General features: G+C 46.7%; 1 protein-coding gene across 1 annotated transcript; it reads right to left on the bottom strand.

Annotated features, from left to right (window-relative positions):
- Nucleotides 1-21,261: 21,261 nt before the first annotated feature.
- LOC139264144 (cuticle collagen 2C-like) lies at nucleotides 21,262-26,521 on the bottom strand. The gene is made up of 6 exons (XM_070880230.1): nucleotides 26,493-26,521; nucleotides 24,744-24,846; nucleotides 24,302-24,410; nucleotides 22,922-22,984; nucleotides 22,356-22,544; nucleotides 21,262-21,626 (listed from the first exon to the last, which is right to left on the bottom strand). Exons 1-6 carry the CDS (start codon nucleotides 26,519-26,521, stop codon nucleotides 21,262-21,264), a joined length of 858 nt encoding a protein of 285 aa, XP_070736331.1.
- Between the last annotated feature and the right edge of the window lie 45,568 nt (nucleotides 26,522-72,089).

Genomic DNA, 72,089 nt, shown 5'->3' on the forward strand with positions numbered 1-72,089 from the left:
CGCTCCTTCTCGTCATCCTCCTCCTCCTGAGGGGTGGAGCTAAGCCTGGTGGCAATGGTTGTGCCCCCATGATGGCTAAGTTGTGCAGCATGCAGCGAACAACGATGAAAAGGATCACCCATTCAGCCGAGTGCTGCAGGACTCCTCCCAAGTGGTCAAGGCAATGGAACCATTGCTTGAGTACTCCGATGGTCTGCTCAGTTATGTTCCTGGTGGTAGCTTGGATCTCATTATATAAGTGCTGGGCAGGAGTGTTGGGTTTGCAGAGGGGAGTCATGAGTTAGGTGGAGAGTGGATAGCCCTTGTCTCTGAGCAGCCAACCGTGAGCTTGATGTAATGGCTAGAAGAGAGCTGGCACCCTGGTCTGGTGCAGGATGAATGTATTGTGGTTGCTGCCAGAATAGTGGGCATTGACGGTGAGGATTCGCTGTGTGTGGTCGCACATCAACTGCACATTCAGTGAGTGGTAGCCTTTGCGGTTATGGAATACCTCAGGATTGTTATGTGGTGCCTGCAAAATGTCGTGGGTGCAGTCAATGGCGCTCTACACCATGGGAAGCCCGCTATCCTGGCAAAGCCACATGCATGCTTGTGTTACTACTGTCTGGTGATGGGAAGGAAATGTAGACCCTCCTCCTTCTGTAGAGAGCATCTGTGACCTCGCGGATGCAGCAATGGACGGCAAACTGGGTGATGTTGGAGATGTCTCCTGTTGCACACTGGACGGATCCGCTGGCATAGAAACTAGCGTGAAATTGATGCAGGAGAAAGAAGTGCTCCCGGTATACCTTGGAAGGTAAGGCCTCCTATTGAGAGCCCTGTTGGCCCTTCTACCTCTGGCCACATTTGGCAGTGTTTCTTTGTGCCTCAGTTGCCTCCGATGGTAACACTGGAGCACGAGGTCCAGTGCCAGCACAGTCCCCAGGAAACAATCCAAATATTGGAGTTTCAAATCTGCCCTCAATGAAAGTCAGGAATCTTTAAGTGCCAGAACACTCCTTGAAGTGCAAATTGATCAAATTGATCAAAATGCCTGTCTGCCTTTTTGAAACTAAGAAGGAAACATTATTGGCCAATTAAAACTTCACGCCTTTAAATAGCGCTCCTCCAGCCGGTATCTGACTGAAACCCAACTGCTGAAGCCGTCGTTGTCAGCGGCAAGTGGTAAACCGGGGGGGGGAGGGGTTTGCAATTTTTCTTTGGGGTGCTGCGCACGGTGATGACATCAGCATCGCTGGGTGCAGCAGAGCGGGCCTCTACTTGTTACCGCCGCCACAAACCCCCGCCAAATTTAGTGGGAGGTGCTGTTCTTGCCACGCCTGGTCGCAAATTGATTTGTGCCCCATTAGGGGCGCTAACGGGAGGTGCAAAATAGTCCAATTTCTCCCCCTTATAGCCTTATCTCTGACCATTGCTTCGTTTAAGCCTGACTCCAAACTAGGAGAATGGGTTTGTGGAATCATCCCTATATGATAAATTTACCAATCCCATGCTCCTAGTAGAATACCGTACTCAAAAGGAGTGCAGGTGGGAACATAGGTACAGAGTTGACCATTCAGTCCCTCGAGTCTGTTCCACTATTCAATTGGATCATGGCTGATCTGTACCTCAACTCCCTTTATCAGTCTTGTCTCCATATCTCTTGATACCCTTACTTAATAAAAAATTATTAACCTGATTTTTGAAAATTTCAATTGACTAAGCATCCACAGTCGGTGACAGTCCCAGATTCCCACTACCTGTGATACCTATAAAGCTGTTTCACATATTCAAAGGCATATGGATAGGACGAATGTCACTCTCTAACACCTGAGGCAGATAGCAATTAATTGATATTAAAATATCATCAACTTGTTCTATAAAGAGACTATTGACTTTTAACCTTTTAAAACAAAATCTTTGTCACATGCATTTTAATTCCTTTCTAATGAACTCAATGTGTAGAAGATAAGTAATGAAATATATGATGCATGGTATTCAAAGGAAAAAAATATTTAGTCATATCATCATTTTAAAGTGATTCATACAGTCCGAATTAAAGAAATGCAATTCAACATGTATTTAATATGAACAGAAAAAATTGCTAATACCACATATCTCATTAAACCACGAGAACTAGATGTGCATAGATGTATGCAACAGAATGTACACTCTAGCATTTATAACTGACCGTGCAAAGTAAGTACTTGTACATATGTTAACCATTTTAAAGTGAAAGTCTGCTGCTGGGCATGCATCAGTTAATTGCTCTAGGCTAAGAAAATAGGATGCAAACAGATCTCAGATCCTTCACATTATTCCACATGACAACTTGACTAATAAAACATGTGAGCACATAAGGATTTAATAGTACTTTAGTTGGGTCACCTGAAGTACCAAATTTAATTTTTCTGAATACCCCAAGTACATAAATTTAATCAAAAATACTGTACTGTGGTTGTATATGCAATCGCATAGGATTAGAGTAAGCTTTCAATGTTTAATTTATCACCAAGTGCAGTGAATATCTATAATGTTGTGACAAAGGACACTTCAGTGTCATCAATATTGGGTTTTTTTGGCAAGTAGACAAGAACTTGGGAAGAATGTTCAGAAAAGAGGAGTATATAGTGTTATTATGCATTGCCTCCTCTCCTCCACAACATCCTCGGATGGATCAGGTCACCGAGTTCCTCATCAATGAAGATGCACAAACGCAATTCAATTTCCCTCCTTTGGGAGAGATCATAGAAAAACATAGAAAACATAGAAAATAGGTGCAGGAGTAGGCCATTCGGCCCTTCGAGCCTGCACCGCCATTCAATGAGTTCATGGCTGAACCTCACCATCTTCACCATGCAGTCCGAATGAGATTTTAAAAAAATCACTGTGCAGAGAATTTACAAGCGCCAATTTTTTTTTTTGAAAAGTATAAAACCACTCTTCTGAACTAGCATTTCTCGATTTGATTCATCTTAAACTTAGCCGGGAATTTTATTTCTGAGTGATAACCAATGATCCACACTATAAAATGTACATATGGATATTTGGCAGAACAGGAGCAGGTTTGAGCATGATGCCTGGTGGCACGCAATTAGACCTGGGTGAAGTACCAGAGAGCTTCTCGTCAAATCGTATCTTCACACTCTTCCTTGCCACAAGGCGACACATGCCTTGGGATTATCACTCTATTTGGTGAGATCAGTAGCATTACAGGACTCAGACAGGAGATGACAGTGAAGCAGATGGTTCATCATTTGCGGTTCATCACCACAGTCAAGCATCACTCAGTTATGTCGTTGTATCTACATTCTCCCAACATTACTTTTGAAAGACCAGTACTCGTACTTTTGCTACAGGAAGGGTGGGTTGGTCGTTGGTATATATATATAATCTATTGAATAGCATCGGTGCTGCCTATGCCAACAGCTTTTTAAAAATTGCATAATTCCATGTCAAAATGGTGATTTACTAATAAATTTTAGATGAGAGTTACCGTTTCAGGTCGATGATCCTTTATCAGAACTGGGAAAAATTAGAGATGTAACAGAGAGGGAAAGGGAGGAGGGGAGGAAAGAACAAAAGGGAAGGTCTGTCATAGGGTGGAAGGTAGAAGAGATTAAGAGACAAAAGGAATGATGGTGCAAGGCAAAAGGAGATGGTAATGGGACAAGTTAAGAAACAAAAGATGAGTCTAGATAGGGTGTAAATGGAAATTGCAGAATCATCAACAGCTGCCGTGGGAAAGAGAGAAAAAAACAAAAACAGAAAAAAAGAAAAAAAAATAGGGGCAAGGTTCATGGTCTGAAATTGTTGCACTCGATGTTGAGTTCAGAAGGCTGTAAAATGCCCAAACAAAAGATAAGGTGATGCTCCTCAAGCTTGCGCTTCATTGGACAGTGTAAGAGGCTGAGGATGGAGAGATCAGAGTGAGAGTGGAGCAGAGAATTAAAGTGACAGGCAACCAGAAGCTCGGGTCACACTTACAGGCTGAACGGAGTTATTCTGCAAAGCGGTCACCCAATCTGTGTTTAGTCTCCCCAAACTAGAGGAGACCGCATCGTGAACAGCGAATACAGTTTTCTAATTTGAAAGAAGTACAAGTAAATCCCTGCTTCACCTGGGAGGAGTGTTTGGGGCCCTGGACACTGGGAAGAGAGGAGGAAAAAGGGCAGATATTGCATCTCCTGTACTTACACGGGACGGTGCCGCGGGAAGGGGAGGGGGTGTTTGGGGTGATTGAGGAGTGAACCAGGGTGTCGTGGAGGGAACGGTCCCTTTGGAATGACAAGGTAGGGGAGGGAAAGATGTGTTTGGTGGTGGGATCACGCCGGAGGTGGCAGAAATGGTGGAGGATGACCCATTGAACATGGAGTTTGGTGGGGTGAAAGGTGAGGACAAGGGGAACCCTATAGTGGTTCTAGAAGGGAGGGGAAAGGGTGAGAGCAGGAAACAGATCAGACACGGCCGAGGGCCATGTCAACCATGGTAGAGGGGGATCCTCAGTTGAAGAAAAAGGAATACATGTCAGAAGCACTAGTATAGAAGGTGGTGTGATCAGAACAGACGCGATGGAGATGGAGAGACTGGGTGAATGGAATGGAGTCCTTACAGGAAGCAGGGTGGGAGGAAGTGTAGTCCAGGTAGCTGTGTGAGTCAGTGGACTTATAGTGAATGTTTGTCAATAACTTATCCCCAGAAATGGAAAGAGAGAAGTCAAGGAGCAGAAGGTAAGAGTTGGAGATGGACCATGTGAAGGTGAGGGAAGGGTGGAAATTGGAAGAAAAGTGAATGAGATTTTCTAGTTCGGGGCAAGAGCAGGAAATAGCATCGATACAGTCATCAATATATCAGAAAAAGAGGTGAGGGAGGGGATCTGAGTAGGACTGGAACAAAGAATGTTCCGCATATCCCACAAAAAGGCAGGCATAGCTCGGACCCATGCGGGTTCCCATAGCAACACCTTTAATTTGGAGGCAATGACTAGAGTCAAAGGAGAAGTTGTTCAATGTGAGAACAAATTCAGCCAGGCGGAGAAGGGTGGTGGTGGATGGGGACTGCTTGGGCCTCTTTTCAAGGAAGAAGCAGAGCGCCCTCAGGCCATCCTGGTGGGGGATGGTAGTGTAGAGGGATTGGACATTCAGTGAAAAGGAGACGGTTGGGGCCAGGAAACTGGAAACTGTTAAAGTGGCGGAGGGCATTGGAAAAGTCGCGGATGTAGGTGGGAATGAATTGGACAAGAGGAGAGAAAATAAAATCGTGATAGGAAGAAATAAGATCTGTGGGGCAAGAACAGGCTGAAATGATGGACTATTGTGGCAGTCCTGTTTGTGGATCTTGGGAAGGAGGTAGAAGCAGGCTGTGCGGGGTTGGTGAACTATGAGGTTGGTGGCTGTGGAGGGAAGATCTCCAGAGGAGATGAGGTCAGTGACAGTCTGGGAAATTATGGTTTGATGTTCGGTGGTAGGGTCATGGTCTAGGGGAAGATAGGAGGAGGTGTCAGAGAGTTGACGTTCAGCCTCCACAGGCTAGAGGTCAGTCCGTCAAACAACAACAGCACCACCCTTGTCAGCAGGTTTAATGACATAATATCTTGGTCCTGTTAAAACTATGGTTGGAACTTCCTCATCTATTTATTCGAAGCTGCTGGGCAACTTGATCTGGTGTGACCTTGTAGCGTGTGTTCAATTTTGCGGAGTATTCGCTGAGTATTCGTACGGTCCTCTGAGCTTTCCTGCTGCTGTGAAACAAGATCCCTGTTAACATATTGGAATACATTCATAGAATGGTGACAGCACAGAAGGAGGTCATTTGGCCCATCGAGCCCATGCCGGAGCTATGCAAGAGCACTTCAATTAGTCCCACTCCCCCACCCTTTCCCCATAGCCCTGCACATTTTTTTTCTTCAGGTACTTATCCAATTCCATTTTGAAAGCAGTGATTGAATCTGCCTCCACCACCCTTTCAGGCAGTGCATTCCAGATCCTAACCACTTGCTGCGTAAAAAGGTTTTCCACATGTCGCCTTTAGTTCTTATGCCAATCACCTTAATCTGCGTCCTCTGTTTCTCGACCCTTCTGCCAATCGGAACAGTTTCTCTCTATCTACTCTGTCTAGACCCCTCATGATTTTGAGCAGCTCTGTCAAATCTTCTCTCAATCTTCTCGCTCTAAGGAGAACAACCCCAGCTTCTCCAGTCTATCCATGTAACTGAAGTTTCTCATCCCTCGAACCAGTTATTGTATCTGTAAGCACTCTAGTAATGACTCCACAAGGTAAGGTATTGTACTTGACCTTAGTCCATTTTTTGCAGCTCCTGAATGAGGGTACAGCATGATGAGCTCCCTTTTAAACCTGGTTACCTGTAGTGTACAGGTGACCCCTAGGTCTCCACCAGTTGCACCCTCTTGTGGTACAGGCATAGTGTATACAATGTGAAGATACATCCAGTAGTCTTATGTAACTGTACTTTGAGTGTACAGGGTATATACTTATGTTTTACATGCACAACATCACTCCCCCCTAAGTTTTGTGCCACTGGCATTTGCACTGTGTGCTCTGGCCCTAGCCTTGAATGCCCAAAGCTCTTGCACCTTGTCTATGCTTTGGCTTGGCTCTATCCCTGTAGACCCCCAAGTCCTTATTGCCACAACATTGGGAAATGGTCAGCAGTGGACGGTTGGAGGTTGCAGTGGGGTTTACATAGAAACATAGAAACATAGAAAATAGGTGCCTGCCTTCGAGCCTGCACCGCCATTCAATGAGTTCATGGCTGAACATGCAACTTCAGTACCCCATTCCTGCTTTCTTGCCATACCCCTTGATCCCCCTAGTAGTAAGGACTATATCTAACTCCTTTTTGAATATATTTAGTGAATTGGCCTCAACAACTTTCTGTGGTAGAGAATTCCACAGGTTCACCACTCTCTGGGTGAAGAAGTTTCTCCTCATCTCAGTCCTAAATGGCTTACCCCTTATCCTTAGACTGTGACCCCTGGTTCTGGACTTCCCCAACATTGGGAACATTCTTCCTGCATCTAACCTGTCTAAACCCGTCAGAATTTTAAACGTTTCTATGAGATCTCCTCTCATTCTTCTGAACTCCAGTGAATACAAGCCCAGTTGATCCAGTCTTTCTTGATATGTCAGTCCCACCATCCCGGGAATCAGTCTGGTGAACCTTCGCTGCACTCCCTCAATAGCAAGAATGTCCTTCCTCAAGTTAGGAGACCAAAACTGTAAACAATACTCCAGGTGTGGCCTCGACAAGGCCCTGTACAACTGTAGCAATACCTCCCTGCTCCGATACTCAAATTCCCTAGCTGTGAAGGCCAACATTCCATTTGCCTTTTTCACCGCCTGCTGTACCTGCATGCCAACTTTCAATGATTGATGAACCATGACACCCAGGTCTCGTTGCACCTCCCCTTTTCCTAATTTGCCGCCACTCAAAGAAACATAGAAACATAGAAAATAGGTGCAGGAGTAGGCCATTCGGCCCTTCGAGCCTGCACCGCCATTCAATGAGTTCATGGCTGAACATGCAACTTCAGTACCCCATTCCTGCTTTCTCGCCATATCCCTTGATTCCCCCTAGTAGTAAGGATTACATCTAACTCCTTTTTGAATATATTTAGTGAATTGGCCTCAACAACTTTCTGTGGTAGAGAATTCCACAGGTTCACCACTCTCTGGGTGAAGAAGTTTCTCCTCATCTCAGTCCTAAATGGCTTACCCCTTACCCTTAGACTTTGACCCCTGGTTCTGGACTTCCCCAACATTGGGAACATTCTTCCTGCATCTAACCTGCCTAAACCCGTCAGAATTTTAAACGTTTCTATGAGATCTCCTCTCATTCTTCTGAACTCCAGTGAATACAAGCCCAGTTGATCCAGTCTTTCTTGATATGTCAGTCCCGCCATCCCGGGAATCAGTCTGGTGAACCTTCGCTGCACTCCCTCAATAGCAAGAATGTCCTTCCTCAAATTAGGAGACCAAAACTGTACACAATACTCCAGGTGTGGCCTCACCAAGGCCCTGTACAACTGTAGCAATACCTCCCTGCCCCTGTACTCAAATCCCCTCGCTATGAAGGCCAACATACCATTTGCTTTCTTAACCGCCTGCTGTACCTGCATGCCAACCTTCAATGACTGAGGTACCATGACACCCAGATCTCGTTGCACTTCCCCTTTTCCTAATCTGTCACCATTCAGATAATAATCTGTCTCTCTGTTTTTACCACCAAAGTGGATAACCTCACATTTATCCACATTATACTTCATCTGCCATGCATTTGCCCACTCACCTAACCTATCCAAGTCACTCTGCAGCCTCATAGCATCCTCCTCGCAGTTCACACTGCCACCCAACTTAGTGTCATCCGCAAATTTGGAGATACTACATTTAATCCCCTCGTCTAAATCATTAATGTACAGTGTAAACAGCTGGGGCCCCAGCACAGAACCTTGCGGTACCCCACAAGTCACTGCCTGCCATTCTGAAAAGTCCCCATTTACTCCTACTCTTTGCTTCCTGTCTGACAACCAGTTCTCAATCCATGTCAGCACACTACCCCCAATCCCATGTGCTTTAACTTTGCACATTAATCTCTCGTGTGGGACCTTGTCGAAAGCCTTCTGAAAGTCCAAATATACCACATCAACTGGTTCTCCCTTGTCCACTCTACTGGAAACATCCTCAAAAAATTCCAGAAGATTTGTTAAGCATGATTTCCCTTTCACAAATCCATGCTGACTTGGACCTATCATGTCACTCCTTTCCAAATGCGCTGCTATGACATCCTTAATAATTGATTCCATCATTTTACCCACTACTGAGGTCAGGCTGACCGGTCTATAATTCCCTGTTTTCTCTCTCCCTCCTTTTTTAAAAAGTGGGGTTACATTGGCTACCCTCCACTCCATAGGAACTGATCCAGAGTCTATGGAATGTTGGAAAATGACTATCAATGCATCCACTATTTCCAAGGACACCTCCTTAAGTACTCTGGAATGCAGTCCATCAGGCCCTGGGGATTTATCAGCCTTCAATCCCATCAATTTCCCCAACACAATTTCCCGACTAATAAGGATTTCCCTCAGTTCCTCCTTCTTACGAGACCCTCTGACCCCTTTTATATCCGGAAGGTTGTTTGTGTCCTCCTTAGTGAATACCGAACCAAAGTACTTGTTCAATTGGTCTGCCATTTCTTTGTTCCCCATTATGACTTCCCCTGGTTCTGACTTCAGGGACCTACGTTTGTCTTTACTAACTTTTTTCTCTTTACATATGAGTTGGGTGGGTTCTGGGTGTGATCAGTGTGTGTCCATCGCTACATAAATCCATTTCCCCCCCCCCATACATCGATCATGTATGTGGCTCAACACATGCATGTGCATACATGTACAGAAGGAAAGAACCAAAAAAATAAGAACATAGGATTAATTACATCACTGTTTGGGTTCTGCAGTAGTGGAGCAAGTACATTTTTCAGGAAAGGTACATACGTGGTATCACAGTCTTGTCCTGGGTGAGGACGCTAGTTTCAGAGTAACCGGACTGTGTCAGGTTGTCTGATGGCAACGCTGTGCCCCCTGCCAGCTGGGTGGGCTCGGATCACTCACCTGGCTGAGTGTCAGGGCCTTTGCCGTTGCCTAGTGGTGGGTAGAGCCACAGGAATGTGTGGCCTCCCTGTCCTCCTTTGAGGGCTGCAGTGTCTCCCTGCTGCCCTTCAGCAGTAGTGGGAGCCTGGTCATCCCAGGTCCCATTGGGAGGGCTGGAGGATGCTAGCATCTTGCTCCTGGTACTGGCCCTGGTGGCCAGAGAGGTAGAGACGATCTGGGGCAGGGTACCAGTAGTGGTGCCTTTGCCGTCCGCTGATCGCTGGCCCTGAAGCTGGTATGCTCCGTCTGTGTGTGGCCACACTCCCTGGGGCATCACATTGGTCCCGGAGGTGCAGGCTACATGATCGGGTAGCCCGCTAGACCTGGGTGCTTGCGATGGGAGGTTGCCCTTGGTACATGGTTTTGTCGGCGTACATGTAGAACCCGGCATCGCACATCATTTCTTCATTTACTGTCATAATACTTTGGCTCCGACCGCAATCGCCCGACTCGACACTGTTAGTTGCCTTTACATACTCGCATTTGTCAATTACATCTTTTCCATGTGTATTACCGGCATCACTGTCCAAAGTTACATTTACATACTGGTATTTGTCAATTACATCTTTTATATGTATATTACCGGCATCGCTGTACAAAGAGTGGACTTGTCCTTTTAATTGTGCTGGGTTGCCAGTCTCCTTTAAGAGGGCCTTGCAATCTTTACCCCAATCCGATTCGCTGCTCAGCATCGTGTGTTGCTCCCTCAACGCTGCCCCTCGTGGTCTGGCTGCTGCCATCTTTACTTTAGGCACTTCACCTCGTGGTGCGGGCGCCATCTTCTTTCTCTCCACGAGGTAGGCTGTGGTGATCCTTTTCTTCCCAGGTTCTGCCACGGAAACAGGGAAGTTACCTTCTGCGCCGATTTTCTTCCTCCGGAGTCCTGCCACTGGAGCCCGGAAGGTGAGGTCGGGTTCTTTGGGCTGGATCATCTCGCTGTTGGGTTGAGTGGTCTGTGTCGTCGCCACGCAGTCGAGTTGGACGGTTGGATTTTCAGCTGTTGTGCTGGATCCAAATTTGGGGCCGCATAGGACGTCTATCGCCGGGGCCTGGAGGTTTTCCCAGCTCCAACAGATTTGGATTTGTTTCATAGAAACATAGAAACATAGAAAATAGGTGCAGGAGTAGGCCATTCGGCCCTTCTAGCCTGCACCGCCATTCAATGAGTTCATGGCTGAACATGCAACTTCAGTACCCCATTCCTGCTTTCTCACCATACCCCTTGATTCCCCTAGTAGTAAGGACTTCATCTAACTCCTTTTTGAATATATTTAGTGAATTGGCCTCAACAACTTTCTGTGGTAGAGAATTCCACAGGTTCACCACTCTCTGGGTGAAGAAATTCCTCCTCATCTCAGTCCTAAATGGCTTCCCCCTTATCCTTAGACTCTGTCCCCTGGTTCTGGACTTCCCCAACATTGGGAACATTCTTCCTGCATCTAACCTGTCTAACCCCGTCAGAATTTTAAACGTTTCTATGAGGTCCCCTCTCATTCTTCTGAACTCCAGTGAATACAAGCCCAGTTGATCCAGTCTTTCTTGATAGGTCAGTCCCGCCATCCCGGGAATCAGTCTGGTGAACCTTCGCTGCACTCCCTCAATAGCAAGAATGTCCTTCCTCAGGTTAGGAGACCAAAACTGTACACAATACTCCAGGTGTGGCCTCACCAAGGCCCTGTACAATTGTAGCAACACCTCCCTGCCCTTGTACTCAAATCCCCTCGCTATGAAGGCCAACATGCCATTTTCTTCTTCATCCATCTTTCATCCATCTTCTTCCTAGCAGCATTGGACCATCACCAGCAACGATCCACAAAGGTAACTTGTGCATCGCGCCGCCGTAGGACACCTGGATATCCACACTGCCAACGACTGGGATGGTCTCGTTTGTGTCAGTGAGCAGCTTCACTTGGGTCGGGATCATTTTAGGTCGTTCGATTGGATTGTCCCAGAGTTTCTCAAAGGCTGCCTGATTCATTAGTGATTGGCTCGCCCCTGTGTCCACCTCCATCGTGACTGGAACACTGTTGATTTCAACTTCTATTTTCAATGGAGAACTCTCGGTGGAGCAGGTAAACACTCCGTACACCTCTTCGCGGGGCTGAGCTACCTCCTGGACTCTCTCTTCCTCTTCATCAGCGCTGGAGCCCGGATGATCAGCCAACTCTTCAGCGACTTGGTGAGTAAAATTTCTCTTGCACATTCACTGGAGGTGGCCCTTCGTGTTACAGCCTTTGCAGGTATTGTCTTTGTAGTGGCACTAGTGGGCCCTGTGATTCCCTCCACAGTGCCAGCATGGGGCTGGTCGGTTGGCCACATGTGACTAACTCAGGGTTGTGGGACTCGGGGTTCTGTTCTCTCTACCCTGAGAGAGATTGCTAGCAGCAGCCTTGCCTCTAAAAGGCGCTAGTTGGTTCACAGTATTTGCCGGGTTAGAGTCCTGGGGGTGAGTCATCATCTGCTTAGAAACATAGAAACATAGAAAATAGGTGCAGAAGTAGACCATTCAGCCCTTCGAGCCTGCACCACCATTCAATAAGATCATGGCTGATCATTCCCTAAGTACCCCTTTCCTGCTTTCTCTCCATACCCCTTGATCCCTTTAGCCGTAAGGGCCATATCTAACTCCCTCTTGAATACATCCAATGAACTGGCATCAACAGGTTAACAACTCTCTGAGTGAAGAAGTTTCTCCTTATCTCAGTCCTGAATAGCCTACCCCTTATCCTAAGACTGTGTCCCCTGGTTCTGGACTTCCCCAACATCGGGAACATTCTTCCCGCATCGAACCTGTCCAGTCCCATCAAAATCTTATACGTTTCTATGAGATCCCCTCTCATCCTTCTAAGCTCCAGTGAATCAAGGCCCAGTTGATCCAGTCTCTCCTCATATGTCAGTCCGGCCATCCCTGGAATCAGTCTGGTAAACCTTCGCTGCACTCCCTCAATAGCAAGAATGTCCTTCCTCAGATTAGGAAACCAAAACTAACACAATATTCCAGGTGAGACCTCACCAAGGGCCTGTAGAACTGCAGTAAGACCTCCCTGCTCCGATACTCAAATCCCCTAGCTGTGAAGGCCAACATTCCATTTGCCTTTTTCACCGCCTGCTGTACCTGCATGCCAACTTTCAATGACTGATGAACCATGACACCCAGGTCTCGTTGCACCTCCTCTTTTCCTAATTTGCATCCACTCATAGAAACATAGAAACATAGAAAATAGGTGCAGGAGTAGGCCATTCGGCCCTTCGAGCCTGCACCGCCATTCAATGAGTTCATGGCTGAACATGCAACTTCAGTACCCCATTCCTGCTTTCTCGCCATATCCCTTGATTCCCCCTAGTAGTAAGGATTACATCTAACTCCTTTTTGAATATATTTAGTGAATTGGCCTCAACAACTTTCTGTGGTAGAGAATTCCACAGGTTCACCACTCTCTGGGTGAAGAAGTTTCTCCTCATCTCAGTCCTAAATGGCTTACCCCTTACCCTTAGACTGTGACCCCTGGTTCTGGACTTCCCCAACATTGGGAACATTCTTCCTGCATCTAACCTGTCCAAACCCGTCAGAATTTTAAACGTTTCTATGAGATCCCCTCTCAGTCTTCTGACCTCCAGTGAATACAAGCCCAGTTAATCCAGTTTTTCTTGATATGTCAGTCCCGCCATCCCGGGAATAAGTCTGGTGAACCTTCGCTGCACTCCCTCAATAGCAAGAATGTCCTTCCTCAAATTAGGAGACCAAAACTGTACACAATACTCCAGGTGTGGCCTCACCAAGGCCCTGTACCACTGTAGTAACACCACCCTGCCCCTATACTCAAATCCCCTCACTATGAAGGCCAACATGCCATTTGCCTTCTTAACCTCCTGCAGTACCTGCATGCCAACCTTCAATGACTGATGTACCATGGCACCCAGGTCTCGTTGCACCTCCCCTTTTCCCAATCTCTCACCGTTTAGCATCGCAGACCGAGGCCATGAACGCCTGGCTGACATTAATTGCCTTCTGCAGGGTGACCGTGGTGTCCACAGAAAGCAGCCTGTGGAGAAGGCCCTCGTGGCCAATTCTGATAATGAAGATGTCCCACAGCGCTTTGGTGAGGTGGTCGCCAAAATCACACGGTGCAGCCAATCGGCTGAGGTCTGCAGCATATTTTGCGATTTCATGGCCTTCGGGCCGCCGGTGTGTGTAGAACCGGTGTCTGGCTGTGAGGATGCTCTCTTTAGCTTTGTTCTGTTCCTGTATCATCGTTATGAGCTCCACATATGTTTTGGTTGTTGTCTTCTCTGGGGCTAGCAAGTCCCTGATGAGGTCATAGACGGTGGGTCCACAACTGCTGAGCAGGATAGCTCTGCGCTTATCAGCCAGCGAGGTCGGTGTGTCTCCTGCCAGGTCGTTTGCAATGAAAAAGTGTTCGAGCCTTTCCACAAAGGCATCCCAATCTTCCCCATCAGCGAATTGTTGAAAGTTGCCAAGGTTAGCCATTTTTCGCATGAAAATTCGTAATCTCGTCGCCAGTTATTGTGTCTGTAAACACTCCAATAATGACTTCACAAGGTAAGGTTTGTACTTGAACTGTTGTAACCTTAGTCCATTTATTGCAGCTCCTGAGTGAGGGTACAGCATGGTGAGCTCCCTTTTATACTTGGTTACCTGTTGTGTACAGGTGACCTCTAGGTCTCCACCAGTTGCACCCTCTGGTGGTACAGGCATAGTGTATACAGTGTGAAGATACATCCAGTAGCTTATGTAACTGTACATTGAGTGTACAGGGTATATACTTATATTATACATACAAAACACCATTCTTGTAAATCTTTTCTACACCCTCTCTGAGGCATTTACATCCTTTCTAAAGCGCGGTTCCCAGAATTGGACACAATACTCCAGTTAAGGTCGAACCAGTGTTTTATAAACTTCCTTGCTTTTGTATTCTATGCCTTCCCATATCCTTCCACTTCCCATATCTCGGGAGCCTCCTATCAACAAGAGCAGGCATTGACGACTAGATCCAGCACCGCCTCCAATGCGCCAGTGCAACCTTCGGCCGCCTGAGGAAAAGAGTGTTGAAGACCAGGCCCGCAAAACTGCCACCTAGCTCATGGTCTACAGGGCTGTAGTAATATCCACCCTCCTGTATGGCTCAGAGACATGAACCGTGTACAGTAGACACCTCAAGTCGCTGGAGAAATATCACCAACGATGTCTCCGCAAGATCTTACAAATCCCTTGGGAGGGCAGGCACACCAACATCAGCGTCCTCGTCCAGGCTAATATCCCCAGCAATGAAGCACTGACCACACTCGATCAGCTCCACTGGGCAGGCCACATAGTTTGCATGCCAGCCACGAGACTCCCAAAGCAAGTACTCTACGCGGAGCTCCTTCACGGCAAACGAGCCAAAGGTGGGCAGCGGAAATGTTACAAGGACACCCTCAAAGCCTCCCTGATACAGTGCAACATCCCCACTGACACTGGGAGTCCCTGGCCAAAGACCGCTCTAAGTGGAGAAAATGCATCCGGGAGGGCGCTGAGCACCTCGAGTTTCAACGCCGAGAGTGTGCAGAAATCAAGCGCAGGCAGTGGAAAGAGCGTGCGGCAAACCAGACCCACCCACCCCTTCCCTCAACGTCTATCTGTCCCACCTGTGACAGTCTGTGGCTCTCGTATTGGACTGTTCAGCCACCAAAGAACTCACTTCAGGAGTGGAAGCAAGTCTTCCTCAATTCCAAGGGACTGCCTATGATGATTCTATGCCTCTACAGGTATAATGTCCCAAAACCGGAAACCTTGGGGCCGAGGCCATTCCGGTCTTCGTGTTTTTCCAGATTTCAGAGAAGAAATCTGATATCCCAAATCTGGAAACCTCGTGGATGATTTTCAGGTATTTCCGGATTTCGGAGACAATCTGACATCCCGAATCTGGAAACCCTTGGGCCGACTTTCAGGAATTTCTGGATTTTAGAGCATTACATCTGACAGCAACCCTGCTTGGAGAAAGGTATGTACCTGTACAGCTTAAAAGTCCGGTTTTCGGGAAATATTTCCGATTCCGGACATTTACTCTTGCAATCTGCACAATGTCCGATTTTCGGACAATTACGGTTTTTAGAACTCCGGATTTCGGATGTTCTACCTGTATTTATGAAGCCCAGGATACCGTATGCTTTTTTAACCGCATTCTCAACCTGTCCTACCACCTTCAATGATTTGTGAACATATATCCCCAAGTCTCTCTGTTCCTGAACCCCCTGTTTGATTGTATTCTTTAGTTTATAAAACCTTTGCTCATTTTTCCTACCAAAATGAATCATTTTGCACTTTTCTGTGTTAAATTTCATCTGCCACATGTCTGCCCATTCCACCAGCCGGTCTATGTCTTCTTGAAGTCTATCACTATCCTCCTCACTGTTCCAAGTTTTGTGCCTCTGCACATAGAAAATAGGTGCAGGAGTAGGCCATTCGGCCCTTCTAGCCTGCACCGCCATTCAATGAGTTCATGGCTGAACATGCAACTCAGTACCCCATTCCTGCTTTCTCACCATACCCCTTGATTCCCCTAGTAGTAAGGACTTCATCTAACTCCTTTTTGAATATATTCAGTGAACTGGCCTCAACAACTTTCTGTGCTAGAGAATTCCACAGGTTCACCACTCTCTGGGTGAAGAAATTCCTCCTCATCTCGGTCCTAAATGGCTTACCCCTTATCCTTCGACTGTGTCCCCTGGTTCTGGACTTCCCCAAAATTGGGAACATTCTTCCTGCATCTAACCTGTCTAACCCCATCAGAATTTTAAACGTTTCTATGAGGTCCCCTCTCATTCTTCTGAACTCCAGTGAATACAAACCCAGTTGATCCAATCTTTCTTGATAGGTCAGTCCCGCCATCCCGGGAATCAGTCTGGTGAACCTTCGCTGCACTCCCTCAATAGCAAGAATGTCCTTCCTCAGGTTAGGAGACCAAAACTGTACACAATACTCCAGGTGTGGCCTCACCAAGGCCCTGTACAACTGTAGCAACACCTCCCTGCCCCTGTACTCAAATCCCCTCGCTATGAAGGCCAACATGCCATTTGCTTTCTTAACCACCTGCTGTACCTGCATGCCAACCTTCAATGACTGATGTACCATGACACCCAGGTCTCTTTGCACCTCCCCTTTTCCTAATCTGTCACCATTCAAATAATAGTCTGTTTCTCTGTTTTTACCACCAAAGTGGATAACCTCACATTTATCCACATTATACTTCATCTGCCATGCATTTGCCCACTCACCTAACCTATCCAAGTCACTCTGCAGCCTCATAGCATCCTCCTCGCAGCTCACACTGCCACCCAACTTAGTGTCATCCGCAAATTTGGAGATACTACATTTAATCCCCTCATCTAAATCATTAATGTACAGTGTAAACAGCTGGGGCCCCAGCACAGAACCTTGCGGTACCCCACAAGTCACTGCCTGCCATTCTGAAAAGTCCCCATTTACTCCTACTCTTTGCTTCCTGTCTGACAACCGGTTCTCAATCCATGTCAGCACACTACCCCCAATCCCATGTGCTTTAACTTTGCACATTAATCTCTTGTGTGGGACCTTGTCGAAAGCCTTCTGAAAGTCCAAATATACCACATCAACTGGTTCTCCTTTGTCCACTCTACTGGAAACATCCTCAAAAAATTCCAGAAGATTTGTCAAGCATGATTTCCCTTTCACAAATCCATGCTGACTTGGACCTATCATGTCACCTCTTTCCAAATGCACTGCTATGACATCCTTAATAATTGATTCCATCATTTTACCCACGACTGATGTCAGGCTGACCGGTCTATAATTCACTGTTTTCTCTCTCCCTCCTTTTTTAAAAAGTGGGGTTACATTGGCTACCCTCCACTCCATAGGAACTGATCCAGAGTCAATGGAATGTTGGAAAATGACTGTCAATGCATCCACTATTTCCAAGGCCACTTCCTTAAGTACTCTGGGATGCAGTCCATCAGGCCCTGGGGATTTATCGGCCTTCAATCCCATCAGTTTCCCCAATACAATTTCCCGACTAATAAGGATTTCCCTCAGTTCCTCCTCCTTACTAGACCCTCTGACCCCTTTTATATCCGGAAGGTTGTTTGTGTCCTCCTCAGTGAATACCGAACCAAAGTACTTGTTCAATTGGTCCGTATTTCTTTGTTCCCCGTTATGACTTCCCCTGATTCTGACTGCAGGGGACCTACATTTGTCTTTACTAATCTTTTTCTCTTTACATATCTATAGAAACTTTTGCAATCCGTCTTAATGTTCCCTGCAAACTTCTTCTCGTACTCCATTTTCCCTGCCCTAATCAAACCCTTTGTCCTCCTCTGCTGAGTTCTAAATTTCTCCCAGTCCCCGGGTTCGCTGCTATTTCTGGCCAATTTGTATGCCACTTCCTTGGCTTTAATACTAATCCTGATTTCCCTTGATAGCCACGGTTGAGCCACCTTCCCTTTTTTATTTTTACGCCAGACAGGAATGTACAATTGTTGTAGTTCATCCATGCGGTCTCTAAATGTCTGCCATTGCCCATCCACAGTCAACCCTTTCAGTATCATTCGCCAATCTATCCTAGCCAATTCACGCCTCATACCTTCAAAGTTACCCTTCTTTAAGTTCTGGACCATGGTCTCTGAATTAACTGTTTCATTCTCCATCCTAATGCAGAATTCCACCATATTATGGTCACTCTTCTTTTGAAATTGTGCCTGTACACCAAAATCTAAGTTGTTATATATATGAATAAAAACCGTGGTCCTGGGACCGACCCCTGGGAAACAACGCTGTATATCTTCCTCCAATCCGAAAAACAATCGTTCATCACTACTCTCTGCTTTTTATCACTTAGCCAATTTCGTATTCCATGGGCTTCAACTTTGCTGGTAAGCTGATTATGAGGCACTTTGACTTTCGGCATATATCTGCCCATTTACCACCCACTTAACCACCGAGATTGAGTTTACCAGCCATATTTTATTATAAATGGAAACTAACGCCCATTTATCGCCCATTTATTGCCAGCATAACTTTCGGCATCTAATTATCGCCGGGAATTCACTGAACCGCCCGCCCATATTTTTTTAATAAAATATGATGTCATCACTTGTACATCGCTGAGAAGACTGTCTATAATGGAAACTAACGCCCAAATACCACCCAGATTACCACCAAGCGCTACTTTTGGCAATTCGCCCATATACCACCCAAATGTTCGCTCGCCCAAAAAGATGCTCAAGAAAGCTGCACTCACCTGACCTTAACCCAACGGTATGGATACCATTTTGTAAATCGGAGGACTTTTAATAAAAGGCTGCTTCAAGTTGATGGGAGCATTGAAGTAATTCATGAGTGATTTTAAGTTAGTTTTAAAATCTTGACAACCGTCATTATGGTGAATTTTAAGTTTCTATTGCATTTGTAGAGGACAATTTAATAATTTTGAAGACATAATAGGACATTTATTGTAATGGGGCCTGTAATTTCTCAGCCGGTATTGATGCTGCAGACTAGTGATGGGAGAATGTTTATTGAAGAGCATTATGTGCCCAATCAAAGAGGTGGGAGACTGCTGAGGAGGAGGATAAGCGATCATACCTGGACTTGTCCGATAACACAAGGAGGCTTAGGAGGCTGCACTTCTGAAAGAAGGTCATCAGTGAGATCTGCCAGCTAATTAAGGGAGGTCTGCAGCCTACCAGCACCATCAGGACCGCATTGCCCATTGAGGTTAAGGTTACTGCGGCACTTTCCTTCTATGCATCGGGCTCATTTCTTTATAAACTTCTCTATGACCAGGGAGGCTCAGAGTGTGAGGGCTTTGGGTTTCTCGAGAATAGCAAACTTCCCCAATGTGCAGGGAGCAATAGATTGTATGCACGTTGCCCTGCGAGCACCTTTTCTGGATGCAGAGGTGTTCGGAATCGAAAGGGATTCCACTCCCTGAATGTGCAACTCGTTGTCGACCACAAACAAATAATCATGGCAGTAAATGCAAATTTTCCAGGCAGCATCCATAATGACCACGTCTTGCGTGAGAGCACTGTCTCTGACCTGTTTAAGAGTCAGCCACAAAGGCACGGTTGGATGCTGGAGGATAAAGGATATGGCCTTGCCAGCTGGCTCATGACCCCCTGCATAAGCCCCAGACAGAAGCCGAGAAGCGCTACAACGAAAGCCATATAGCCACACGCAATATCGTCAAGAAGATAATTGGAATGCTTAAGCAGTGTTTCAGATACCTGGATCACTCAGGTGGCGACCTACAATACCACCCTGAGCAGGTCGCTGAGTTAATTGTGGTGTGCTGCATGTTGCATAACTTAGCTATCAGGAGGGGACAAGAATTGCCAGATGGGACTGCTGGTCCACCTCAGGAGAGAGGGGAGGCGGAAGAGGAGCAGGAGAAGAATGAGGACCTCAGGGAGAACCTAGGCACCCACCCTACCCTACACTGCAGGAAAAATGCCATGGTAGTTACACAGCTGCAAGACTGTTGTGTCAGCAGTTCATAAATGACCGCTTTGCATGAATTAACTTTGGTGACAGTTATAGTTGCGTTACGTTACTTTTCATCCTTGCCTGGCCTCACCATTGTTTGAAACCCTTATATTAATGTTTAACCTTTCTGATATTAGAAGACAGTGCACAACAATTTTAAGTTAAATAAAAATATTTAATAATTATAAAAAAATTTTAACAAACATATACATGAATATAAACACCCATTCCCCTCATCCCCACCACAAACAGTCCAAAAATTTGTAATAATAACATTTATTAATAATAACAACTATTTTTAAATAACAATTAAAATATAACACCAACACCCACCAAACTACCCCCCAACAATCAACAAATTTATAACAACAATAACAATAATAGCAACAACCCCATAAGTGAACATTACAAGAACAAGAATAATGTTACCTCCCACCCCCCCCCCCCTCCCATCCCCACCCCACTTGCGGCCACGCTTCTCTTTGTCTCTACCCCCCTGGTCTGAATACCCCCTTTCCCACTTAAGCTCCCCCTTCTACTCGCATTCATACCAAGCCAACCTGCAGCAGGGCACCTCGACTGCTGCTGCTGTGGGGGGTGACAGTGGCAGAGTCACATTTTCAAGCGAGGCTGGAGAAGATGTTTCCAAAGAAGTGTCTTCCGAGTCAGAAGCAACTGCTTCCTCCTGACTCGCAACTGTCAACATGGTTGGTATGGCACCTTGGGATGCAGTGCCGTATCGAGAGACCACCGCCTGCCGCATGACATCGATGGAATCGGCCATTCTCAATATTGCCGCAACCATCTGCACCATGTCCTCCGAGACACATGCAGTCAGAGCAGCAATGTGACCAGTCAATCCGCCCACTGCCTGGAGGAGCTCTCGACCAATGTCGACGCTCGTCCTTGACAGTGCAACCATGTTCAGGTTGTCATCCGCCTGTTGTTGAGCAATCCTTCCTCGCTGAACCAACCTCCGCGGGGTCAACGCAGGCATTGAACCACTCAGGGTGTCCCGCTATTTCCTCTGTTGGTGAAGACATGGCCACAGGAATATTAGAACAAGTAGCCTGAGGTTCACCATCCTCCTCCTCACTGGTCTCCTCTGTTGCCAGGATGACCTGAAGGAGAAGTGGTGACGCTCTCGGGGCCTGGACCTCCATGTTTCCGGTTTGCTCCTGAGGAGCCTGGGGAGCCTGGGATAACTGGGGAGCCTGGAATACCTGGGGAGCCTGGGGAGTCTGGGATACCTGAGGAGTCTGGGGAGCCTGGGGTACCTGGGGAGCCTGGGATACCTGGGGAGCCTGGGGAGCCTGGGGAGCCTGGGGAGCCTGGGATACCTGAGGAGCCTGGGAGACCTGGGATACCTGGGGTACCTGGGGAACTTGGGGAGCCTGAGGAGCCTGGGGAGCCTGGGATACCTGGGGAGCCTGGGGAGCCTGGGATATCTGGGGAGCCTGGGATACCTGGGGTACCTGGGTTACCTAGGGTACCTGGGGAGCCTGGGATACCTGGGGAGCCTGGGATAGCTGGGGTACCTGGGGAGCCTGGGATACCTGGGGAGCCTGGGAGACCTGGGATACCTGGGGTACCTGGTGTACCTGGGGAACTTGGGGAGTCTGGGATACCTGAGGAGCCTGGGATACCTGGGGAGCCTGAGGAGCCTGGGGAGCCTGGGATACCTGGGGAGCCTGGGATACCTGGGGAGCCTGGGGAGCCTGGGATACCTGGGGAGCCTGAGGAGCCTGGGGAGCTTGGGATACCTGGGGAGCCTGAGATACCTGGGGAGCCTGGGGTACCTGGGGAGCCTGGGGAGCCTGGGATACCTGGGGAGCCTGGGGAGCCTGGGGAGCCTGGGATACCTGGGATACCTGGGGTACCTGGGGAGCCTGGGATACCTGGGGAGCCTGGGATACCTGGGGTACCTGGGGTACCTAGGGTACCTGGGGAGCCTGGGATACCTGGGGTACCTGGGGAGCCTGGGATACCTGGGGAGCCTGGGAGACCTGGGATACCTGGGGTACCTGGGGAACTTGGGGAGCCTGAGGAGCCTGGGGAGCCTGGGATACCTGGGGAGCCTGGGGAGCCTGGGATACCTGGGGAGCCTGGGATACCTGGGGTACCTGGGGTACCTAGGGTACCTGGGGAGCCTGGGATACCTGGGGAGCCTGGGATAGCTGGGGTACCTGGGGAGCCTAGGTTACCTGGGGAGCCTGGGAGACCTGGGATACCTGGGGTACCTGGTGTACCTGGGGAACTTGGGGAGTCTGGGATACCTGAGGAGCCTGGGATACCTGGGGAGCCTGAGGAGCCTGGGGAGCCTGGGATACCTGGGGAGCCTGGGATACCTGGGGAGCCTGGGGAGCCTGGGATACCTGGGGAGCCTGAGGAGCCTGGGGAGCCTGGGATACCTGGGGAGCCTGGGGTACCTGGGGAGCCTGGGGAGCCTGGGATACCTGGGGAGCCTGGGGAGCCTGGGGAGCCTGGGATATCTGGGATACCTGGGGTACCTGGGGAGCCTGGGATACCTGGGGAGCCTGGAGTACCTGGGGAGCCTGGGATACCTGGGGTACCTGGGGAGCCTGGGATACTTGGGGAGCCCGGGGTACCTGGGAACCTGGGATACCTGGGGTACCTGGGGAACCTGGGATACCTGGGGAGCCTGGGGTACCTAGGGTACCTGGGGAGCCTGGGATACCTGGGATACCTGTGGTACCTGGGGAGCCTGGGGTACCTGGGGAGCCTGGGATACCTGGGGAGCCTGGGATACCTGGGGAGCCTGGGGTACCTGGGGAGCCTGGAATGCCTGGGGTACCTGGGGAGCCTGGGATACCTGTGGAGCCTGGGGTACCTAGGATACCTGGGGAGCCTGGGATGCCTGGGGTACCTGGGGAGCCTGGGATACCTGGGGTACATGGGGAGTCTGGGGATCCTGTGATACTTGGGGTGGCTGGGGAGCCTGGGATACCTGGGGAGCCTGGGATACCTGGGTACCTGGGGAGCTTGGGATACCTGGGGAGCCTGGGATACCTGGGGTACCTGGGGTACCTAGGGTACCTGGGGAGCCTGAGAGACCTGGGATACCTGGGGTACCTGGGGTACCTGGGGAACTTGGGGAGTCTGGGATACCTGGGGAGCCTGGGATACCTGGGGAGCCTGAGGAGCCTGGGGAGCCTGGAATACCTGGGGAGCCTGGTATACCTGGGGAGCCTGGGGAGCCTTGGATACCTGGGGAACCTGGGATACCTGGGGAGCCTGGGTACCTGGGGAGCCTGGGATACCCGGGGAGCCTGGGGAGCCTGGGGAGCCTGGGATACCTGGGATACCTGGGGTACCTGGGGTACATTGGGGAGCCTGGGATACCTGGGGTACCTGGGGAGCCTGGGATACCTGGGGAGCCTGGGGTACCTAGGGTACCTGGGGAGCCTGGGGAGCCTGGGGAGCATGGGGAGCCTGGGATACCTGGGATATCTGGGGTACCTGGGGAGCCTGGGATACCTGGGGAGCCTGGGGAGCCTGGGGAGCCTGGGATACCTGGTGTACCTGGGGAGTCTGGAATACCTGGGGTACCTGTGGAGCCTGGGGTACCTTGGGTACCTGGGGAGCCTGGGATGCCTGGGGTACCTGGGGAGCCTGAGATACCTGGGGAGCCTGGGATACCTGGGGTACCTGGGGATCTTGGGATACCTGGGGAGCCTGGGGTACCTGGGGAGCCTGGGATACCTGGGGTACCTGAGGAGCCTGGGATACCTGGGGTATCTGGGGAGCCTGAGATACCTGGGGTACCTGGGGAGCCTGGGGAGCCTGGGGACCTAGAAAACATAATTGAAGTTAGTAGAAGAGAAGGGGAGGCCAGGGTGACATGAGAATGCTTACACTATGCAGGCATATGTATGAGGAGCAACACAACTGCAATAAATATCACCAACAGAAGTCACATATAATTAACATCATGACAGTATAGAGGCTGTATATCATTAGATTGAGATTTCATGATCCCATCATTAATTACATAACATTACATCATTCATATATTATACTGAAATGGCATTAAATGATTTTAAATCATCAATGGTTTATACACGTGGCACAACAACAGGATCAGCACCACCATGGATGGCTGAACGATTACGCACACCCACTAGTGCTAATGCCTGCTTCTCCAGGTCCGTTAAATTGCAAAGTTCAGCAGGGCTCCCTTTTGTGCGCCTGCGCTCTGATCTGTTCTTAGATATCTTCCTCTGCAAAGGTGACAAGAGCATGGCATAAGCTAATTGCCTGGATACTATTACAGATATTACTTGATAAAAACACAAAACACAGAACACACAGATATTCTAATCCACAATTAGTCATCGCCCTTGCTAGTCATCATTAATGTTATATGCTAATATGCTTTGTTTACAATTGATGCATGGTTATATCTACGGTCGGAGAATAAATTTAATAAGATCGTGGTTCGGAACTAATGCATGACACCAAGATTACCAGCTTAATTATAATCCAGCAAATCTACATTTTATTTAATGAGTCGTTGCATCATTACAATTATAAATTAAAAATTTACGACTTACTCTTCTAGAACCAACCAGGTCGTTCCAGCGCTTGCGGCACTGGTTTGGCTCATGGATATCGTGTGCCGCCGAGGATACAACATTGGCGATCTCCGTCCATATCCTTTGGTATACACGGGGGGAGGGGGGGGGTTCCCATGACCACCCCGGGTTAATTGGACCCAACGAGTTTCCACCTCGTGGGCCAGTGCTGCGTTCGCCTCATCTGAGAATCTCTTTGCTCTCTTCCTCCCACCAACCTCCACCAAATCACTCCCCTCACCCACCTCATCAACGTCACTCACTCCCGACTCCACATATTCCGGCTCCATACTGTCAGCTTTTTCTGTTTATTTCTCCCCTGCTTGCCTCAACTGTGTTCTCTCTCTCTCTCCCTTTCTTTCTTCAGTCTTCTGAGCATGCGCAGATGACCCCTGACCTCATGAATCATGGGAAAAGTTAATCACCTAAAAAAAACCACGCATGCGCAAAACGACCGTTGCTATGGATGCTGGCCTTGCACGACAGAACCAATCGCTATCGCCCATTTCACATCGCTACGGCTATCACCCAAATTAAAAAGGCGAAACTACCGTTTTTTTAAATGGGTGATATTCTGGCGATCCCGAAAAATAATACAACCACTAACATCGGAAAAATTGTCCATTTTTGGGCAATATCAATGTAAATGGAAAGTCCAGCCCCAAATCTTTTTGTTGCTCTGTACATCAGCCTGAATCGTCAGGATAGGAGGGGAGAATACTGGAAAAATAAGCAATTCATAATCAATCAAATCTTTATCACATTTCTGTGTCATGTCATTTATATCTATAATCCCACATTTTTCATTTCATAAGCAGCTATATATTATACTGCACACATTTTCTGTTGTACATCACATCCCGTGTCACCCTTGAGCATCGCACTCTAACACATGCAAAATTCACTTGATTCACCAAAATTTCAGTTCTTAAATTAGCAACAAATCAGAAATCAAACGCTCAGCAGTGAAAAAGCCTCTCAATTTAAAAAAGCAGAAACTGAACTAATCAAATCGTTCATAAACTGGCAAAATCTTTTCAGTTGTCATATTTTTCTCCAATGTTGAAAATCAGGATTGTAACATAATAAAGTTATAAAACATACACATTTCAGAATAACATGATTAAAGTTACCTATCAAATCAAGTACAGTGCCTTCATTATTGCTTTTACTCAGAGGCTTCAGCCTTTTTGAAAGGCCTAGAATTTGAGTTAATCCCAGACCTGTCATTGTCAGCTAAAGAGAGTTCAGAACTGCACCGTACCTGCAATGCCCAGGATGCTGCAGCCTGAATGGAAAAATCCCGCACACATAAATATGATTTTCAATGCAACAACTCAAAAGAGCATCTTTCCTCAGGATAGAACAGTAATTATGATTTTGTTTTTCTGAATGGTTTCAAATCAAGGTGGAACATAAAAGTGAGATGTTTTTTGAGGTAAGGTTTGAAAGTAAAACTATTTTCAAATGCTTATCTTTACCTCAAAGCCGGTGGGCAGAAGTGGGAATTGGGGCAGGAGCCGGCCATTGTCGGTAACCCAAAGGAACGGTCTCTGGCATAAGGTGAATGCTTGGTGGGGTTTGTTCCCAAGGAGATTGGTGGTGTGGGGAGAGAGATGGAGGGCTGGGGCAAGGAGGCCAAAGGATTCCGTCCGGGGCCGAGAGGAGCACTGCTGCTCCTTCTAGGCCCCGAAGGAATCCATCTGATGAATAAAAAATGAAACTTACTGTGGCCTCTTCTGGCCGCTCTGTTGCATCCTGCCAGGTTTTCCTGGGTCATCTCCCTGAGTCATTGGAAAATCATGTCACAGTGCCGATGTCATCATCAGACTGAGAGTTTTTGATTTAAAGTAGGCCCCCATTTGCCTGGCAGGCTCGGCCAACTTCAAAGTCGAAGACGATAAAATGTCGCTGGGCAGGATGGTGTGGTTTCAGCCGCTGAGTGGATTCAGAAGATTTTAACCATGCGGGGGGCAGGGGGAGTTAAAATTGACCCCCACTGTACCATTATGGGATATTACACTGGAAGCAATATTGAATATGGCCACCCATATGTAGGCGGGTGTATTATTTCCATGCATTAATGATGTCTGTTTCATTCCTGGTGTCCAGTATTGCTACGACGGAAGAGGGGGGAGCTTTAACATTAAATGGGCTGCTTTGCCTGGTGCAGAATGATTGATTGCACGATACAAGGCAAGTGTTTCAAAAATTAAAAAGTATATTATCACAGGCCAGCACATGAAGATGTGTCTCGGGAGATGTGTGGGTGCAATGCCTGTGCCAACACTGATGTGGTTGGTTTCCTGCTGGATCAGAAAATCTAAGCCATTCCATCATGTTAAATCAGTGGTTCCAAAAGGAATAATTGTGCATTACATGGCATCACACCCGTATTGTAATAAAACAACTCATCCTCTAACCCATACTGAGCAATGCCACAGGGCATCTGCTTAGCTGATTCGTACTGACCCTGCAGTTATTCTGTCATTGCACTCTGAATCCAGCCTGACATGGCACTGGAACAAAGTGGAGTGGGACTCCCTGGAGGAGATAGCATTTGGAGTCAATTCAGGTCTTCCCGCCTGACTACCATGACAAATTTAGCATCGATGCAAAGAGGTTTCAGCTTCACACTGATGCCAAACTTGCAAGGTCGGACTGCATCATAACAACTCTTACATTTACTGCGTTCTACAGTTTGGACCAGAAATTGCTTGAAAAATATTGGCAGCAATTTGCAGCGAAGAAGAGATATGCCATGCATTCCAATCTCCACAAATTGCTGGACGATTTATTATCAGCCTGGCCAAAGCCCAAAAAATTACAAACTCACCGTGAGCCTCCCAATTGAAATTGATTGCATGTCATGAAACTGTTAGATTTATTCAGTTAATGAACAGTAATGCACAGTAGGGAAGGGTAGCACAATGATTATGTTACTGGACTAGTAATCCAGAGGCCTGGACTAATCCGGACACATGAGTGCAAATCCCACCACGGCAGCTGGGGAATTTAAATTCAGTTAATTAAATATTTTTTAAAGAGAAAGACTAGCCCCTTTCATAACCACTAGATGTCCCGAAGCGCTTTACAGCCAATGAATTACTTTTTGAAGTGTAGTCACTGTTGTAATGTAAGAAACGCGGCAGCCAATTTGCGTACAGCAAGCTCCAATAAACAGCAATATGATAATGATCAGATAATCTGTTTTAGTAATGTTGATTGATAGATAAATATTGGCCAGGACACTGGGGATGAATAAAGCTGGAATAAAAAAAATGAGCAAGTATCAGTAATGGTGATCGTGAAACTACCGCATTGTTGTAAAATCCCATCTGTTCTCTAATGTCTTTTAGAGAAGGAAATCTGCCGTCCTTACCTTGTCTGGCCTATATGTGACTCCAGACCCACAGCAATGTGGTTGACTCTTAATTGTCCTCTGAAATGGCCTAGCAAGCCACTCAGTTGTACCAAACTGCTACGCAAAACAATAATAAGAAATAAACTGGACAGACCACTTGGCATTGATCTCGGCACCAGTTTCGGACACGACAAAGGTACGCCCATCCCAGTTGATCCTGCAAATTCCTATTCACTAACATCTGAGGAATTGTGCCACTATTGGGAGAGCTGTCTCGCAGACTTGTCAAGCAACAGGCTGACATAGTCATACTCACAGAATCATACCTTCCAGCCGACGTCCCATTGGCAGGACAGACCCACCAGGGGTGGCAGCACAGTGGTATACAGTCGGGAGGGAGTGGCCCTGGGAGTTCTCAACATTGAATCTGGACCCTATGAAGTCTCATGGCTTCAGGTCAACCATGGGCAAGGAAAGCTCCTGCTGATTACCATCTACCGCACCCCTCTCATCTGGCGAATCAGTACTTCTCCATGTTGAACACCACTTGGAAGAAACACTGAGGGTAGCAGAGCACAGAATGTACTCTGGGTGGGAGACTTCACTGTCCATCACCAAGAGTGGCTCAGTAGCACCACTGCTGACCGAGCTGGCCGAGTCCTGAAGAACATAATTGCCAAACTGAGCCTGCAACAGGTGGTGAGAGAAACAACACGAGGGAAAAACCTACTTGACCTCGTCCTCACCAATCTATCTGTCACATTACCTGTCGTGGATGCATCTGCCCATTACAGTATTGGTAGGAATGACCACCACACAGTCCTTGTGGAGACGAAGTCCTATCTTTACACTGAGGACACACTCCATCGTGTTGTGTGGCACTACGACTGTGCTAAATGGAATAGATTCAGAACAGATCCAGCAGCTCAAAACTGGGCATCCATGAGGCGCTGTGGGCCATCAGCAGCAGCAGAATTGTATTCCACCACAATCTGTAACCTATGGCACGGCATATCTCTCACTACCATTATCATCAAGCCAGGGGACCAACCCTGGTTCAATGAGGAGTGTAGAAGAGCATGCCAGGAGCAGCACTAGACGTGCCTAAAAATGAGGTGCCAACCTGGGTTACCACAGGACTACATAAGAACATACAAACATAAGAAATAGGAACACGAGTAGGCCATACGGCCCCTCGAGTCTGCTCCGCCATTCAACAAGATCATGGCTGATCTGATCATGGACTCAGCTCCACTTCCTTGCCCGCTCCCCATAACCCCTTTTCCCCTTATCGATTAAAAAATCGTCTATTTCTGTCTTAAATTTATTTAATGTCCCAGCTTCCACAGCTCCCTGAGGCAGCGAATTCCACAGATTCACAACCCTCTGAGAGAAGAAATGTCTCCTCATCTCGGTTTTAAATGGGCGGCCCCTTATTCTAATATCATGTCCTCTAATTCGAGTCTCCCCCATCAGTGAAAACATCCTCTCTGCATCCACCCTGTCAAGCCGCCTCATAATCTTATATGTCTCGATAAGATCATCTCTCCTTCTGAATTCCAATGAGTAGAGGCCCAACCTACTCAACCTTTCCTTATAAGTCAACCCCCTCATCCCTAGAATCAACCGAGTGAACCTTCTCTGAACTGCCTCCAAAGCAAGTATATCTTTTTGTAAATATGGAAACCAAAACTACACGCAGTGTTCCAGGTGTGGCCTGTATAGCTGTAGCAAGATTTCCGTGCTTTTATACTCCATCCCCTTTGCAATAAAGGCCAAGATACCATTGGCCTTCCTGATCACTTGATGTACCTGCATACTATCCTTTTGTGTTTCATGCACAAGTACCTCCAGGTACCGCTGAACTGTTGCACTTTGCAATCTTTCTCCATTTAAATAATAACTTGCTGTTTGATTTTTTTTCTGACAAAGTGCATGACCTCACACTTTCCAACATTATACTCCATCTGCCAAATTTTTGCCCACTCATTTAGCCTGTCGATGTCCTTTTGCAGATTTTTTGTGTCCTCCTCACTCGTTGCTTTTCCGGCCATCTTTGTATCGTCAGCAAACTTGGCTATGTTACACTCAGTCCTTTCTTCCAAGTCGTTAATATAGATTGTAAATAGTTGGGGTCCCAGCACTGATCCCTGCGGCAACCGACTAGTTACTGGTTGCCAACCAGAGAATGAACCATTTATCCCGACTCTCTGTTCCCTGTTCATTAGCCAATCCTCTATCCATGCTAATATATTATCCCCAACCCCATGAACGTTTATCCTGTGCAGTAACCTTTTATGTGAAACCTTGTCAAATGTCTTCTGGAATTCCAAATACACCACATCCACTGGTTCCCCTTTATCCACCCTGTTCGTTACATCCTCAAAGAACTCCAGCAACTTTGTCAAACATGACTTCCCCTTCATAAATCCATGCCGACTCTGCCTGACTGAATTTTGCTTTTCCAAATGTCCTGCTACTGCTTCTTTAATAATGGACTCCAACATTTTCCCAACCACAGATATTAGGCTAACTGGTCTATAGTTTCCTGATTTTTATCTGCCTCCTTTTTTAAATAGGGGCGTTACACTTGCAGTTTTCCAATCTGCTGGGACCGCCCCAGAATTCAGGGAATTTTAGTAAATTACAACCAGTGCATCCACAATCCCTGCCGTTACTGCTCTTAAGACCCTAGGATGCAAGCCATCAAATCCACAGGATTTATCTGCCTTTAGTCCCATTATCTTACTGAGTACCACCTCCTTTGTGATTGTGATTGTGTTAAGTTTCTCCCCCCCCTCCTATAGCCCCTTGACTATCCACTGTTGGAATATTGCTCGTGTCCTCTGCCATAAAGACTGATATAAAATATTTGTTCAGAGTTTCTGCCATCTCCATGTTCCCCATTACTAATTCCCTGGTCTCGTCCTCTAAGGGACCAACCTTTACTTTAGCTACCCTTTTCCTTTTTATATACCTATAGAAACTCTTGCTATCTGTTTTTATATTTTGCGCTAGTTTACCTTCATAGTCTATCTTCCCTTTCTTAATCATTTTTTTCGTCGTTCTTTGCTGGCTTTTAAAAAAAATGCATGCTAAAGACATAGCTAAGCTGTGGGTGGTAGAGGCAGAAACCCTCACCATATTTAAAAAGTACTGGATGTGCACCTGAAGTGCTGTAAGTTGCAGGGTTACGGACCTAGAGCTGGAAAGTGGGATTAGGCTGGATAGCCTCTTGTTGGCCGGCATGGACACGATGGGCCAAAATGGCCTCCTTCCAAGCTGTAAACGTCTATGATTCTATGATCCCACAACCAATGGATCAGATCAAAGCTCTGCATTTATGCCACATCTAGTTGTGAATGGTGCTGGACAATTAAATAACTAATGGGAGGAGGAGTTTCCATGAATATCCCCATCTTCAATGATGGCGGAACCCAGCTCATGAGTGCCAAAGAGGAGGCCGAAGCATTTGCAGCCACATTCAGAGAGAAATGCTGAGTGGGTGATCCACTTCGGTCTCCTCCTGAGGTCCCCACCATCACAGAAGCTAGTCTTCAGTCAATTTGATTCACTCCATGTGATATTAAGAAATGGCTGAGTGCACTGGATACAGCAAAGACTATGAACCCCGACAACATCCTGGCTGTTGTGCTGAAGACTTGTGCTCCAAAACTAGCTGCGCCTCTAGCCAAGTTGTTTCAGTACAGCTACAACATTGGCATCTATCCGACAATGTGGAAAACTGCCCAGGTATGTCCTGTCCACAAAAATCAGGACCAATCCAATCTGGCCAATTACCACCCCATCAGTCTACTTTCAATCATCAGCAAAGCGATGGAGGTTTTGTCATCGACAGTGCTATCAAGCAGCACTTACTCATCAATAAACCACTCACCAATGCTCAGTTTGGGTTCCGCCAGGATCATTCGGCTCAGACCTCATTACAACCTTGGCCCAAACATGGACAAAAGAGCTGAATTCCAGAGATGAAGTGGGAGTGACTGCCCTTGACATCAAAGCAGCATTTGACTGAGTGTGGCATCAAGGAGCCCGAGTAAAACTGAAGTCACTGTAAATCAGGGGGAAAACGCTCCACTGGCTGGAATCATACCTCGCACAGAGGAAGATGGTTGTGGTGGTTGGAGACCAATCATCTCAGCCCCAGGACATTGCTGCAGGAGTTCCTCAGGGCAGTGTCCTAGGCAACCATCTTCAGCTGCTTCATCAATGATCTTCCTTCCATTCTAAGATCAGAATTGGGGATGTTTGCTGGTGATTGCACAGTGTTCAGTTCCATTTGCCTCAGATCCTCAGATAATGAAGCAGTCCGTGCCCACATTCAGGAAGACCTGGACGACATTCAGGCTTGGGCTGATAAGTGGCAATTAACATTCGTGCCACACACGTGCCAGGCAATGACCATCTCCAAAAAGAGAGAGTCTAACCACCGCCCCTTGATGTTCAATGACATTACCATCGCCAAATCCCCCACCATCAACATCCTGGGGGTCACCATTGACCAGAAACTTAACTGGAACAGCCACATAAATACTATGGCAACAAGAGTGGGTCAGAGGCTAGGTATTCTGCAGTGAGTGTCTCACCTCCTGACTCTCCAAAGGCTTTCCACCATCTACAAGGCACAAGTCAGGAGTGTGATAGAATATTCTCCATTTGCCTGGATGAGTGCAGCTCCCACAACACCCAAGAAACTCAATACCATCTAGGCCAAAGCAGTCTGCTTGATTGATATCCCATCCACCATCCAAAACATTCACCCCCTCCACCACCCTTGCACCGTGGCTGCAGTGTGTACCATCTACAAGAACTCACCAAGGCTTCTTCGACAGCACCTCCGAAACGTGAGACCTATACCATTTTACCATTTAGAAGGACAAAGGCAGCAGGCACATGGGAACACCACCACCTCCAAGTTTACCTCCAAGTCACACACCATCCTGACTAGGAAATATATTACCGTTCCTTCATTGTCACTGGGCCAAATTCCTAGAACTCGCTCCCTAACAACACTGTGGGAGTACTTTGAACACACGGACTGCAGGGGCTCAAGAAGGTAGCTCACCACCACCTTCTCAAAGGCAATTTGGGATGGGCAATAAATGCTGGCCTTCCCAGCGAGGCCTACATTTCATGAACAAATAAAAAAAAAATCTTGCTGCAGCCAAATAGGAAATGGTAATTCAAGTCATAAGGACCCTGTTAATGATGTGAATTATGGACCTCACATAATATTCAAACATGGAGACCCAGGAAGGAACAATGAAGTTCCGGAGTCTCACTCCAACAAGTAGTGAATTGTTCCTATAGATTTTTTAAAATTTTTATCTATTTTGGCATAACTTTGTGACAGTTTTACCATCCACATTGGTGTCAGAAGGCAGTAATTCTCAGGATGCAAAGCTGTTTTGACATTCAGAAATTCCAAATCAGATGGATTTCTTTCAGAAAATAAGTTTGGGAAAGTGAATATGAAAAATTTGGGTTATGACATGATAAGTGTAGTATCCTTTGGAGGAAAAAGTGATTTAGGACCTATGAATGCCAATGCTCTCCATCACTGAGGGGTCCTCGTGTCATTTCTGGGTCTGATGTGGACTAGTTAAGAGATTGATTGCTATGATTAGTCAACAACTTCATTATCACTGTATCTTGCAACTACCAGGATGGTAGCAGGTGAACTAGATGGACTTTGGTGTTTTGTCGTCTAGCAATTCTTATGTTTATATGAAAGCAGTTCCACTGTCAATGATCATGATGGATGGGGCCCCTGGTTCTATATTTCATGGGCCAAGAATATTTGTGCATTTTGCACACCGACCCTGCCAGTCACTCGTTAACTTTTCACGGACCAACAATTCCAAAACACATCTGGGTTACAACAACTTCTTCTTCTGCTTGTCCTTTTTAAATGTTTTCCTTACCTTCTATCTCTTTTTTTTCTCTCCATCTTAATCCAATCTCTTTCTTTCTCTCTATTAATTTGGACTCTAATTCACCTAATTTCCTTCTCCCTCATTCGCTCTGTTTCTTTCTCTATCCTTTTCTTTCATTGATTAAGAAGATGGACCCTTGGGCACGACGTTCGTGAGGTCCCCGCTATGACATTGACATCGGTGCACCTTGATGGCTTCAACGTTCTAGGAATTGTGTCGCAACATCGTGCAGTCTGAACGGTGAAAGTCCAATAACGCCAATCGCTGCGAGATGCGCCATTGCAGCAATTTCTGGCCCTTTATTTTCAATGGCACTCTTTGGTGGAGTTAGAAGAATAGTTTATGGAATCAGCGAAACTTACAGCACGGAAAGAGGACATTTCGGCCCATCGTGTTCGCGCCGGTCGACCAAGAGCTATCCAGCCGAATCCCACTTTCCAGCTCTTGGTCTGTAACCCTGTAGGTTACGGAACTTTAAGTGCAAATCCAAGTATTTTTTTAAGGTGGTATTTTTTTCAGGCAGGTTGTTCCAGACCACCACCACCCTCTGGGTGATGAAATCTCCCCTCATGTCTCTTCTAAACTTCCCCCCAATTACTTTAAATCGATGCCCCCTGGTTGTTGACCCCTCTGACAAGGGAAGCAGGTCTTTCCTATCCACCCTATCCAGCCCCTCATAATTTTACACACCTCAATCAGGTCACCCCTCAGCCTTCTCTGTTCCAAAGAAAACTAACCCAGTGTCGTATATAGAGAAAGAGTCAGACTGAACACTGAGCCCAAAGTAAAGTGTGACCGTAGTCTTTTATTGCAGGTCTCCAGAGTGCTTCTCCAACCTGTGAAGCCTCCTTAAATACCTGTGCTCCTAAGGGATTATGGAATCCCTTGGGGCTCCAGGGGATGAGCCCTCTGGTGGCTGTACAGAGTAAATACAAGTCAACATACATAACAACACTCCCCCCAATTCAATAGTGCAACTTTTTACAAAGTGAGTCGATCTGGGCCCATCTTGCCCTGGTTGATCGTCTTGGTGTGAAAGCTGGTGTTGTTGAATTATTTGTTGGGCCCTCGTTGGGCTGCTGTGCAGCTGGCCTTGCTGGGCTGCCTAGTGTGTTGGGCCCTGCAGGGCTGCTGTGGATGATGGGTTCTCCTTCGTGGTCAGCCGTGGTGCCAGTTGCCACTGGTGTGTATGTTGGGGATCAAAAAAGATAGGGTCCAAGATGGGTTGCTCAGGATAGTCCGTGAATCTGAGTTTGAATTGGTCCAAGTGTTTCTGGTGAATGAGTCCATTTGAAAGTTTGACCCGAAACACCCTGCTCCCCTCTTTGGCCATGACAGTGCCGGGAAGCCACTTGCGACCTAGTCCATAATTTAATACAAATACAGGATAATTGATTTCAATCTCGCGTGGCACAGTTGCACTATCATGGTATGCACTTTGTTGAAGTCGTCTGCTCTCTACCTGTTCATGTAGATCAGGGTGAACTAAAGAGAGCCATGTCTTACGTGCTCTTTTCATGAGCAATTCAACAGTTGGGATCCCAGTGAGTGAGTGGGGTCTCGTGCGGTAGCTAAGCAGGACTCGGGATAGGCGAGTGTGCAGTGAGCCTTCAGTTACCCTCTTCAAGCCTTGCTTGATGGTTTGCACTGCTCTCTCTGCCTGACTATTGGACGTTGGTTTAAATGGGGCAGATGTGACATATTTGATCCTGTTACGGGTCATGAATTCTTTGAACTCAGCACTGGTAAAACATGGTCCGTTGTCGCTCACCAGGACATCGGGTAAGCCATGAGTGGCAAACATGGCCCGCAGGCTTTCCGTAGTGGCAGCGGACGTGCTAGCCAACATTATCTCACATTCAATCCACTTGGGGTACGTGGCGACAACCACAAGGAACATTTTACACAAGAACGGGCCTGCATAGTCGACGTGTACCCTAGACCATGGTTTGGAGGGCCAAGACCATAAACATAGTGGCGCCTGCCTGGGTGCATTGCTTAACTGCGAGCATGTATTACATCTGTGAACGCAGGACTCGAAGTCCGCATCGATACCGGGCCACCACACGTGGGATCTGGCTATCGCTTTCATCATTACGATGCCTGGGTGGGTACTGTGGAGGCCATTGATGAAGGTGTCTCTGCCCTTCTTGGGGACCACTACTCAATTGCCCCACAGAAGGCAGTCTGCCTGTATAGACATTTCATCTTTGCGCCACTGGAACAGCTTTATCTCTTCCTGCATTTCCACTGGGGCACTGGACCAGCTCCCGTGAAGCACACAGCTTTTGACTAGAGATAATAAGAGGTCCTGGCTTGTCCAGGTTTTGATCTGCCGGGCAGTGATGGGTGATTGCTCACTCTCAAATGCTTCCATAACCATGGCTAGATCTGCGGGCTGCGCCATTCCACCCCTATGGTAGGCAATGGCAGCTTACTGAGAGCATCGGCGCAGTTTTCTGTGCCTGGCCTTTGGCGGCTGGCGTAGTTGTCTGCGGACAACGTGAGTGCCCATCTCTGGATGTGGGCCGATGCATTGGTACTTATCCGTTTACTCTTGGAAAACTGGGATATAAGTGGCTTATGGTCAGTTTCCAATTCGAATTTTAGCCCAAACAGGTATTGATGCATTTTCTTTACCCCATAGACACATGCTACCGCTTCTTTTTCAATCATGCTGTCGGCTCTCTCAGCCTTAGAGAGACTCCTGGATGCATAAGCAACTGGTTGCAGTTTCCCGAAACCATTAGCTTGTTGCAATACACACCCGACGCCATACGATGACGCATCACATGCTAGTACCAAACGCTTACATGGATCATACAACACAAGCAATTTGTTTGATCATAACAATTTTCTCACTTTTACAAAGGCATTTTTTGCCCAAACCCATTCACCTCCTTTTAGTAAGATATGTAGTGGTTCTAGCAGTGTGCTGAGACCCAGTAAGAAGTTACCAAAGTAGTTCAAGAGTCTAGGGAATGGATGAGCAACAGGAAGAGCAGTGCAAGGAAGGTAGTGCAGGGGTCCCCTGCGGTCATCCCCCTACAAAGCAGATACACCGCTTTGGGTACTGTTGAGGGGGATGACTCATCAGGGGAGGGCAGCAGCCAAGTTCATGGTACCGTGGGTGGCTCTGCTGCACAGGAGGAAAGGAAAAAGAGTGGGAGAGCTATAGTGATAGGGGATTCAATTGTAAGGGGAATAGATAGACATTTCTGCAGCCGCAACCGAGACGCCAGGATAGTATGTTGCCTCCCTGGTGCAAGAGTGATGGATGTCTCGGAGCGGGTGCAGGGCATTCTGAAAAGGGAGGGTGAACAGCCAGTTGTCATGGTGCATATAGGTACCAATGATATTTGTAAAAAATGGGATGCGGTCCGACAAGACGAATTTAGGGAGCTCGGAGCTAAATTAAAAAGTAGGACCTCAAAAGTAGTAATCTCAGGATTGCTACCAGTGCCACATGCTAGTCAGAGTAGGAATTACAGGATTGCTCAGAAGAATACGTGGCTTGAGGAGTGGTGCACAAGGGAGGGATTCAAATTCCTGGGACATTGGAACCGGTTCTGGGGAAGGTGGGATGAGTACAAACCGGATGGTCTGCACCTGGGCAGGACTGGAACCAATGTCCTAGGGGGAGTGTTTGCTAGTGCTGTTGGGCAGGAGTTAAACTAATATGGCAGGGAGATGGGAACCTATGCAGGGAGATAGAGGGAAGTAGAATCGTGGCAGAAGCAAAAGTAAAAGTGGAGGGCAGAGAAACCTAAGGCAAAAAGCAAAAAGGGCCACATTTCACCAAAATTCTAAAAGGGCAAAGTGTGCTTTGTAATCGCCACAGATTCTGACGGTGCTGTCTCCCTTGAGGACTAGGACAATAGGACTGGCCCACTCACTGAACTCGATCGGTGAAATGATGCCCTCTGTTTGCAGCCGGTCTAGCTCGATCTCTACCCTTTCTCTCATCATGTACAGTACTGCTTTCACCTTGTGATGGATGGTTCACGCCCCTGGAATAAGGTGGATCTGCACTTTTGCTCCTTGGAATTTCCCAGTGCCTGGTTCAAACAGTGAAGGAAATTTGTTTAAGACCTGGGCACACGAAGTGTCATCAGCGGGCGATAGAGCTCGGACATCGTCCCACTTCCAGCGTACCTTTCCCAGCCAGCTCCTGCTGAGCAGCATGGGACCATCGCCCGGTACCACCCAGAGTGGTAGCTCGTGCACCAGTCCATCGTAGGAGACCGTTATGGCAGCACTGCCGATTACAGGAATCAGTTCTTTCGTGAAAGTTCTTAGTATTGTGCGAACTGGAGTTAAGACTGGCCTTGAGGCCTTGTTGCACCACAACCTTTCGAAAGTCTTTTTGCCCATGATGGACTGGCTGTCCGTGTCCAGCTCCATTGACACCGGGGGTCCGTTTAGTTCAACATTCAGCATTTTCAGGGGACAATTCGTGGTGAATGTTTGCACCCCATGTACCTCTGCCCCCTCGATCTGAGGCTCTGGTTCATAGTGATCCTCAGTGGGTCTGTCATCCTCTGCAACATGGTGGTTTGCAGGTTTAACAGGCTTTGTAGCTCGCCTGCACACTCGTTGGAGGTGTCCCATTCTTCCACAGCCCTTGCAAATGTACTCTTTGAATCGGCATGAATGGAAATGATGATCACCCCCGCAGCACCAACTAGGTGTTAATGGCCTTGCATTCATCACGCTTGATGGTGGACTCTGAGACATCTGCGGACGTGCAGCTGCAGGTATGTGTGATCTGCCCTGTACGTTACGATTCGAAAACAACATCACTTTGTTCACCGTACTTGTAGCAGCACCTGTGTGCTGAGAAATTTGCTTCGTATTGTCACTGGTGGCAATGAACACCTGGGCTATCACTAAGGCCTTACTCAAGGTTGGTGTCTCTACAGTCAAAAGTTTGCGAAGTATGGTTTCATGGCCAATGCCAAGTATGAAAAAGTCTCTGAGCATGTGCTCCAAATGTCCTTCAAATTCGCAATGTCCTGCAAGGTGTTTTAGCTCGGCGACATAACTCGCCACTTCTTGGCCTTCAGAACTTTTGTAGGTGTAGAACCGTTACCTCGCCATCAGAACGCTTTCCTTCGGGTTCAAATGCTCTCGGACCAGTGTACACAAATCGTAGTACGATTTCTCCATGGATTTCGCTGGAGTGAGCAGATTCTTCATGAAGCCATACGTTGGTGCCCCACAGACGGTGAGGAGGATCGCCCTTCATTTGGCAGCGTTCTCTTCCCCATCTAGCTCGTTGGCCACGAAGTATTGGTCGAGTCGCTCCACAAGTTTCCTAATCACCTCCCTCCGAAAATTTCTCCAGGATGCCCACTGTTCTCTGCATCTTTGGGTTCGCTATCTGTATCTCGTCGCTAGTTGTTGTGTATGGAGAAAGAGTCAGACTGAACACTGTGAGTTCAAAGTAAAGTGTTACCTTAGTCTTTTATTGCAGGTCTCCAGAGTGCCTCTCCAACCTGCGAAGCCTCCTTAAATACCTGTGCTCCCAAGGGATTCTGGGATCTCTTGGGACTCCAGGGGATGAGCCCTCTGGTGGCCGTACAGAGTAAATACAAGTCCACATAAATAACACCCAGCATCTCCAATCTTTCCTCATATCCAAAATTCACCAGTCAGGGCAACATTCTCGTAAATCTCCTCTGCACCCTTTCCAGTGCAATCACATCTTTCCTGTAATGTGGTGACCAGAATTGCACACAGAACTCCAGCTGCAGCCTAACCAGTGTTTTATACAGTTCAAGCATAACTTCGTTTTCCATGCCTTGACTAATAAAGGCGAATATTCCATATGCCTTCTTAACCACCTTAACTACCTGACCTGCTTCCTTCACGGCTCCGTGGATCTGCACCCCAAGATCTCTTTTTTCCTCTACATTTTTCAGTGTCATACCATTTAATGTGTATTCCCTTGCCTTGTTAGACCTCCAGTGTGCCAGTGCAGCCTTCGGCTGCCTGAGGAAAAGAGTGTTTGAAGACCAAGCCCTCAAATCTGCCAAGCTCATGGTCTACAGGGCTGCAGTATACCCACCATCCTGTATGGCTCAGAGACATGGATCATGTACAGTAGACACCTCGAGTCGCTGGCGAAATACCACCAACAATGTCCCCGCAAGATCCTACAAATCCCTTGGGAGGACAGACGCACCAACATTACCGTCCTCGACCAGGCCAACATCCCCAGTATTGAAGCACTGACCACACTTGATCAGCTCTGCTGGGCAGGCCACATTGTTCGCATGCCAGACACGAGACTCCCAAAGCAAGCGCTCTACTCGGAACTCCTTCACAGGAAACGAGCCAAAGGTGGGCAGAAGAAACATTACAAGGACACCCTCAAAACCTCCCTGATAAAGTGCAACATCCCCACTGATCCCTGGGAGTCCCTGGCCAAAGACCGCCCTAAGTGGAGGAAGTGCATCCGGGAGGGCACTTAGCCACTCGAGTGTTATCGGTGAGAGCGTGCAGAAATCAAGCGCAGGCAGCGGAAAGAGTGTGTGGCAAACCAGTCCCACCCATCCTTTCCCTCAACAACTATTTGTCCCACCTGTGGCAGGGACTGTGATTCTCATATTGGATTGTTCAGCACCTAAGGACTCATTTTAAGAGTGGAAGCAAGTCTTCCTCGATTCTGAGAGACTGCCTAGACCTCCCCAAATGCATTACCTCACACTTATCCGGATTGAATTCCATTTGGCACTGTTCTGCCCACCTGACCAGTACATTGATATCTTCCTGCAGTCCACAGCTTTCTTCTTCATTATCAACCACACAGCCTGTTTTAGCGTCATCTACAAACTTCTTAATCGTACCCGCAACATTCAAGTCCAAGTCATTGATATATACCACAAAAAGCAAGGGACCCAGCACTGAGCCCTGCGGAACCCCACTGGATACTGCCTTTCCGTCATAAAAACACCCATCAACCATTACCCTTTGCTTCCTGCCTGTGAGCCAATTTTGGATCCAACTTGCCACTTTGCCCTGGATCCCATGGGCTTTTACTTTCTTGACCAGTCTGCCATGCGGGACCTTATCAAAAGTTTAGTAGAGCAATAACTGAAAGTTGATGGCAAATTACTGATTAGAGTGAAGACTTATTGGTTCTGCTGAAGAAAGACATTTAAAAAAATTCTACCAGCAATTAAGAAACCCTGCGCAGTCTCACGTAAACATAGTGATGCAATCCATTAATATAAATTTGACACTCCATCTCATGTAACAGAGGTAAAATCATCTGTAAAATTTGAGAGCTTTCTACAAAATGGAGCATAGTCCTGTTTACTTACTGCATTCGTGGTATTACCCTCAGGTAAATAATATAGAGATTTTCTGCACCTTCTTTGCTGGATTCCTGACTTTGCTTATGAAAGGTCAAAACGTGGGGTAGGGGACTGTTCCGCATGATCGCAAGCTCATGTGTTGTTTGTCGCTTTTGTAGATTTCCGGGGCTGCTCAGAAGGATTATGGACTCTATACCTGCAGCAGAGCCCTCTCAGATGAAATAGAGTAGCATGCTCAAGTATAGAAGGAATGGAATTGTTATAAATACCTGTCTAGCTTGTGCATCAGGACTGCTTCTATAATAAGACCTGAGCTGACAAAGCTGGAGTTTGAGAAACTAAAAACATATTTTTTTCACTGAGCGCCTTCTTCCTGGAACAAAGTAAATAAAAGGATGTGTATGATATCCTGGGCTTTGATTCAAGAAAAATCACTTTATCATATGGAATATCACACAATAAACTAAAATTAACAAATGTACCAAAATTGACAAAATATTCCCTCCGATGGTTTAATTTTCTCCTTTCCTTTTGTTGAAGTATAGCTATTGGGGAGTGGGGAAGAGTTATAGTTTCACCAGTCATCCTTTGCCATTTTGCCCAAGTGCCCAATGCTCATGTGCAAGCCTTGAGAGTGAGTGACAGTAGTCTATTTGAAAACAAATGAGCATTCCGTGCTCACCCAATGTTTACACATTAAGTCCTTTCCAGTTGGAGTCACTGGCTAAATTCCCTCCCCTACCCCACTCCATCCTGGCCCAGGCACGCTGATGCCAGAGACTTGAGCACATAAATCTAGGCTGACACTCCACTGGAGTTCTGAAGGGGTTCTGCACTGTCGGAGGTGCCGTCTTTAGGATGAAACATTAAACTGAGGCTCTGTCCGCCCTCTCAGGTGGATTTAAAGGATCCCATGGCACAATTTCGAAGAAGAGCAGGGGAGTTATTCCCGGTGTCTTGGCCATTATTTATCCCTCAATCAACATCACTACAGTTAGATTATCTGGTCATTACCACATTGCTGCTTGTGAGACCTTGCTGTGCTGCCCAGAAATTGGCTGCCGCATTTCCTACATTACAACAGTGACTAAACTCCAAAAATACTTCATGGATTGTAAAGTGCTTTGGGATGTCCAGTGGTCGTGAAAGGCGCTATATAAATGCAAGTCTTTCTCTTTTTTTTAAATTGCAACACCTCTACGGCTGTCTTGGCTGAAATCAGCTAACTCAATGCATATCAAGGATCCAACCTGGAACCTTCCTGCACTGACTGGGTCGTGTGTAACGAGAGAGGATAAATTAGCAATCTGGTCATGCGGGGCCCCTTGGGGAAGAGTGACCATAACATGGTAGAATTCTTCATTAAGATGGAGAGTGACACAATTAATTCAGAGACTAGAGTCCTGAACTTAAAGAGAGGAAACTTCGATGGTATGAGACGTGAATTGGCTAGGATAGACTGGAGAATGATACTTAAAGGGTTGACGGTGGATAGGCAATGGCAGACATTTAAAGATGTTGAACAAAATGTTGAATCATTGTGGGTAGAGATTAGAGATAGTAAGGGGAAAAAGTCACTCGTGGGTGTAGTTTTTAGGCCCCCAAATAATAACTTCACGGTGGGGCGGGCAATAATCAAGGGAATAATGGAGGCATGGGAAAAAGGAACGGCAGTAATCATGGGGGATTTTAACCTACATATCGATTGGTCAAATCAAATCGCATGGGGAAGCCTTGAGGAGGAATTCATAGAATGCATACGGGATTGTTTCTTAGAACAGTATGTTACAGAATCTACAAGGGAGCAAGCTATCTTAGATCTGGTCCTGTGTAATGAGACAGGAATAATAAATGATCTCCGAGTAAAAGATCGTCTCGGAACGAGTGATCGCAGTATGGTTGAATTTGTAATACAGATTGAGGGTGAGGAAGTAGTGTCTCAAACGAGCATACTATGCTTAAACAAAGGGGACTACAGTGAGATGAGGGCAGAATTGGCTAAAGTAGACTGGAAACACAGACTAAATGGTGGCACAATTGAGGAACAATGGAGGACTTTTAAGGAGCTCTTTCATAGTGCTCAACAAAAATATATTCCAGTGAAAAAGAAGGGCGGTAAGAGAAGGGATAACCAGCCATGGATAACCAAGGAAATAAGGGAGAGTATCAAATTAAAAACCATGCGTATAAGGTGGCCAAGGTTAGTGGGAAACTAGAAGATTGGGAAAATTTTAAGCGACAGCAAAGAATGACTAAGAAAGCAATAAAGAAAGGAAAGATAGATTACGAAAGTAAACTTGCACAAAACACAAAAACAGATAGTAAAAGCTTTTACAGATATATAAAACGGAAAAGTAAATGTTGGTCCCTTAGAAGATGAGAAGGGGTTTTAATAATGGGAAATGTGGAAATGGCTGAGACCTTAAACAATTATTTGCTTCGGTCTTCACAGTGGAAGACACAAAAACCATGCCAAAAATTGTTGGTCAAGGGAATGTGGGAAGGGAGGACCTTGAGATAATCACTATCGCTATGGGGGGGTAGTGCTGGATAGGCTAATGGGACGCAAGGTAGACAAGTCCCCTGGTCCAGATGAAATGCATCCCAGGGTATTAAAAGAGATGGCGGAAGTTATAGCAGATGCATTCGTTATAATCTACCAAAATTCTCTGGACTCTGGGGAGGTACCAGCGGATTGGAAAACAGCTAATGTAACGCCTCTGTTTAAAAAAGGGGGCAGACAAAAGGCAGGTAACTATAGGCCGGTTAGTTTAACATCTGTAGTGGGGAAAATGCTTGAAGCTATCATTAAGGAAGAAATAGCGGGACATCTAGATAGGAATAGTGCAATCAAGCAGACGCAACATGGATTCATGAAGAGGAAATCATGTTTAACTAATTTACTGGAATTCTTTGAGGATATTATGAGCATGGTGGATAGAGGTGTACCGATGGATGTGGTTTATTTAGATTTCCAAAAGGTATTCGATAAGGTGCCACACAAAAGGTTACTGCAGAAGATAAAGGTACGTGGAATCAGAGGAAATGTATTAGCATGGATAGAGAATTGGCTGGCTAACAGAAAGCAGAGAGTCGGGATAAATGGGTCCTTTTCGGGTTGGAAATCGGTGGTTAGTGGTGTGCCACAGGGATCGGTGCTGGGACCACAACTGTTTACAATATACATAGATGACCTGGAAGAGGAGACAGAGTGTAGTGTAACAAAATTTGCAGATGACACAAAGATTAGTGGGAAAGCGGGTTGTGTAGAGGACACAGAGAGGCTGCAAAGAGATTAAGATAGGTTAAGTGAATGGGCTAAGGTTTGGCAGATGGAATACAATGTCGGAAAATGTGAGGTCATCCACCTTGGGAAAAAAAACAATAAAAGGGAATATTATTTGAATGGGGAGAAATTACAACATGCTGCGGTGCAGAGGGACCTGGGGGTCCTTGTGCATGAATCCCAAAAAGTTAGTTTGCAGGTGCAGCAGGTAATCAGGAAGGCGAATGGAATGTTGGCCTTCATTGCGAGAGGGATGGAGTACAAAAGCAGGGAGGTCCTTTGCAACTGTATAGGGTATTAGTGAGGCTGCACCTGGAGTACTGCGTGCAGTTTTGGTCACCTTACTTAAGGAAGGATATACTAGCTTTGGAGGGGGTACAGAGACAATTCACTAGGCTGATTCCGGAGATGAGGGGGTTACCTTATAATGATAGATTGAGCAGACTGGGTCTTTACTCGTTGGAGTTCAGAAGGATGAGGGGTGATCTTATAGAAACATTTAAAATAATGAAAGGGATAGACAAGATAGAGGCAGAGGTTGTTTCCACTGGTCGGGGAGACTAGAACTAGGGGGCACAGCCTCAAAACACGGGGGAGCCAATTTAAAACCTAGTTGAGAAGGAATTTCTTCTCCCAGAGGGTTGTGAATCTGTGGAATTCTCTGCCCAAGGAAACAGTTGAGGCTGGCTCATTGAATGTATTCAAATCACAGAAAGATAGATTTTTAACCAATAAGGGAATTAAGGGTTACGGGGAGCGGGCAGGTAAGTGGAGCTGAGTCCACGGCCAGATCAGCCATGATCTTTTTGAATGGCGGAGCAGGCTCGAGGGGCTAGATGGCCGACTCCTGTTCCTAATTCTTATGTTCTTAAGTTCTTATGATCACATGGACTTTTTTCAAAATAAATTTTAGATTTGCTGTGATTTGATGGAATAGCAATCTACTGCAGCCATCCATGGGTTAATATAGCTATCCACGATGAATCAGAAATTGGCTGGGAGCTGGCACTGGTGACACCTGTCAGATCGCGGCCATTAATTTTCTCTTGAGCTTGTCTTTTGCAGCTCCTCTCTGCTGCAAACCAGTGCTGTAATTGTTTCAAAACATGGCCTACTGGAATCAGATCACAAAGAGGACAAAAATTCTGCAAAGTAATATGCAGCAATGTGATGTAACATGGGAAGTTTGTCATTTTAATGGTCTAATTAACATACAATACAGCTATTAAATGCTGCGGCCTCACATGCATTAATTCTGCTGAAAGCAATCCCCAGAGACCAGCCATAAAGTTGACGAGACAAACCATTATAAAAGATATTCAGGTTTGTTTTCATAGACAAGAATCACACAATGTTCCCCTGCGACTACATCTGTAATAAACTGTTGATGTCTCTGTAAACTAATACCAATTCCACTGGTTTCTGCTCTTTAAACCGTTTTTAATAGAATAACCCTACACATTCCAGTACACAAGTAGTTTTGCGCAAAGTAGCCCACTTTTTTACGTGCATACCCGTTTCTTTTAATAACTTCCATATATTTATCTGGGTCATGGAAAATTTATATCAAGTAGGCTGTGAAGCAAAAACACAATTTTAGATTTATAGCCCTAATACAGCTTAGAATTTTTTATTACAAGGAATAAAACTGTTTCAATGATGGAGTCATCGCAGATGCTGGAACTCGCGCCTAAAGGTCAGAAGGTTGTGGGCTGTGAGCCAAAATAGGAACTTGAACTCCAGAATGTAAGCAGATCCACTTGAGTTCAGTGCTGAGAGAGTGCTGGATTGTTGGACATTCGATCCCCTACATTCCATTCTATACTGAAGCAGTGTCTGCCTGGATGGCACAAATCAAAGAAGAACAGGAAGTTTTCCCGCTGTCCTGTCCAGTCATTCTCCATCAACCAAAACACCATAAAAACAGATTAACTGTTTATTTACTTTATCTGGTCATTTATCTCACTGCTGTCTGTGGAATCTTGCTGTGTGCAGATTAGCTGGCTCATTTCCTTACATTACAGTAGCAACTTCCTTCAAAAAGTACTTAATTGTCTGAAAAGTGTGTTGGGATGTCCAGACATTGTGAAAGGTGCCGTATAAATGCAAGTTCTTTCTCCTTCTTTCATTAATCTTGCACACAATGCACCTCAGATGAAAATTTCGGTAATATAATAGACTGAAAGGGACACCGTATTCATGATCAAATGTTCAGCAAGCCTTTTTCTTATTCTGGCAAAAGTGCTAGATGAGACATATGTCATTTTCTTCATGATATCACTCTGCACAGGAGAGCTGATAATGAGTCTAGCAATCTACAGGCCTTTAAGATCGGCATTGTATAACCATTGGTTTGGTTTGATTTACCTTATCTCTCTCCAGCTCATTTCAACCTTGACATTTAGGGGTTAAATGTCCTAATCTGTACAGGAAGCAAGCACCCTTGCCCACTGCCAGCACATATACAGAAACTGCAGACAAGCTTGTTTGCTGCCAGTTTGTATTTGGAAAATTTAGGCTTTAATGTCTAGAGGCGACTGCAATAATTTTAGGCAGTATAGCAATTCCAGCTGTGAGGTTACATTATTCACACTTCCAGAAATAGATTTGATTTGAATGAAATGTAAATGCCACAAATGCTGCAAAGGCACATTGTTTGAGTCATTGATACTACTGTAAAGGGGCAGGGGTTGGCAATTGATCCTTAAGTTAAGGCTGCCACAATATGTTGACCTTCAAAATTGTATTTTCTCAACACTTCCAGAACACCCAGCATAGGCCACGGGATCAATTCGGGGATCTTGAAACAAGGAAGAACCGTGCAAATGAGATAAAACAATGAAATAAAAAGTAAATAATTTTCAAAGCATGCTAAACTACTCGGTACAGTGAAACAACCGTAAGGGAATTGCGGAAAGTACTTGGGTCATGGAGTCATAAGGCAATTAAAATTGTGTGCTTGCCCTCACTTCACCCACAGTCATGGAAAATTCACAAGCCACTTGTGGTCAGACTGCCCGAGTGTTCAAATTGATCAGAGCTTTGAAGCACCAATTTACAAAATCATTGTCTTCTATGAAGGTAGACAGGTTGAAGGGGTATTAGTGGGGGAGCACTTGGGTGCCAGTGACCATAATTCAGTCAGATTCAAGTTGGTTATGGATAAGGATAAGAATAGGCCTGGAATAAAAGTTCTGAATTGGGGAAAAGCTAATTTTGCTAAGTTCAGGAGTGATTTGGCCATGGTGGACTGAAAACAGCTACTTGTGGGTAAATCAGTGTCAGAATAGTGGGAGGCATTTAAGGAGGAGATCCGGAGGCCTCAGGCCAAACATGTGCCCTTAAAGAAAAAGGATGGGAAAAATAATTCTAGAGCCCCCTGGAGGTCTAGGGACTTACAGGGGAGGATTAAGAAAAAAAGGGATGCTTATGTCATATATCAACAGCTAAATACTATAGAATCTTTAGAGGAATACAGAAAGTTAAGAGGCAAAATTAAAAAGGATATTAGGAATGCTGAGAGCGAGCACGAGAAATTCTTGGCCAGTAAAATTAAGGAAAATCCTAAGATGTTCTATAAATATATTAAGAATTAAGAGGGAACTAAAGGAAGGGTAGGGCCTATTAGAGACCATGAGGGTAATATTTGTGTGGAGGCGGAAGATGTGGGGAGGGTTCTTAATGAATACTTTGAATCTGTTTTCACAAAGGAAAGGGGCAATGCAGATACTGCTTTCAAGAAGGAGTGTGATATTCTGGATTAAATAAATATAGTGAGAGAGGAAGTATTAAGGGGCCACTTAATAGCGTAGATGAACAAAGGGACCTTGGAGTGCTTGTCCACAGATCCCTGAAAATAGCAGGCCAGGTGGATAAGGTGGTTAAGAAGGCATACGGAATGGTTGCCTTTATTGGCCGAGGCATAGAATACAAGAGCAGGGAGGTTATGCTTAAATTGTGTAATACTTTGATTAGGCCACAGCTGGAGTACTGCGTGCAGTTCTGGTCGCTGTATTATAGGAAGGACGTGATTGTATTAGAGAGGGTGCAGAGGAGATTTATTAGGATGCTGTCTGGAATGGAGAATCTTAGTAATGAGGACAGATTGGATAGGCTGGATTTGTTCTCATTGGAACAGTGGAGGTTGAGAAGAGACCTCATTGAGGTGTACAAAATATTGAGGGGCCTAGACATAGTGGATAATAAGGGTCTATTTCCATTGGTGGAGAGGCCTATTACGAGGGGACATAGTTTTAAGGTGGTTGGTGGAAGGTTTAGAGGGGATTTGAGGTGGGAGGGGCTTCTTTTCGCAGAGGGTTGTGGGGATCTGGAACTCGCTGCCTGGAAGAGTGGTGGATGCAGAAATCCTCACCACTTTTAAGAGATGGTTGGATGGGCACTTAAAGTGCCGTAACCTGCAGGGTTACGGACCTAGAGCTGGTAATTGGGATTAGACTAGACGACCTTTTGTTGGACGGAGCAGATATAATGGTAAGTACTGCAGGGAATAGAATACGGCCAGGGTGATCTCCTGGACTAGTTTCGATCACCTGGATGGGTCGGAGAGGAGTTTTCTGAGATTTTTTCTCCCTAAATTGACCTGGGTTTTTATCTGTTTTTTGCCTCTCCCAGGAGATCACATAGCTCCGGTTGGGGTGGAGTGTAGAATGTTTTAGTATAAGGGGTGTCGCAGTTGTGGTGAGGCAGATTGGTTTAGCTGGGTGCTCTTTACCTTTCCGCCATTGTTCATTGTTCATAGGTTTATATGTAACCTTTAGGGCTGCTGACCAAGGGCCATGTGGCTCTCGGAAGCGGGTATTGGTCTTGTAGTGACACTCGGTTGATAGCGGCCTTGTAGTCGCCACAGATCCTGACCGAGCCATCCATTTTTAGGACAGGGACTATGGGGCTTGCCCAGTCACTGAATTCAACGGGCGAAATTATGCCCTCTCTTAGCAACCTGTCCAACTCACTCTCAATTTTCTCCCGCATCACATACAGCTCTGGCTTTGTGGTACACTGGTGTGGCGTCCGGGGTGATGCGTATCACTACTTTGGTACCTTTGAAAGTGCTGACACCAGGTTGAAATAGTGACTCAAACTTTTGTAGGACCTGTGAGCATGAACTTCGCTCCACAGATGAAATGGCGTGCACATCCCCCCATTTCCAGTTCATCTCGGCTAGCCAGCTCTTCCCCAAAAGCGGGACAATCCAGAGTGGCAGCCGGTTCTCTGATCCATTATGTGCGACCACCAACATTGCACTGCCTAGTACTGGGATGATCTCTTTGGTGTACGTCCATAATTGCGTGTCAATGTGTTCTAGTTTGGGTCTGCTAGCTCTGAGTGGCCACAGTTTCTCGAATTGTTGGACACTCATAAGTGACTGGCTGGTTCCTGTGTCCAGCTCCATGCGTACCGGGATGCCGTTTAACAGTACTCTCATCATCATAGGTGGCATCTTTGTGTATGAGCTGTGGATGTTTGCCACCTGAACCCACTGAACTTCAGCGTCCATTGCTGTGTCCCAAGCATTACCCTGCCTTGCAGATCCCTCTTGTGGTTCATCCGCTGCGTAAACCAGCCTCGCTGCAGGCTTCCTGCATATTCTGGCTTAATTTCCACTGAAGTTACAATTTCTGCAGATAAATTGTTGAAACATGTCTGCCCGTGCACCTCCAGCATGAGCTGAGATTGTTGTGAACAAAAGAGCTGTTACCAGGCATTCCTCTCTGATTGTCTCTTTGATTACTCTTGAGCATTCTATTAGTGGGTGTCAATGGCCCCATCCCGGGACATATTGTCCCTTGTGATGATGTAATTGTCCATTCGACCTGCCATTGTCTCTGTTGAGGACCCACTCTAGAGTCTTTTACTGCCTGGTTGGTGTCGAGTTACCCTTCCCTGCCTGTGGGGTTCTGAGTCGCATTTACCATGTTAACTCCCTGCTCCATTGGCACATTGGGAGCAGAGTTGCGCACGTATATGATCTTGGTTTCCTCCTTCCCCGCCATGAAGGTTTGAGCCATCAACGCCGCTGCTTCCAAGGTCAAGTCCTTGGTCTCAATTAGCTTCCTAAAATTCCCAGCATGACCAATGCCCTCAATGAAGAAATCCCGCAACATCTCCCCCCTGCAGGTGTCTGTGAACTTACAGAGGCTGGCCAAGTGCCGAAGGTTTGCAACAAAGTCCGGTATGCTCTGTCCTTCCCGACGTCGGTGCGTATAGAAACAGTGTTGGGCCATGTGTATACTGCTCGCCGGTTTGAGATGCTCACCAATCAGTTTGCTGAGCTCCTCAAAGGTCTTGTCCACTGGCTTCTCGGGTGCGAGCAGGTCTTTCATCAACGCGTACGTCTTAGGTCCACAGCTGGTCAGTAGATGCGCCCTTCGCTTGTCAGCCACTGCCGCTCCCAGCCAGTCCTTCATGACAAAGCTCTGCTGGAGCCTCTCAACGAAATCGTCCCAGTCCTCACCAACACAGTACCATTCCTCTGTGCTACCAGTGGCCATTCTCGTGAGTCATTGATTCCCGTTTCTCGTCGCCAAGTGTTATATCCTTACACTCTACTACAAATCAACACGAGGCACGTATTGGAGATAAGGTCACTCTGTGACCTGTACCTTTATTCACAGGACCAAGGAGTGATGACCCTGCGTGGGACCTCCCTTTATATACCTGGATGACCAGGTGAGGAGTGTCTCCCACAAGTTCACCACCTGTGGTCAAGGTGTGCATTTCTTAGGTGTATACAGTATACAGTGTTGTTACATGAGGGTTACAGTTACATGAAGATTACACACATGACAGGGTAAGTCTCCCTTGATTCTGCTGGGAATTAGGTAAATTTTGCTTTATTTTCAGGGGCAATTAATAAAATTTCTCTTTGCTTTTGGGAATAACTAGGTAAGTTTCCCTTTATTCCAGTATTTTTATCCTTTTTCCATTCTCCCAGTCTGACAGCTGTAGCCAATGGGACAAGCATATGGCGTGATCTCAGGCAGCCACGATTGCACATGGTAGCCAGCTGTCTGGAAGCACTAGAAGCATCCAGGCATAACTCTGTCCTCTAATTTCCCCTCTCCCTGCTGTGGTGTACCGCAGCATACACTTAACACCTACTCACTCAACATGGCTCAAGTGGGGAACTCATGTAGCAGAGCCACATCTGTATTTATTTAATAGAGCCCACTGAAGTTTAACTCAGTTTGCATCCAACCTTTGGTTACAGTGTTTAAAATATCCAACCCTAAAACAAATTCTGCTGTTGCAGTATCGAATCACTTTTACATGAACAATCCCACGTCAAGTGGTTGCGGTCATTTTGCTTTACGGCAATGATGTAAGCCCATTCAAATGTGATGAAAACATCATTCTGATGAAAATACAAATATACGAAGTTGAGGGGCAGAAAAGACCAGCTGATCCATCAAGCCTGCTCAACACCCTCACAATACCTGGAGCATCATGCTTAGACTCTTCTACCCCTCCCCCACTCTCTGCAACCATGTAAAGTAAGAAATAGTATGGTATTCGGTGGGGTCAGACGAAAAGAGAATATAAGAAGGTTTATAGTGTATATATGTGTATAAATATACAAAGCGTGAAAAATAAAGTTGGTGAGCTGCAGGCTCGAATAGCCACATTGAAATATGATGTCGTGGTGATAACAGAGACCTGGCACAAAAATGGGCATGATTGGTTAATAAATATTCCTGGATATAAGGTGTTCAGGAAAGATAGGGACATAAAGAAAGGAGGTAGGGTAGCAATACTGATTAAGGAGCATATTACAGTGCTGGAGAGAGAGGATGTCCTGGAGGGGTCAATGATAGAATCTATTTGTTTAGAATTAAGAAACAATAGAGGTGCCATTACACTACTAGGTGCATTCTATAAGCCATCAACTATTGGGAAGGATATAGAGGAGCAGATTTGGGGGGAAATTAGAGAAAGGAGCAAGAACTATAGAGTAGTGATAATGGGGGATTTCAATTATCCTAATACAGACTAGGATAGTAATAGTGTAAAGGACTGAGAGGGGAGGAATTTCTGAAGTGTTTTCAGGAGAACTTTCTTCATCAGTAGGTTCCTGGCCAACGAGGAAGGAGGCATTGCTGGATCTGATTCTGGGGAATGAGGTAGAACAAGTGGAACAAGTGTCCATAGGGAAATATTTAGGAAACAGCAATCATAGTATCATTAGATTAGCTATGGAAAAGGACAAGGAGCAATCTGGAGTAAAAAGTACTTAATTGGAGGAGGGCCAATTTCAGTTGAGAATGGATCGAACCCAGATAAATTGGAATCAAAGATTGGCAGGCAAAACTGTAACCAAACAATCCCACTAGGGGAAAGTTAGGGCTACTAAAGTCAGAGCTCACTGGATGACGAAACAGATAGAGAGTAAGATGAAGCAGAAAAAGGAGGCTAATGACAGATATCAGGTTGAGAATACAACTGAGAACCAGGCTGAATATAGAAAGTTCAAGAGGAAGTGAAAAAGGAAGTAAGAGGGGCAAAGAGAAAGTATGAGATAGATTGACAGTTAACATAAAAGGGAATCCAAAAGTCTTCTATAGGCATATAAATAATAAACAGGTAGTAAGAGGAGTGGTGGGGCCAATTCGGGACAAAAAAGGAGACCTATGCATGGAGCAGCGTGCTTGGCTGAGATGCTAACTGAATACTTTTCATCTGTCTTTACCAAGGAAGAAGATCCTGCCAAAGTCATTGTGAAAGAGGAGGAAGTTAAGATACTGGATGGGAGAAAAATTGTTAAAGAGGCGATACTAGAAAGGCTGGCTGTATTAAAGTAGATAAGTCACCAGGGCCAGATTGGATGCATCCTAGGATGCTGAGGGAAGTAAAGGTGGAAATTGCAGAGGTACTAGTCGTAATCTTCAAATTTTCCTTAGATACGGGGGTGGTGCCAGAGGACTGAGAATTGCAAATGTTACATCCTTGTTCAAAAAAGGGTGTAAGGATAAACCCAGCAACTACAGGCCAGTCAGTTTAACCTCGCTGGTGGAGAAGTTTATAGAAATGATAATTTGGGATAAAATTAACAGTTTCTTGGACAAGTGTGGATTAATTAAGGAAAGTCAACACGGATTCGTTAAAGGCAAATCGTTGATTGAGTTTTTTGATGAGGTAACAGAGGGCAATGTGGTTGATGTGGTGTATATGGATTTCCAAAAGGCGTTTGATAAAGTGCCACATAATAGACTTGCCGGCAAAGTTGAAGCCCATGGAATAAAAGGGAAAGCATGGGTATGACATTGGCTAAGTGGCAGGAAACAGAGAGTAGTGGTGAATGGTTGTTTTTCACACCCACCACCTGGGTCCAGTGCCCAAAGAAGTTTCATGACCTCGGACCAGTGGTCAAGGTCAGTGAATGCATCTTCAAAACACGTCTCCTACCAACTGCATCACTAACCTTACACATTTCACAATGCACGATTCACCCCCTCAATTACTCACCTACCACAATCTGTACCAATGAAGAGGCACACCTTCCATTCTAACTTCACCTCACCCCCTTGGAGGAGATGGTGGAGGCCATCCTTGGAGGGACATGGCTGAGCCCTTGGCCAGTGGTGGCGCTGAAAGGATACAAGATACAAGTATCCTCATATCCTCCATTTTACATGCACCTCTTGGCTTTCCCGCCCTCCCCTTGCCTCAAATCCACCCTTGTGCCTTCCTCATTTCACAGACCCAAGAAATAATGTCTGCACAGCTATTGGTTGATGAAGAAGAGGGAGAGTAGTGTGAAGAAGAAGAAGAAACACCGTCACTCGATTTCTCACTCCCAGCCACTAGCTCCTCAAGGTCGACCAGCAAGTCAATTTGCAGTCTCTCTCGCTGAAAGTTCACAGCCTTCCACCAGCCATGCTGTAGCCTATATCAGTAGGATAGGCAAAGGAACACACAAGACATTCACTAAGGGAATGCATGAGGGTGATGAGTTGATTTCTTGGTGTCATATTGATGGATCAATGTGTAAAGTTGGATTTCAGCATTGTGGCCAAGAGGACGCTGTGTTGGTCAGTAATAGAGGGAAGGTAAAGTGTGGGACAAATGTTGAAAGGGGAATTGGGATTGTGGTCACTGGTACTGCAGGTAGATGATTTCATTCTGGATATTCTGGCCAGACAAGGGCTATCTGGGTTGCATTCTTTCTTCTGCTTCCTCCTGTTCTGCGTCTTCCTCTTCCCTCTGCGAGCGGATGCTGCATATCTGAAATAAAAGCATAAAATGCTGGAAATACTAAGTAGTTTAGGCAGCATCTCGACCCAAGACATGAACTCTGTTTCTCTCTCCACAGATATTGCCTGACCTGCTAAGAATTAACAGCATTTTCTGTCTTCTCAGAAGCCTTCCTTTACCATCTGTGTCCTTGCAAGCATCCAGTAGCATACTTAAAAAAGCTTTTAATAACTGCACCAAGCCGCTACTTGAATAAAATATTAAAAATCCAGTCCAAAAGTTGAAATGCAAACTTACCTGAAATATGTGCGTGTCCCTTTAAGAGGTGCTGACCAGCATCTGTCAGTCTGCTGAACGCTGGGTTTTCATGGCAAGTGTAGGACCTGCCGCTGAACTCAGCGCCAAGGTCCAAATTCGCTGAGGTGACATTAAGTCGGCGATGAAGTCATCATCTGTTAATTTACATTTCCAGACACAGCGCTGTTATCGGCAGCGTTAAGGCCCTCACCAAAATAGCCACAAAAGTCACAGCAGGTGACCTCCATTTTTAGACCAGATCGTGGCAAAAACTTGTGGCGGTAAGTGGGTCAATTTCTAGACCTATTGACCCTAGTTTGTTCTTGATAACTACAGATGATAGACTGATTCTATTTCAAACTTCCTGGGGAACAATTGGAGATCACCAGCAAGGCAGACGATGTCACCACCAACTGCCGTTAATGGCCGCCCGAAATGGCCGCAGCGCTAATCGACCTAAATTGGTGTGGGGGGCATGGTGGGAGGTAGTGCAGCGCTAACTTTAGGTGCAATGCCATTCTGGTGGCATTGCATGAGGGATCCGGGACCAATTTGTAGTCCTGGTGCGCCATTGCTGCTTCCCCTACGGTCTGTGTGCGAGTCTGTGAAGCTCGCAATGCATTGTGGGCATTGAGGAGCTCTGTAATTTAAAGGGCCATACAGATTGAAGCAAGGGAAAATAAAATGCACTGATTCAATACATTTTTCAGCCCTTTCTATCTTTTTTTACAAATATTCAACATTCAAAAGAAGTTCCAGATGTGACTATTCTGCTCTTAAAGCTGAATTACCTTCCTAAACAGAACAAATGTTAAAAATTCTTCAGCACCAACACAAATGGTTCAGAAAGCCAGGGGAGGGGCACCCAGGGTGTCGCATGCAGCACTCCAGCTTTGTGCAGGGGTCAACACTGCAAAACTGGTCCTCTACCCACAGGGGCCTGTTGGCCTCAGATTATTGGTCAAGGTCAGTGAATGCATCTTCAAAACCGTCACCTACCAACTGCACCACTAGCCTCACACACTGCTCAATGCACGACCCCAATCACTCACCTACCAACAATCTGCACCAATGATGAGGTACATGTACCATTCCTAGCAACACCTCACCCTCTTGGAGGAGACGGTGCAGGCCATTCTTGGCTGTTGCATGGTTGAGCCCTTAGCCAGTGGCAGGGCTGAAAGGATACAAGATACTGGTATCCTCATATGTTATCCTCCTTCTGGCATGCACCTCTAGGCTTCCCATCCTCCTGTCAACACAATTCCACCCTTGTGCGTTCCTTATTTCACACACCCAAGAAATGCAGCCTGCCCAGCCAGTGGGTCAACAAGAAGAGGCAGCCTGCCCAATCAATGGGACCGCAGGCGGATGATTCCATCCCGGATATCCCAGCCACAAAGGGGCTGGCTGGGATGCATCCTTCTGTCTGATTCCTCCTCTTCTGCGTCTTGCTCTTCTGCGAACTCAATTTCACAACTTGCCATGGTGGGATTTGAACTTAGGTCTAGTTGCCGGTCTAGCACCATAACCATTACATCACCATACCCCAACATGCTCAAGCAGCTCTGGTGGTACCTGCGGACCTCCATACTTGAGTAATCTCAGGTGAAGAATATCTCCTTTAGATCATTCCTGTGGAACCTCTCCTCATTCTTTAACTTCCTAAGAGCGAGAGGAATTCCCAAAGGAATGACCATCCTACCCGTGAAACATCCTCAAATAGTAGTATGTGCGCCAACTATTAATGCTTCACCCTGACAGCCATTTGCAGACCTGGTTAACATGTCAGTATTTGTTGTCAAAAATCAGCAGAAAGATTCCCCCAGTCCCGCAGCTGCAACACTCCTCTACATCCCAATTCCACTTCTCCCTATTCAAGTGCCTAACACAATCGTCTTTCAGAGCACTCCCAGTGTAAATGTCCTTTATTGCCACTTCCATCAAGTAGGTCAGAATGCTCCAGGTTACAGAAATAGCAAGATTACCAAGGAAGGAATATTAATTTTGTGGGATATATGGAACATTCTTTGTTCCAGTCTTACTTAGGTCCCCTCCCTCACCTTAAAATTCTGTTACAGCTCTAACCTTTTCCAATTCTGAAGAAGGGTCATCGACCTGAAACGTTAACTCTGTTTCTCTCTCCACAGATGCTGCCTGACCTGCTGAGTGTTACTGGTATTTTCTGTTTTTATTTCAGATTCCAGCATCCACAGTACTTTGCTTTTGCAGGAATATTAATTGATGTTCAATCAAAACAAGGGAATGGCCATACTATACATGCAACAAGTATCAGCAAGTATACGCTGCCACATCTGCAATTTGGTTTGCAAATCACTTTCTCTCTCTACCTCTCACTTCTTAAACTTCCTATATACTGTACCTGGAGCTTTACCACCAGCTTGGTGGTTGCACAGAGATAGGTTCCCTTTCAGTCACACAACTTGGGAGTGAACTGATGACAGCTCCGATAACTACTTGCATGGTTTTTGAAACACAGAAACATAGAAACATAAAAAATAGGTGCAGGAGTAGGCCATTCGGTCCTTCGAGCCTGCACCATCATTCACCTCAGTACCCCTTTCCTGCTTTCTCTCCATATCTCTTGATCCCTTTAGCCGTAAGGGCCATATCTAACTCCCGCTTGAATATATCCAATGAACTGGCATCAACAACTCTCTGCGGTAGGGAATTCCATAGGTTAACAACTCTCTGAGTGAAGAAGTTTCTCCTAATCTCAGTCTTAAATGGCTTACCCCTTATCCTTAGATTGTGTCCCCTGGTTCTGGTCTTCGCCAACATCGGGAACATTCTTCCGGAATCTAACCTGTCCAGTCCCGTCAGAATTTTATCAGTTTCTATGAGATCCCCTCTCATCCTTCTAAACTCCAGTGAATACAGGCCCAGTTGATCCAGTCTCTCCTCATATGTCAGTCCTGCCATCCTGGGGATCAGTCTGGTGAACCTTCGCTGCACTCCCTCAACAGCAAGAATGTCCTTCCTCAGATTAGGAGACCAAAACTGAACACAATATTCCAGGTGAGGCCTCACCAAGGTCCTGTACAACTGCAGTAAGACCTCCCTGCTCCTATACTCAAATCCCCTAGCTATGAAGGCCAACATACCATTTGCCTTCTTCACCGCCTGCTGTACCTTCATGCCAACTTTTAATGACTGATGTACCATAACACCCACGTCTTGTTGCACTTCCGCTTTTCCTAATTTGTCGCCATTCAGATAATATTCTGCCTTCGTGTTTTTGCCCCCAAAGTGGATAACCTCACATTTATCCACATTATACTGCATCTGCCATGCATTTGCCCGCTCACCTAACATGTCCAAGTAACCCTGCAGCCTCTTAGCGTCCTCCTCACAACTCACACCGCCCCACAGCTTAGTGTCATCTGCAAACTTGGAGCTATTACACTCAATTCCTTCATCTAAATCGTTAATGTATATTGTAAATAGCTGGGGTCCCAGCACTGCGCCCTGAGGCACCCCACTAGTCACTGCCTGCCATTCTGAAAAGGGCCTCTTTATCCTGACTCTCTGCTTCCTGTCTGCCAACCAGTTCTCTATCCATGTCAGTACATTACCCCCAATACCATGAGCTTTAATTTTGCACACCAATCTCTTGTCAAAAGCCTTTTGAAAGTCCAAATACACCACATCCATTGGTCTCCCTTGTCCACTATACTGGTTACATCCTCAAAAAATTCCAGAAGATTTGCCAAGCATGATTTCCCTTTCATAAATCCATGCTGACTTGGACCGATCCTGTCACTGCTTTCCAAATGCGTTGCTGTTTCATCTTTAATAATTGATTCCAACTGTCATGTATCTCACATTACTGTATCTCACTGAATCTTACCATGCTATACATGACTGTAACTGGATATGACCTGTAACAATAAGCATACCTTACCACCAGGGGTGCACTTGCAGGAGACACTCCATATCTGTCCCACTGAGGTATATAAAGGGAGCTCTCAGGCAAGTGCAGCACTGGAGAGCTGGAATTAAAGGTGCAGGTCCTGAGTGACCTTGACTTCAGCATGTGTCTCGTGTAAGTCAATACATTAGAGTCAGAACTTAAAAGTGGTGACGAGTTACGGGATCACATAATCCACAGAATGGCTACCAACAGCTCAGATGAGAAATACAATGCTGGAGACAATTGGGATAACTTTATAGAAAGGCTCCAGCAAAGCTTTGTGACCAAAGACTGGCTGGGCGATGATAAGGCAGACAAGAGAAGAGCCCATCTCTTGACCAGCTGTGGCACGAAAACATACAATTTAATGAAAGACCTGCTGGCACCCGAGAAACCAGCAAGCAAGTCGTTTGAGGAGTTGAGCACACTGGTGAGAGACCAGTGCCAGCGAGCAGCCTACACATGGCCAGACACAGGTTCTACAACTACAGACACTGTGTGGGCCAAAGCATACCCGACTTCGTGGCGGAACTTCGGAGGCTGGCTAGTTCATGTGAGTTCCCCGATGAACTAAGGAGAGAAGTACTGAGAGACTTTTTTATTGAAGGAATAGGCCACGCAGGCATATTCCGAAAGCTTATAGAGACTAAGAACTTGACTCTAGAGGCAGCAGCACTGGTCGCACAGACATTCTTGGCAGGCGAAGAAGAAACAAGACTGATCTATATTTCGGGTACGACAACCAACGAGGCATCGGAACAAGGGGTTCACATTGTGAAACAAACTGCTACCCCCACACACAGACAAAGGCAGGAGAGCAGGCCTTCAACAGCAGACAGTGGCGCCAGAAGCCATCAAAATCAAGGGCCACATGAACGGCCGATCACACCTCATCAACCCACAATGTGAGCAATCAACAACAGATTGAGAGAAGCTCAAGGGAGATCAGCCAGATGCAGCTCATCCTTCGGAAACAATGGAAACGGTCTGTGTTGGAGATGTGGGGGAAGGCACTCAACCAGGGTGTGTCGATTTCAGCATGCCATTTGCAGAAACTGCAACTGCACAGGGCATCTGGCTCGCATGTGCAGAAAAACAGCAGCGCGGCTGGTATACGAATCAAAAGGGTCGGAAAGCGGACCAGAAGACGGTTGGAACAATGCACGGGACACCAAGGTACAGCGGGTTAACACGATCAATGTCCACTGTTCTTACACCAAGACGCCTCCAATTATGATGAGGGTTCTACTCAACGGGATACCCGTCGACATGGAACTGGACACGGGGGCCAGTCAATCCCTCATGAGCGTTCAACAATTTGAACAGCTGTGGCCGCACAAAAGCAACAGACCAAAACTCACAAAGATCGACACCAAACTAAGGACCTATACTAAAGAAATCATCCCAGTCCTTGGCAGTGCCATGCTCTCAATCACACACAAAGGGATGGTGCACCGACTTTCCCTGTGGATTGTCCCGGGGGTCTCCCAGCCCTGTTGGGGAGAAGCTGGCTAGCAGAGCTTAATTGGAAATGGGATGATGTTTACACCATGTCGTCAGAGGAACGGACCTCCTGCTCAACAGTTCTAAGCCATTTTGAACATCTCTTGTGGGCACCTTCAAAGGGGCTAAAGTTAGAATCTACATCACACAGAATGCCAGACCAGTCCATCACAAGGCTAGAGCTGTGCTTTATGTGATGAGGGAAAAGATTGAAAACAAACTGGACCGGCTTCTGCGGGAACGCATAATTTCTCCCGTGGAATTCAGCGACTGGGCAAGCCCCATCGTCCCCATCATGAAGCCTGATGGATCCGTGCGAATCTATGGGGATTGTAAGTTTACCAGAAACAGAGTCTCCCTACAGGACCAATACCCGCTGCCCAGAGCGGAGGACCTATTTGCCACGTTGGCTGGAGGAAAACTTTTCTCAAAACTTGATCTCACATCTGCGTATGTGACGCAAGAACTGACCGAAGAATCTAAGCTACTCACCACCGTCAACACACATCGAGGCCTTTTTGTGTACAATCGATGCCCATTCAGCATCAGGTCGGCAGCTGCTATATTCCAGCGCAACATGGAGAGTCTGCTCAAGTCCATCCCAGGGACAGTTGTGTTTCAAGATGACATACTCATCATGGGCAGGGACACTGACTCTCATCTCCGCAATCTTGAGGAAGTACAAAGTCGATTGGATCAGGTAGGCCCAAGAGTTAAGAAATCCAAGTGTCTGTTTCTCACGCCTGAGGTTGAATTTTTGGGCAGAAGGATTGCCGCTGATGGAATCCGTCCAACCGAATCCAAAACCGAAGTGATTCGCCTGGCACCCAGGCCCGGAATATCTCGGAACTGCGCGCCTTTCTAGGGTTACTCAATTACTTTGGGAACTTTATGCAGAACTTGAGCACGCTGCTGGAGCCTGTCCACGTGCTACTCAGAAAGGGATGCGATTGGTTTTGGGGGGACGCCCAAGAACGCGCCTTCAATAAAGCACGCAACCTTCTATGTTCCTAGAGTGTTTTAGCCTTTTTTGACCCAGGTAAGAAGTTAGTCCTTATGTGTGATGCGTCAGCGTACGAGGTCGGGTGCGTTTTACAGCATGTCAATGATGCGGGTAAATTGCAGCCCGTTGCTTATGCCTCCAGGTCACTTTCGCGGGCGGAGCGCGGGTACGGTATGGTTGAGAAAGAGGCGCTCACGTGCGTGTACGGTGTCAAAAAGATGCGCCAATACCTTTTTGGGGCCAAGTTTGCGTTAGAAACCGACCACAAACCCCTCACATCCCTACTATCCGAGTGCAAGGCAATCAATGCCAACGCCTCGGCGCGCATTCAGCAGTAGGCACTCATGCTGCCGGCTTACGACTACATGATATGGGACAGACCAGGCACAGACAACTGTGCCGACGTGCTTAGCAGGCTACCCCTGGCAACCACAGAAGGATCCGACGAACAGGACTGTGAGATGGTCATGGCAATCAATGCCTTTGAGTCCACAGGTTCGCCCATGACGGCTCGCCAAATCAGAGCCTGGACGACCAGCGGCCCCACGTTATCTCTAGTTAAAAGAGATAACCGGTGACTGGGCAGAGGCTCGCGATGCCTGCCCTGAGGAGGTCAAACCCTTCCATAGGCGCATGCATGAACTCTCACTACAGGCAGACTGCCTGATGTGGGGCAGCCGAGTAGTTATGCCCTTACAAGGCAGGGAGGTGTTTGTCCGGGAGCTCCATCGCGAGCATCCGGGAATCATCCTTATGAAGGCCATAGCCAGATCTCACGTCTGGTGGCCTGGCATTGACGCGGACTTGGAGCTCTGCATCCGTCGGTGCACCATTTGTGCCCAACTCAGTAATGCCCCCAGGGAGGCCCCCCTAAGCCCCTGGCCCTGGCCCACCAAACCGTGGTCGCGGGTGCATGTAGACTATGCGGGCCCATTCATGGGCAAAATGTTCCTCGTCGTCGTTGATGCATTTTCAAAATTGATCGAGTGCACCATTTTAAACTCGAGCACCACCTCCACCACTGTGGAGAGCCTTAGAACCATGTTTGCAATGCACGGCATTCCTGACATATTGGTCAGTGATAATGGTCCGTGCTTCACCAGCGCAGAATTTCACGATTTTGTAGTTGACCATGGTATAATCACGTTAAGACGGCACCTTTCAAGCCAGCCTCCAATGGCCAGGCGGAGCGAGCAGTGCAGATCATTAAACAAGGCATGCTCAGAATCCAAGCCCCCACGCTGCAGAGCTGCCTGTCGCGACTGCTGCTGGCATACAGATCTCGTCCGCATTTGTTGACTGGGGCTCCCCCCGTGCAACTATTGATGAAACGAATCTTAAAGACCAGGCTCTCGTTAATCCTCCCAGACATGCATGAAATTGTTGAGGCTAAGCGTCAAAATCTAACTGAGTACCATGACTGAAATTCGAGGGGGAGGTGGAATGAGATAGGGGACAAAGTGTTTGTGCTAAACTATGGCCGGGGTCCCAAATGGCTTGCAGGGACAGTAACAGACAAAGAGGGAAACAGGCTACTGGTTGTCCAAATGGACAATGGCCAAACCTGCCGGAGGCATGTAGACCAAGTAAAAAGTAGATTCACTGATAACACTGAAGAACCAGAGGCAGACTACAATGTGGAACTCACACCACACCTGGTGGACAGACAGGTGGAACAATCTGAGGAAAGGGCAGTCTCAACAGACAGCCCATGCGAGATACCAGCAATCACACCGAACGAAACAGACAGCCCAGGCAAGACACTAGCAATCACACCGAATGAAAAACAGGCACCAAGGCAAACAACTGAACCACAACTGAGACGCTCTATGCGAGATCGCAGACCACCTGAGAGACTGAATCTATAAAGGCAATACCTTGGGCGAGGGTGATGTCATGTATCTCACATTACTGTATCTCACTGTATCTTACCATGCTATACATGACTGTAACTGGATATGACCTGTAACAATAAGCATACCTTACCACCAGGGGTGCACTTGCAGGAGACACTCCATTCCTGTCCCACTGAGGTATATAAAGGGAGGTCTCAGGCAAGTGCAGCACTGGAGAGCTGGAATTAAAGGTGCAGGTCCTGAGTGACCTTGACTTCAGCATGTGTCTCGTGTAAGTCTGTACATCAGAGTCAGGACTTAACACCAACATTTTCCCCACTACTGATGTCAGGCTAACCGGTCTATAATTACCTGTTTTTGCTCTCACTCCTTTTTGAAAAAGTGGTGTTACATTAGCTACCCTCCGTGCATAGGAACTGATCCAGAGTCGATAGACTGTTGGAAAATGATCACCAATGCATCCAATATTTCTAGGGCCACTTCCTTAAGTACTCTGGGATGCAGACTATCAGGCCCCGGGGATTTATCGGCCTTCAATCCCATCAATTTCGCTAATACAATTTCCCGCCTAATAAGGATTTCCTTCACTTCCTCCTCACGAGACCCTCGGTCCTCTAGTATTTCCGGAATGTTATTTGTGTCTTCCTTCTTGAAGACAAAACCAAAGTATTTGTTCAACTGGTCTGCCATTTCTTTGTTCCCCATTATAAATTCACCTGAATCTGACTGCAAGGGACCTATGTTTGTCTTCACTGATCTTTTTCTCTTCACATATCTATAGAAGCTTTTGCAGTCAATTTTTATGTTCCCAGCAAGCTTCCTCTCATACTCTATTTTTCCCCTGCTAATTAAAGTCTTTCTCCTCCTCTGCTGAATGTTTGCCATTGCCTATCCGCTGTCAACCCTTTAAGTATCATTCGCCAGTCTATTCTAGTCAATTCACGTCTCATACCATCGAAGTTACCTTTCCTTCAGTTCAAGATCCTAGACTCTGAATTAACTGTGTCATTTTCCATCTTCATAAAGAATTCTACCATATTATGGTCACTCTTACCCAAGGGGCTTCGCACAACAAGATTGCTAATTAGGCGTTTCTCATTGCACATCACCCAGTCTAGGATTGTCAGCCCTCTAGTTGGTTCCTCGACATATTGGTCTAGAAAACCATCCCCTAATACACTCCAGGAAATCCTCCTCCACCGTATTGTTACTGATTTAGTTCGCCCAATCTACATGTAGATTAAAGTCGCCCATGATAACTGCTGTACCTTTATTGCACGCATCCCTAATTTCTTGTTTGATGCTATCCCCAACCTCACTACTGCTGTTTTGTGGTCTGTACACAACTCCCAATAGTGTTTTCTGCCCTTTGGTATTCCGCAGCTCCACTCATACAGATTCCACCTCATCCAAGCTAATGTCCTTCCTTACTATTGCATTAATTTCTTCTTTAACCAGCAATGCTACCCCACCTCCTTTTCCTTCCTGTCTATCCTTCCTGAATGTTGAGTTCCCAGCCTTGGTCGTCCTGGAGCCATGTCTCCGTGATGCCAATTATATCATATTCATTAATTGCTGCCTGTGCAGTTAATTCATCCACCTTATTACGACTATTCCTTGCATTGAGACACAGAGCCTTCAGGCTTGTCTTTTTAACACACTTTGCTGTAATATGGCCCTTTTTGATTTTTGTCTTGGGTTTCTCTGCCCTCCACTTTTACTTTTCTTCTTTTTATCTTTTGCTTCTGCCCCCATTTTACTTCCCTCCTGGATAGGTTCCCATCCCCCTGCTATATTAGTTTAACCCCTCCCCAACAGCACTAGCAAACACTCCCCCAGGACATTGGTTCCGGTACTGCCCAGGTACAGACCGTCCGGTTTGTACTGGTCCCACCTCCCCCAGAACCGGTTCCAATGTCCCAGGAATTTGAATTCCTCGCTTCTGCACCACTCTTCAAGCCACGTATTCATCTGAGCTATCCTGCGATTCCTGCTCTGACTAGCATGTGGCACTGGTAGCAATCCTGAGATTACTACCTTTTTCACACGACTAGAATGTAGGCTGCTGAATAGGGTGATCCTCATATTAATTGCTAATAATCAATCGGTCTCCTTTCAAAGGAGAAGGCTGATCATAACCATTCGCAGAAACCATGCACTGGGGCCAGGTTAGCTAGCCTGTGATGATCCACCCCTCATGAGGAGCAAGCCCTCCAAAAATTGGGTGGAAGCCAAATAGGAGTTGGGATGGTGGCCCAATAAAGTAATTGTTCATTTACACTTCATCTTTTTGCGAGGACCTAACACTCAATCAATAACAGGCAGTTTACCTCTACATAACAACATAAGTAATAGGCCATTTGCCCCCTCGAGCCTGCTCCGCCATTTAATAAGATCATGGCTGATCTGATCTTGTACTCAGCTCCACTTCCCTGCCCGTTCCCCATAGCTTTTCACTCCCTCTGCAGCAAAGCATGTGATAATGTTGCTGCTATGTGCAAAGCCGTTAGCTGCAAAACCTATGCTAACACATTTTCACTTTCTCCCAAGATGAGGAAATAAACACCAGCAACCCTCTTTCCATAGCTGGCAGAGGTGTTGCTTGGAGTGCTTTCTACCCCCTCCTCCCCCCGCCTCACCCCTCCGCACTGAGAGGAACAGGATCTTCCTCCTCTGGTCCACTGACTGGACCATGATTTCCAACGTTGCATCAGAGAATCTGGGTGCCCTTTCTGAACCTCTGCCGTAATTTTTCCACTTACGAAGTTTCCCCAGTGTCAGCAACCAGAATGTACCTTGCTCTTAAGAGGTACCGACTGCCTTTAAGTAGCGTCAGTCAAACCTGATTTCTAACTCCCCTAAACAGGCATGCAGCCAATGATTAGCCCAGGTAGTGAAGGCTGCATGCCTGAATCAGGACAGTGAGTTTCCAGCACAAATATCATGTGATCCCTGTGACCAGAAGAAAGGTGCATGCAGCGAATGCCCTGCCCACTGTGGCCCATTTTTGGATGTGATCAAATTTCTCGGAAAGGTATGACTGTCCAATGTGTGTTATTGTTGTTTGATCTGATGTAAAAGAAATTCCAAACCTGAATACAGTAAAATGACCAAAACAACTTATTAAATTGTGGTCTGCAATAATTGATATTCTTGTTCTCTCCGAAATAATCTTTGAAGAAATATCTTCTTGGCAACATCGCCTTCCGCCCTTATCCTCAGAGGATTTAATAGTAGAAAAATATTCTGTACCCTTTGGGAAATTTTCTTTTAAATTAGGAATATCTGGAAATGCTGTTTGAACAATATTGTTACCCTAGTGAATCATAAATTCCCAGCTCTGTCCATTTTGATGTAAACTAGTTTTGCATGATTTGTTTTGATGGGTCACAGGTGTCTTGTAATTGCTCATGTACAAAAATATTATATTTAATTTGACCAGATGTGCTAATACTAACACTTAATGCATTGAATTCCAAACACTGTACTGGATTATTTAAAAAGGTATAAATTAGTTACAGTGGTTGCAAATCTCTGCAAAGCTACAATTCTTTATTTTGTCACATTTTATGACCTATGACATTGGCATAATTAAAACTATACATTTTTGGATCACTGTAATCTGTCCATATATAATATGATATAATATTCATAACAAATGTGTATATATAAAGATATATATATATGTATAATGTTATATATAATAGACTTTGCCATGGCCCTCCTGGATTTTCCAAATCAAAGCCATTACTTCCATATTTCCTACTAAAGTAGAAATGATGATCTTCTAATCTTTCTCATGCAGCGAGTTTAATCGAGAAAGATATGATTGTCCTTGTCATGTCACAGCAGCACCTAATATTCATCTTATTAATAGATCTATTGATTATTTATCAAACAGCAATCCAGAAGTCCATATTTATGTGTATCTATATTCCTGCATTGTTAAAAAGTATATGAACCCCTTCACTTATATTCCTGTGTTACTCCGTAGTTTTCCTACTGAAAAGATCCAGGCACATCTTCATTTTCAGCATTTAATTAAAATATATTTTTCGATAAGGACTGGAAACAATAACCACCAAGGGCTGGAAATCTGGTATCGCCCATTTTGAGACGTTAACTGTAGCGCCCTTGGAAATTTTGTGCCATCTACCGCAAAATTAGGTTTCATCGCCCCAAGAGGGAAAGGGAGCGCTAATTCAGTCGTTCCACAACTCTCCTAGGCGGTGGAACCGAAAATCTGAAGAACGAATACATTTGAAGAATGAATGCACACGTTGCAAAGGCCACTATTCATCCCGTGGACAGCCGATTCATAAAGGCGGGGTAAGGTAAGTAAGCGCATGCACAGTTTAAACTTCTCAGTCTGCTCGGAGTGGGAAAATGGAGGAGAAAGAAGGTCGCCAGCGTGCCACCACTTCTCGCCCATGGCCGTCAATGCCTTAATCGAAGGAGAGGAGAGACGGTGGAATGTGCTGCAACCACCTCGTGGGAAGGAAGCCCTTTGCAAGAGTGTTCAGAAGGCTTTGGAGGGAGGTGGCCCAGCATGTCTCCGCCAGGGACAAGGTGGCCAGAACTGCACACAATGTCGCAAGAAGTTCAATGACCTCACTAGGATCGTCAGGGTGAGTACCCTTTCTATTAATGTTGCAATGCCATAATGTGAACCTCACTCTCTCACACAATGTCAAGTCTTTGCAGTACCTGCTCCTCCTCTATGTGTACCAGGCCATGGTCTTCGTTGGTGAAGCCACAATAAAAGCTGAGGCTCAGTTCACCAGCCATGCCCTGGCCATTCAAACGTTGCTTACCTTCTTCTTCCCTACTCAGCCTGACCCCTCCTCGCCCTACCCTTTCACTGTTGATATGCGTTCGCACCACTTCAGCCTCATCCATCATCTAAGGTGGTTCTCACCTAATCCCATCGTTCACACAGCCACTCTGCGCAGCCACGCAGATTCAAATGTAGATCTGCAGACTTCCAGATAGTAGCAGCTATTCAACTATGGAAGGCATATGTGGCACACGATGAGCTGCACACTCACTCACACCTTCGTTTGTTTGTTATTGCAGTCGAAACTGGCGCACAACAGGTGTGAACCAGAGGAGAGGAGCCTGATCTCCAGGACCTCACAGAGGTGGAGGAGCAAGTGTCCGCCCTCATGGGCACACCAGTTGGTGCGATGGCAGTCGGTGAAGCCGAGCCCCCTGGGGACAGCGACGGTATGTTAATGCCCTTTGCGTTTTATGTGAGACCCTTTACCGATACCACATGCCTTACCTCCTTTACATCTAAGTGTCCAATGCCACCTCCTTCTTCCCTCCCTGCTCTCTCCCCTGCTGCTAACCACAGTTCTGTTGCTTTGTGCTTACAGATGATGAGCCAGAAGCGCAGCAGCCTGCCCCTGAGCCCTCCACATCGAATGACAGGGGAGACGAGGAGGAAGGGGACGATAGTGTTGTGACAGAGCGGGACCCTCCATCAGTTGCACCGAGTGGGGATACCACCTCAGTGGAAGACACGCCATTCTTGGGCTTTGAAAAGCCTGAGGCTCCTGGCCCCAGTGGTCTGCAGCAATGCCCAGCGCAAGGGGAAGCTCAGGGGCCAGCTCCCTGGAGGATGTGTCGGCCCATGAGTCCAGCTCCCAGGCACTCAGATGCGGACCTGGACTTGGAGGCTATGTCGAGAGACTCCATGCAGATGCACCATGAGATTATGGGTGCATTGCAACGGGTCCCACGGAGCATGGATGCACTTGTTCTGAGGTTGGTGGAGGCCGACTCAAGCATTGCCCGTGCCTCTCAGCAACCCAACGAGCCCAACCTTGCCCAGTTACAGAGGGAGATGGGATCAACGAGTGACAGTGGAGTCCCAGAAGTGATGTCGCGTGCCATGGTTGACGTGGCAGCAGCTATCACATCACAGGCTGAAGCCACGTAAGGCCTTCAGGATGTGATGCAGTCACTGGTTGCTGGCATCAACTCTCAGGCTGCTGCGTTTCAGACTCAGCCTGCTCTGAGTGCGCCAACATGGCCAACAGCCCTTCTAGTTTGACGCCGCCTAACAAGAGCATGTAGAAGGCGATGCTGGCATGCTAGTAATGCACCCATTAAAGTGTCAAACTCAAGTTGCTAGGAACCTATAGGTCTAGAACCTCCACTTTTGTGGTTAACGCCCCAAAATGGGTGATAAAAAAGGGTTTGCAGATCGCCGGCTTCTCGACCATTCTCAAAACACCTTGTTTCCATTTTTGAAAATGGGTGTTACCACGAGCGATATAAAATGGGCGGTAGCGTTAAATTTTTTTGACCTTCTGCCATAAAGTGTGGCCGTCCTTAGCAAAGGCATGGCAACGCTCGATTCCCATGATTCTGGAGGTCAAGGGTCACCGTGACATGCGTAGAAGAGGAGACAGAGAGAGGGAGCTCAGAGGGACTGAATCCGTGGCTGGGTGTGGTGTGGCTGCTTTGGGAGGAAGGAGGGAGACTTTAGAGCTTCACAACAAGTAGGCAAACAAAAAGTAGATGTTACCAGCCACATATTTGACCGAATTTGGCCTATAATGGAGAGAGAGGAGGAGGCAGCACAGCACGCTGTGGAGACTGATGCTGGAGAGAGCAGTGAGGTGGGAGAGGAGCACATTGGAGGCCGCAAATGAGCCAGGAGGTTCTCGGATGAGGCAAATGCCTCCCTCCTGCAGGAGGTTGAGTTACGCTGGGGTGATTTGACACAGGGAGGGCGTGGGAAGCCCAACCCAAAGGCATGCCAGAAGATATGGACCAAGATAGCAGAGATGGTCTCGTCGGCGACCAACGAGGTGCGTGAGGGCAACCAATACCGCAAGCGATGGAACGACCTTGTTGGATCCGCAAGTTATGTATTTATATAATTTTATTTGTAACATTCATGAGTGGCTATCAGCAGATGTGTGGTCTTGCACTTTTACCGGGAATGTTGTAATCAAAGCCTGCGGTCACGGTGTACGTCTTTAGGTAAAGAATGATAATTATCATAATAATCATGATTACATCTGTCGGTTATGTGTTGTATCAGTCTCTGTGACAGTACCTAGCAATGATATCATGCAATGATCTCATGCCATGTCGTTCGGTCACCTTTTACAGAAGAAGCTATCGACGATGAGGTCCGTGCAGAGGCGAACGGGTAGGAGACCACCAGTCCCCAGTGACATCACTGAGATGGAGGAGCATGTGCTCGCACTCATGGGGAAGCGCCCGTGGACAGCCACGGTCGCATCTGCAGACGCTTAAGTGATGCCACGTGAGTAAAGCTTACACCATTGCGTCATGTAAAGTCTAAAGATGCCACACCCACTCATATCCGACCAATCATATATGACAGATGATTTCTAAAATTGTCCTAGAAATAATGCTGACCTCATGAAAATCATTGCAATGCACAATGTGTTGATGGTCATGAAATGTGATGTCTGCGATGATTTTGATAGCGGTGGTACTTTTGTCATGCATATGCTGTGTGAAGCACTTGACTCATCTTGTCACCCTAGCACCCCCTTCTCCTCTAATAACCTCATTTGTGTTTTGCAGTTCATCCAGCAATGCGGCCCAGGCAAGACCACCGGGGCCAGAAGGTGGGGGCGCGGGGCAGGAGTCGGCAGATGATCCTACTACATCTGGTGCTGAGGAGCTCCGATTCTCGCCTGTCAATCCGTTGGGTCTGTTCTCTAAGGATGAGAGCGCGGACTTCGAAGAATCTGCATCGCCACGTTCCAGAAGCCATTCCACCCCAAGGCCATCGAGTGCTCCTCCGGTCATTCCCGCCTCCACTCTGAAGGTACTGGACCAAGCACCTCGCCATAGGGCACCCCATTTGTCCCCAGGATGGCGCCGATCCCGCAGCGACCTCGCGGCAGGTCTGTTCCACGAACATGACATGACAGTGGAGAGATGGTACAGTTGTCCAGGAGGACTGTATGTAGGGGGTGGTGTGTGGGTCAGGTTCACGTCTGACCTTCTGAGCGGTTTGAATTGCTCCCACTCCCTGACTTTGGATTTATTTGGGGATGTGACAAAGTGCAGCAGACAACTGATTTTGGTGCAAGAAACTTTGATTTTATTCAGGAAAGAAAAGTACAATGTCAAAACTTACAATCTCTAGAGGGGTCAAAGTGCAGGCAGCAGGCAGAACTGCATATGGCAGGGCCTACACGTCTGCAGCTGCAAGACCTAGGATAACTCAGAGTCTACCATCGGGTGTGAATGTGAATCCATTACCACCATGTTGGCGCTGCGGGGGTAATCATCGAACCCATCAATGTCGATTCAAGCACTACGTGTGCAAAGGCTACGAAACAATGGGGCACCTCCAGCGAATGTGCAAGAGTGCTGCGACTCACCACGAGACAGAGTCGGCAGAGGATGATCGATCCGGCGCAGATCATGCAGAACAAACAAGAAAGGCAACTCAACCCGAGGAAGAAGTGTGTGGGGTACACACCTTCACCACCAAGAGCCCTCCTATCATGCTGAAAGTCAAATTGAACGGTATTTCGGTATCAATGGAGTTGAACACGGGGGTGAGTCAGTCAATTATGAGCCAGAAGGCT

The sequence above is a fragment of the Pristiophorus japonicus genome, chromosome 5 (assembly GCF_044704955.1).
Source record: "Pristiophorus japonicus isolate sPriJap1 chromosome 5, sPriJap1.hap1, whole genome shotgun sequence".
In the NCBI taxonomy this organism is placed as follows: Eukaryota; Metazoa; Chordata; class Chondrichthyes; family Pristiophoridae; genus Pristiophorus; species Pristiophorus japonicus.

Excerpts from the sequence above, each read along its gene's own strand:
- LOC139264144 (XM_070880230.1), bottom strand. The coding sequence starts at position 26,521 with ATGCAACAGAGCGGCCAGAAGAGGCCACA. Across the intron at positions 22,545-22,921 it reads AGGTATCCCAGGCTCCCCAG|GTATCCCAGGCTCCCCAGGC; the intron begins GTATCCCAGGCT and ends CAGGCTCCCCAG. Across the intron at positions 21,627-22,355 it reads AGGTAACCTAGGCTCCCCAG|GCTCCCCAGATATCCCAGGC; the intron begins GTACCCCAGCTA and ends CAGGTATCCCAG.